This window comes from Clinocottus analis, unplaced genomic scaffold (genome assembly GCF_023055335.1).
Source record: "Clinocottus analis isolate CAN_PGR_092001 unplaced genomic scaffold, fCliAna1.0.p SCAF_27, whole genome shotgun sequence".
NCBI classification, from domain to species: Eukaryota; Metazoa; Chordata; class Actinopteri; order Perciformes; family Cottidae; genus Clinocottus; species Clinocottus analis.
This window is the reverse complement of record NW_027176009.1, coordinates 48,301-119,945: the sequence shown is the minus strand read 5'-3', so window position 1 is coordinate 119,945 and position 71,645 is coordinate 48,301. Positions and strand designations below refer to the sequence as shown.

The window sequence follows — 71,645 nt, the reverse complement described above, 5'->3', positions numbered from 1 at the left end:
TGATGAAGTTTCTCCTTGCCTCACCTCCTTGTCTCACCTCCTTGCTTCCTCTCCTCTTTCACTCTTTCATCTAGATAGGAGCTGTGTACCACCCAAAGCAGCAGTTGCTCGGGTGTCAGCAGCTTAAGTTGGATTTGCCCTCAGAGGAGACTAACACTACTACCAATAACACCAACCAGCTGATAGACATGGACCTGCGCATTACCAAGAAGAACAGTGAGGTGAGATGGAGGCCTGTAAATATTCCAATACCTACAAGTCATATTTTAAACAGCAATTTAATAGTATTTAAATAGTAATATAACAAAAACACAAATGCTATGATCCAACAAATGTAAGCTAGTTTATTAAAAATATTTAGCAGAATGAACTCGTCACAAACTTTGCAACCTTAGTTAGCATACAACAATAAAATATAACAAGTAGCCTTTTTTATTTTTTATTCAAGGTTTAAAATAATTAATCTGAAGCTTTTTTGAATTGCTCCTATGATGTAGTAGTTCCCTATGTCCCTGCATCACCACTGCAGCTTTTAATGGGAGCGGACCAGTCTTAGGCTGTTTAGGCTATTTACATCTCACAAAACTGCAATTTCTTTCACAGACAACTTCAGATGGCTATTCAAACGTACACTGATGGGTTTGTATACTTCAAGGAAGCATATATGTTTGTAAAAGTAGCAGTCACATGTGTCAGTCACATGGCTGACCGCTGTATTCAAAGTCATCTTCCATATCCTCAAAATCATCTAAATATTCAGCCATTATTGAGAAAATACTTATCAATATGCTACAAAAAACACTTTGTCCCATATTGTTTTGAGTTCATATTACTTGGTTGAATTAATTTACAGGAGCGCTTCAGACTAGCTGTAAATACACTGAGCGAGACTTGCACAAGACTTTGTGGGACTTTGTATTACTGCTACTTTTATAAACATATCTGCTTCCTTGATGTAGACAAACCCATCAGTGTAAGTTTTAATAGCCATCTGAAGTTGTCTGTGAAGAAATTGTGGTTTTGTGAGATGTAAATAGCCTATACAGCCTAAGATCGGTCCGCTCCCTTTAAAAGCTGCAGTGGTTTTCGTAAGATGTAAATAGCTTATTGATAGATTGATAGATCGTTTGGTAAAACATTTTGTCCTACCTGCAATCTCACAAATGCTCCAGAACGTTTTGTTTATTCCATCCACATTTTCATGTCTTAACCATTTTAATTTATCCTGCCATTCTGGTTTGAAACATTGTGTTTGGAAAGGCTGCTGTCCAATTTTCTGTTTATTAAGGAGCAGAAGAGCTTGACGCTTTTATGTGGCCTTACTGGCCTCAACTGCAATACTTATTTCACCATCGTTTGATTAAAAAAAAATTGGCCAAGGGATGTCGGCTTTAAATGCTGTCAGCCACAGCATGGGTCCGCAGGGCTGTGGCTGCAAAGTGCAACCTAAATTCAGAGGGAAAACCTAACTTTTGCAAAGTGTATATGTATACGTTAATATTTGTAACATACAGCTCACACAATATTAGGCTATTTAACATCGGCTACCATTAATTCATTGTTATTTATTTATTTGGCATATTTCCTGCTGAACATTTTGGCCATTGATATTGCCTGTCAATTACGCTTGATGGCCAAAACCTGGCATATTCTGGCTAACCTAAAGTCTGAGCACAAGATATTTTTCAGGCATACATGTATAATTATGTCAGGGCTGACTCGTATTTTGTATGTAACGACCTCATTTGCAGGGCCAGACCCACCCTGAAAAGTCAGAAGATCAGAAGGAGGGAGAGAAGACAGACGAGCCAATGGAGGTGAGTGCAGGGGATGTCGCACATAAAGAGAGATGCCACAGATGCAAGCAGGTACTCAAATAGGGGGAGACAGAAAGAGATAAAATGTATTTGGCGGTGAACATTAATCAAGGCTGTATACTTACTTTTTTTAGGTTGTACTGCTGGAGCTAGCAAGTTAAAAAAAATGTGGTAGCGCACCCGGGTAGACAAATAAACATATTTTATTGGTCAAATTTATTTGATATTAATCAGAAATTAAGTGACATATTGTCACATTGAGTGACAATTATATTGGTTCTTTAATGTTTAAACTTGAGAAATGAACAGTGTTGAAAAGAGCCAGCTAATTGAGAGGGAGAGATAGAGCATTTATTTGTGTTTGAAGTTCTACATTTTTTGGGTTGTCCTCGTGAGGAACTAAGTGGAGATTCATGAGGAAAAATATAATTGTTTTACTTTGACACAAGGCTTCAACATAAGAAATAGTAAAACAATGAAGATGGTTTCAATACTTTCATTACCCACTGTATATATTAGATTTTGTTGGTTGTTACACAGCCAGTTCTCCATTTCTTACTTATTATAGTTTATTTTTCTTCATAACAGCAAAAGCTCCATTTTCATTAATAGTTGTTATCGTATTTATAAGCAGTAGATCTATCTTAACACAATGTAAAAATTGATTATTCTGTAATTGGAAATTGTATTTAAAAGTATGTTTTTTGGTAACTCTTTCAGGAAACGGTCCAGTACCCTTCAGACCCATATGTTCCTCGACTGAAGAGAACTGAAAGTGTCTTTGTAAGTTTGCAGACAAACCCGTGTGTATTTTGAAATCATTTGTAATGACAAAATTACGAACTATACTATTGTTGATGGGAAATATTTTTTTAAAACTTACTAATTGAGTCACATCTCACTTTTTCTTTGCTAGTTTACAAAGGAAATGCTTGGGATCCCTGAAAATACATCAGTGACAAGCAGTGAAATAAGTGAGGATGAGGATGTGCCCCGTTCTACACAAAAATCAGACGTATCAGAGGAGCAAAAGAGGGTCAAGACCTGTGAAGAAGACGAAACCCATCAAGAGGACCTGGACAGAGGAGGACCATGAGTCTGATACCTCATCATCACAGCCAAGCAAAGGTATTTTACCAATAACCTGTTTCAGGGAGTTATTTTCTAGTCTCATACAGACATTGGCTGCGTTTCCCAGATGCGTTAAGAAGCTCTTAAGCGCTAAGACACCCCTATCTTAGCGCTCCTTCTTAGCCGAACCCTTCTTAAGAGCCTTCTTAAGTCCTAATGAATGATCGACTCAGGGAAACGCAGCCATTGTTGGTTTCAGGATGTCCACTATTCCTACAATTACTGGTATTTGGGGTGTGATGAAACTCTCCTCACACACAACTCAGAAAAGACAGTATGATATTTTCAACAAAACTTTGATGAAAATCTGACTGACGAAAATAGTTTTATTTTTAACTAATTTCCACAAACTGAACTAAAAGGTTTATCTCCAGTATGACTGCTCACTTGCGTTTTCAGTTTCCCTACAAGTCAAATGCAGTGGCGGCTGGTGACAAACTACTTAGGGGGGCACAATTTGGTGTGTGGTTCAAGGGGGTCTGTAACAAACAAACAGTTGCACCAGTCATACCTCAGCAAACAAATTTAAAAAATACAGAAAGGAAAACCAATGTAAAAGGAACACAACAAACTGTAAAGTTGACTAAACACAGGCCATTACTATTTGAAGATAGATATTGCCATCCTTTCCTTCTTGCCAGTAAACTTCTCAATCCATCAACATCGTATTTCTCCGAGCTTATCAATTCCTCTCATCAATGCCCAGGGATGTGATGTTGACGAAATGAAAAAGGTGGAACACAACTGCGGGGGCAGTGCAGCCTCCGGACTGTCTATAGTGTGCACACACACACGCAAATCTATAGTAATCACCCGCACCAACCTTTTATTTTATTGTACAGATGCACCAAGAAGGAAGAAGATGTGGAGCAAGGAAGAAGTCGAAGCTGTGGAACAGAAGCTGATGGACAGCATTCAGACTAGAAAGGTTCCTAGTAAAGCACAGTGTCCTGAATGTATCCATGCACTTCCAGAGGCACTTAAAGGTAGGACCTGGGATGCTGTGAAGTACGACGTGAAAAACCATATAGACACTTGGAAGCGGTGGTGTACAAGTTCATGTTAACTGCAAGACGTTCTCTTGTTTTGTGTTCGAAAGAGAGGCTGCTAATGTAGCTCTTGCAAAGTGACCACCGTGTGATCTGTTACAGCTGAACCTCACAGGTCAGCGTTTGAAGTTCCTCTAATAGCAGTGATCTGCTCAGAGTATTTAATTTATATGCAATGCAATCAATGCAATATTTTATTTAACAGTTAATTTGCACTTTATTTTATACATTTTATTTGATACATAACAGAGAATTTTTTGTAGTGTTACGCTTCTACCTTTTTAGAGATTAGCAAATGTTTAAAAAAAATTGTTTAACCCTCATACTGCTCATATTCTGAGTCATAAATAGTCTCTACATTAGTTTATAATGATTATTTCCTCATCAGTCAATATTTAAAAAGGGGTCTCTCTCTCTCTCTCTCTCTCTGTCTCTCTCACTGTCTGTCTGTCTGTCTGTCTCTCTCACTGTCTGTCTGTCTGTCTTTCTGTCTGTCTGTCTTTCTGTCTGTCTCACTGTCTGTCTCACTGTCTGTCTCTCTCACTGTCTGTCTGTCTGTCTGTCTGTCTGTCTCGCTCACTGACTGTCTGTCTGTCTTTCTGTCTGTCTCACTGTCTGTCTCTCTCACTGTCTGTCTCTCTCACTGTCTGTCTGTCTGTCTGTCTGTCTGTCTGTCTGTCTGTCTGTCTCTCTCACTGTCTGTCTGTTTGTCTGTCTGTCTGTCTCTCTCACTGTCTGTCTGTCTGTCTCTCTCACTGTCTGTCTGTCTGTCTGTCTGTCTGTCTGTCTCTCTTACTGTCTGTCTGTCTGTCTCTCTCACTGACTGTCTGTCTGTTTGTCTCTCTCACTGTCTGTCTGTCTGTTTGTCTCTCTCACTGTCTGTCTGTCTGTCTGTCTGTCTGTCTGTCTGTCTGTCTCTCTCACTGTCTGTCTCTCTCACTGTCTGTCTGTCTCTCTCTCTGTCTCTCTCACTGTCTGTCTGTCTGTCTGTCTCTCTCACTGTCTGTCTGTCTCTCTCTCTGCCTCTCTCACTGTCTGTCTGTCTGTCTCTCTCACTTTCTGTCTGTCTGTCTTTCTGTCTGTCTGTCTGTCTCACTGTCTCTCTCACTGTTTGTCTGTCTGTCTGTCTCTCTCACTGACTGTCTGTCTGTTTGTCTCTCTCACTGTCTGTCTGTTTGTCTGTCTGTCTGTCTGTCTCTCTCACTGTCTGTCTGTCTGTCTGTCTCTCTCACTGTCTGTCTGTCTCTCTCACTGACTGTCTGTCTGTCTGTCTCTCTCACTGACTGTCTGTCTGTTTGTCTCTCTCACTGTCTGTCTGTCTGTTTGTCTCTCTCACTGTCTGTCTGTCTCTATCACTGTCTGTCTGTCTGTTTGTCTCTCTCACTGTCTGTCTGTCTCTATCACTGTCTGTCTGTCTCACTGTCTGTCTGTCTGTATGTCTGTCTCTCTCTCTCTCTCTCTCTCTCTCTCTCTCTCTCTCTTTATACATGTTAATGCACTGCTGCAGTTCTGTAAAGCAGCAGCAGCTCGTTATGTAATTACTGCTGTTAAAAATAAAATGTCTGACAGACTTTTCATCCGACATTTGTGTTGCTTGTTTGTATAACTCAGTCTATAACTCAAACTTTAATTGTGTGAACAGGTACTATTAGTAGCTACTACTGTTTTACAAAAAAACAGAGTAAGCAAAGATTGTTTTTGTAACCTCATGTTCCTTTCCTCCAGTAAATAACAACTAGAAAATTCCAGTGAAATTTTGAGTGCGACATGGGGGCTGCTCCTGGGATGAGTACGTGATTTATTCCCAGTGTTCAACCGAGACAGTCGAACCGAACGGTTCGGACGGTTTTCATAAACCGTTCCATCGCTAGTCCCTATCGATTTTTCCCTGTCCATTGTGGGATGTGGAATAGGTCAAATAGTTTGGGAATCGTTGCCCTCTGCATCTGCTGCCAATTCCTGTCAACCCTGAGTGTCACTCACTCACTTACACTGGGCCCAGAACAACAGACCATTTGTCCCCCCCTATTGGCAACACCCGGTACCAACCCTCTTCTTAAGTCCCCATCGTGTTGGTAAATGTCCTATGCAATAAGTGAAAAATTTAAAATGACAAATCTTAACATTTCAAGTGACATTTGAAAATCTAAAATTAAAAAAAAATTTTGGGACTTGGAACCATGTCTGTATCTCATTTAGAAAGGGTGGTCCCCAGGAGACACCTTTATGACCACTGTCCTCGCCGATCAGGTTAAACGAGTATGTGTGTGTGTGTGTGTGTGTGTGTGTGTGTGTGTGTGTGTGTGTGTGTCCACTGCTACACTCCCAAGGGAACATTAAGACATCCTGTAGAGTTAGCATCTGTTGTAAAGAAAACTAAGGAGATGAGCATCAAACCCTTGTGCATCTTAAACGTGCTGGTTACTTATATAAGCACAAGATGCTATGCTGGAATGTGATATAAGTCCGTGTACTTTGCGGCCAACGGATTTCCGTTTTGAAATGAGAAAACCAAAATCAGGAAACAGTTTGTTTCCCGATTTTCACCAATAAAGAGCCAGTGTGGCAGATGGGGTCCTGTTTGAAATGCTCCAAACTGGTGAATATTTTGAGACCAGCAAGTTCAAGGAAAAGTTGCTGGCAATTAGTGAGACGCTGTCCGAAAGTAAGAAAAAAACCTCCTGGCAAACACTTTTCATTTCAGTTTTTCCATTCTGATGGACTGATGGACACACACACACACACACACACACACACACACACACACACACACACACACTTCCAATCTGTCAAGCCATCCAATCCCAAACTAGTCATCCAGTAACAATGCTCCCTCTTGACTAACAGAAGAACGTGAGGAGCTCCTGCTTGTCATCTTCAGAAACTCAAGGATTCAAGGTGCATTTATTGTCTTTCTGCAACACGTGATTATGCCACACAAACAAAACATTTAATTGAACTCATCAAATTGGAGTGATTATTTTATCATTATCCAATCCCACAATCCAAATACTAATGCTGCTCCCTTTGTGACAGGGAGGAGAACTTGTGAGTGAATCAGGATTTGTTGATATAGGACACATGCTTGTCACTTTTCACGTCTTGAATGACGAATCCATCCTTGTATTGCTGCTACCTCCGCCAGGCCTCCTCCATGGCTTGGATGAGGGGTACCTCAGCCTGGAGACGGAGATCATATAGTTTCCACCGCCATGCCGAGAAAAACTCTTCTATAGAGCGGATTCACGTGACGTCATCATCTCAATCGCGCCATCTCGGGGTCCACATAGTTTGCCTGCTGCTAGTGGGAGTCAATGGATTTTGCTATTGATTTTGCATACTGGAGACAAGTTTTTACACGCAGGAAAGTTTCAAGGCGTACAAAAGTCTGCAGACCTATGCTGAATTCACACCAAAAGCGTAACGCTTGTTTCCCTGATTTTACTCGCTCGACACGTCATGTGGTTCACTCGTTTTTCGCTTTTTGCGGTGGAAAGCCGGCGCAGCTTGAGTCCCGTTACCCCTAGTTACCATCATCACATAGCCCGGTCACGTTCCTGTAAAACAGTTTTCATTCACGCTATCGACCATGGGACATTAACAACTATTTCTGCGTTATGCTTGTTGTGTAAATACCACAAATAAAACAAATGTCGGAACATTAAGCGCCCCGTGTCTGGGTTCGTACTATGATCCGTAGTCGCACACAGCTGTCTCCGGCTCCAGGACGAGTGTCTGGATGAAGCCGCTTCCAGCGCTCATTCAGGACCAGCAGTGACTGTTTGGCTGCCGTGCTGAGTACTGTTCCCATGTAGCCAGTGTTTTATTTTACCTTGAAATGAATCAGAGAGTTAAGGCAGACATTGCCCAACGGGGTTGCCATGTTCATGGCTTCCTCCCAAGTTTCCATCCACAGTTCCCTTTGCGCAAGTGAAAGACATTGATTTTCGCTTGGCGAAAAAGCTACAGGAGATTATTGACGAGAGTGTGTCAATGGAAACGTGCCCACAACCCGATGCATCAACAGAAACACATGAGAACAGTCCTATCGCTCATACGCCGAGTGAAGCCAAAGTAAGTGAGATGCATTATTCCGTCGCAAACTAAAAACACATCTTTTTTGACTGCACCTTGAATAAAGAAGGTAGCACAGTAGTAGCACTTTAGTAGCACTTAAATGGCACTTACTGATAGCGCTTTATAGTTTGACTTTATTGAATAAATTATACTTTCCTGATTCTTGTTGTGCTGAGTTTGTACTCACGGTTGAATGCACTTATTGTAAGTCGCTTTGAATAAAACTGTCAACTAAATGAAATGTAATGTAATAAAAAGGTAATATTCACTTCTTTTACTCGTGAAAATAGCAATATCACACTACATTCTATTACAGTCCTGCATTGACAATGTAAAATAAAGTTTATTACTATGTATCAAAAGTGAAAGTACTCAATGCAGTGAAATAGTCCCAGTGAGTGTTTAACTTTTTTATTCATGTTACATCAATTATCAACAGTGCAGCATTAATGTTTCATTGTGCAAATAATTTATGCTTGCCATATAAACTGTTTCAGATGTAACATTGTATTGGTAAAGTAATTAGTTCTACAGCTGTCAACAAATATGCATGTGTGGAAATAAAGATATTAAGGCTGGGCAAAGTCGAAAAAAATTAACGGCGATTAATCGCATTACGGGCCAAATTCAACAATGAAGTAAAATACTAGTGTATTCATGCTTTTAATTTAAAGTAATGAGGCTGCGGCAGCGCGCGCGCATCTACATGAATCCCCTTTAAAGTGAAAGCAGTGTAATGCGTTCATGGCGTTTATCTTATTTATTTATTTTTCATGTTTGATTGACCTCATGTGGGCCGGACTGGGAGAGCCGTGAGACGCCAGGTCTGAACTCCGGAGTGATTTAAAGCGATAAGCTCCTCCCAATGCAAAAAAAAAACAAAACATGCAGTTAACACATGATCAAATAGTTAACGCCGTTAAAGGATTGCCAGATTAATCTCACGTTATCGTGCCCAGCCCTAAAATATATATCTACTCCTTACTTGTTATGGAATTGAAGTATGAAGTGGCATGCAATGTAAATAATCAAGCAAAGTATAATTATCTAAAACTGAAAGTACAGTGCTTGAGTAAATGCACGTGATGTTAGTTACACCACTGAGTTACACTGAGACCGATAACCTTGCCTGTCGATGATATCACTGATATCATGAGAGCACTCTGCAGGGCCCTTAACTCACCTCTAATGCGAACATACGTGCTCCAGTCAACTATATTCTCTTCTCTCAGCATTTTCCTTAAAATCTGTTCATCCAGGCTATAGTAGGCCCCATTTTTTAATGAATTCCAGGTCTTGCTTGTTCTGGGAAATAAATGATGCAATCAGCAATCAAGTGGCAGACAGAAACTCATCGTATGTAAAAAGTTTCCAGTGTTGATTGACCTCACCTTGACGTCAGGTCGACAAATAATAATCTTAAAATCTGGCCACGTATCAACGGTTACCCCCAGTGTGCTTGGTTTCTTCCTGTTAATTCCATATATGAAACCGTACACACACACATACACACACACACACACACACACACACGGCACTTGTTCGACACCTGTCAAGAAGCTGACAAGCTGGAGAACCACATTTCCTGGGAACACCTTTTGTTGTTACGACAGGTGCACTGCCATAAAACCAGTTGTATGGATTTTTGTTTTGTCAAGCAGGAGCTGTGTTTGTTTCTTTTGTCAATACCTAAGTGTACAAAGACAGACAGGCGCCAACGAAGTGGGACAAACATTTCAATAATAATTGTAGATGAAAACATATAACAAAAATAGACAAAGGAAATCCAAGATTACACTCTAAATGGGCATGAGCAAGACGAGCGCATAAGATGCTCGGGATTTCTCAATACAAACAAAACTGCTCCACGTGGAATAACCCTCTCATATATAAAGAAAAAAGTATTTCTGTGGGAAACATGGCTCGCAAAAGGATTACACCTTGTCAAAGATTTGTACACAGACGGCTTATTTAGATCATTTGAGGACCTTAAAGAAACATTTAATAAGGGGGATTTTTGGAAATATTTACAACTGAGGAGTCGCATGGGTTCTGGGTTGGGACTGAAAAGAAAAGAGAACGAAGAGAATAAGATTCTTCTTATTACGAAGGTGCTTCTCGTACCTTACAGTCTGCCTCAACATTTTATCGAAAAATGTCAGATATTCAAGCAGGATTGTGTGAAGGCCTGAGACTGGTGTGGCAGAAAGATCTCGACATTGAGATAAGGGAAGATGCATGAAGAGAAATAATATAAAATGTTGGCTGGGCTACACGAGATGCAAGAAGCCAGTTTACTCACTATAAAATTAATATTATTTTACACCTCTGAAAATGTATAATGTGGGCTTGATGCAGAATAATAAATGGTGGAAATGTAACATAGAAATTGTCACTTGTCTACATGCTATGTGGGAGTGCTGCAAGGTGTTGCCTTTTTGGAAGGTAGTTTTGAAAGAATTAGAAAAGTGGCTCAAACTGCCTCTACCAGATTCCCACATTTTTGTTTACTGGGGGACAGATAGTTAGTGGCACCAGGCCTCACCAGAGCAGAAATGAGACTGTCATTAACAGGTCCTGTGAAACTGGAAGAGCCCATATACGCCCCCACTCACAGAATGGTATGCAAATTTACAGGTAAAAGATTAAAAAAAAGGGGTGTCAGGGTGATTGTATTTAGTTTTGTTTTTGTATTGTTATGTTTGTCTGTCTGCTGTGTTGTTTTCTTCTTTTTCTTTCTGTACATTATTATTATGACAATTCTAATGTTTATATTTGTATTCATGTTTAATTTTAATATATTGAAATGATTAAAAATGTAAGTGAAAAAGAAATAAATAATTGTAGATGCATGAAACTCATGTTGACCTGTTTTTCTGGGTCAGACTCTCTGAACCATCTGTGGTGAAGAGCTTTGTCCATTCACTTGAATTATTCAAAGTTTCTGTAAAATCCTTTTTTTTTTTAAATCTGTAAAACAGTGAGAGTAACATTTGTGTCTGATGCGATTATAACATTTCGAGAAACATTCACAAACAGAAGCAGATTACAAAATGAGATGAATGGTTTAGTGAGAAAAAACATTGTAAGATCGAAACTTTTTCTCTTTTTTTTTGGTTAAACTTTACGGAAGGAATACAATACACAGGTCTATAGTTTATCAAGCTTTACGTGTCATATGTCACACAACAAAGTGTGTATTCATGCAGTCCTGTGGAAGCTTGGCACTTTGGACTATTTAATTAAATTCAAGGTCCAATTCGTTTGTATAACCTAAAAAGACAAATCACATATTTGCCTCAGAGGACTTTACAATCTGTACACATACAACATCGTCTGACGTTTGACCCTTACATTGTTCAGGAAAAACTCCCCCAAAAAAACCTTGTCAGGGAGAAAAGGAGAAGAAACCATCAGGAGAGCAACTGACCTTCATCAGGATGAACAGAAGTAAAATAGATGTCAAGTGTACAGAATGAACATGAAGTTACAGCACATTCAATAAATATGACAGAAATTATTCATGTGATGAGTAGTGGGCATGATGAAATGGGTACAACTACAACAAATATCAGCAGCAGTGGATATTGTAGAATAATATTGAAAATAAAAGCAGTACTTTAGTATTGACAATACTAATAGTAAAGCAACTAATAATAATGACGTTAATAGCAGTAGGTGTCAGGCAGGACCAGGGTCCAGATATAATCATGATCCATGTAAACCATGTTTTGCAATTGTCTGACACCAACTACTGGTGGCAGGTCTCTGGCACCACTGTGACAACTACTGGCTCTGGCAGCTCGTGGCACCCATTGACACCTAACTACATAAAGAAGAGGACAAGTGGAGAGATTACGTAAATAAAATTATTGATCAACAGAAAAATACAGCAAGATTGCTTGCAGGATCTATATACAGAGAACAGGGGTTGACTCAACTAAAATCATAAATATGATTTAAGGCAGCTGACCTGTGTAACAAGAATGCGCGTTCCCAGGAAATGTGGCTCCACCCACTCTGGTTGGCAGCATGTTTTTCTTCTTTTGTTGTTCTATATTCAACAATTGTACATGTACGATTTGATAAAGTGTCAATAAGAGACGGCAAAATTCATTCGAACTAACATGCCAGTGCCCCGTTCCTCATACGTGGTTCATCTCATCAATCACCCCACAAAGTCATGTTGTGAATGTGTGAGGGACTATCACGACTGTTCTAGTATGTAGATTTAGTTTTATTAATAATATGACGTTATGTGATTTGTCTTTTTTGCTTCCAAACGCTGTTGTGTATTGAAACAAGTCTGTTGAGATCTTTGACAGCGTGCCACTGCTACTCTTCCTCTTCATCACCTCCTTCTACTTTCTTAATTTGTTTTGGAAGGCACTCAGTTGCTGTATTGTTTGGGCACCACCGATTCTACTTGAACAATATTTGCTCATATTCCCAGCCAGTCACCATCTCTCAGTTTCCCTCCAATCAAACTGTATGACCTGCAATTTTTGTCACTCCCATCCCTTTAGTTATTTCTCACTCCTTTCACATGAATCCAACTCGCACTAACTTCACACATTTTCTTTGTTGTCAGTGACACTTTCTCATTGAGGTTTTCTGGCATACAATACCAGTAATCGAAATCTAAACAATGTACTGACATTTAGCCAGGAAGTCTCATTTGCTTTCTTATTATGTAAATAAAGGCCACCCTCTCATTAAATGGATGAATGGTGCCATCAGTATTCATAAAACGTCTTCCTTACACTTTTTAAAAAGAGGTCCTCGACCTCCTTCACTGCTTCCTCCACAGAATTTAAAATGCATACCCGTGGACTCACAACTCCAGGAGGCTTGTCCTCTGTTTTGCGACACGTTGACCTTCTCTTGTTTCTTTACAATTTCCCCAGAACTTTCTAAATGGTGCTCAAGAAGACATCTTGATGAGCGTTTTTAATCTAATCTACACTTTTGTCAGGGGATTTAGCTTCAATCTGTCCATCAGGAGAGGCGGTTTTGTGTATCAAGACATATTTAGTTTTATAGCGTTGTATTTCAAGGATCATTTGGGCAACTAAACTAAATGACCGAGCGCTTTTAGGATTTGCTTTAAAATAGGCTACATCATTAACAAAAACAGGTTATTGAACGAAATATTTTCTCGAGCATCTATAGTATATATAAGATTAAAGTTGTATTTTACTTCTTTGGCAACAGAACACACAGACAGTGTGCGATACTGAAGTGATAAAGTGATGTGCGGATGAACTGGGATGCAACATAATGCAACGTAATACATCATGCTGTGGCAGTCGTTCTCTACATGGTGTTTTTGATCAATATTATCACCAAATGCTTTTGAAATGTTGGGAAGAAAAACCTGTGACATCCACTTTTTCATGAAGCTTTTTTTCTGTGCCAAGTTTTGACATATCTATCCCATCACACACTGCTGGAACAGAATTAAGTGAAATTATGTTTACGCTGCCCAGAAAACTGGAAAATGACACCAGAAAAAGTAAAGCAATTTGTCGTTGCGGAGTGAAATGTCTCCATCACTTTGGATAATCACCAGAGCACACTGCAGGTTTCATCGAAACACACTGTTGATATGCATTCTTTGGTCATTTGCCATTTTCAGTAAAAGGGCTGAAGCATGATATATAGTTGTTATTATCGTTGTCTCCATCAGGAGGATCATGCAATTTGTGTCTGTCCACAGCTAATCTTGCCGTGGTCAGTTATGGCTGCAAGCTCAAGGATGACTCACACTTTCTCAAAACACCTTTTATTGTCCGTTATATAATGTCATTGAATGACTGCTGATTCGGCACTCACTACACTTAACTGGCCCAAGCGCGGGAGGGATCATGAGTGTTTTGGAAAGGTGTGATGCATTGAATGCATCACACAATGCAGAATATGCACACAATGCAGGTTCTTGCACAATGCACCTTTCAAGTTAGCTCTGTTATGAACAGAATTTAAGAAATGTACCTGAACACTTTAAAAGCAATTGCTTCCAGCAGGTTTGTTTGGCCAGCCCTGTCATGAGCACATCAATCAACCATTCTTTAGTGCCATTGCTCCTTGGGCTCGAAACCATGTGAAAGCCTGACATTCAATTGAATCAGTCATTGCAAAACTTGGAAATGCCATAGCAAGTGATAGGGCCACTACAGTGAGAAAATAGAAAAATAAAACAGGCTAGTAATTAAAGCTGCGAGCAGCTGTGAGCGGGCCCTCGCTAGCTACAGCACGTCAGTGATGCCTGCGGGTCGCCATATCAACAAGTTTTCGATACGTTTTGTTGACATTGAACCAGTAATGATCCACAGAGAATTGTGTGAGAATGGAACACAGCGTTTAGGAAGATTTGGGGAAAAAATAGTTTTTCGCAAAATTTATAATGGCGGAAAATTTAAGTAGGCGGATCTTAAAGGTTTCAATCTGTGTTTTGTAGAGATGTATTGAGGCACGCCCCGAAGAGGTTAATTGGTTCATATCTTCCTAACGCAATGAGATATCAAGAAAGTTGAGGATATAGTTTGATCACATTGAGCCAACAATGATCCCCGGAAAGTTTCGTAAGAATCGGACCGAGCGTTTAGGAGGAGTTGGAAAAAAAGTGTTTTTCCCAAAATTCAAAATGGCAGAAAATCTAAGTAGGCGGAACTTATGTAGGCGGAACAAAAATGTATAACTTTTACATCCAAAGGGGGCGCTATCGAGCTAATCTTTTCGACTTTTTTCTGACACCCCAATCAGATTGGCATTTTCGCCAATTCTGAAAGATGTGGAAATTTTGAATGATGTCGTTTGTCCATGCAATGAGGAATAATAACGACAAAATACATGAATTTTACAACAGAACTTTGATGATGATTAAATTTTCATTTTGACTTTTTAAAAAAAAATTTAATAGGTCCTCCGCTCTGACGTTGTCAGTGCTCGGGCCCTAATTACAGCTGTTGTAATTATTAGGGGGCAGTTGAGCCGTAGTTTGAAGCCTTTGTAAACACAGAGCATACGCAATGAAAAGTAGACACGCTAATAGTCTCATTAAATTATTATGACGTGTCTGCAATCAAACAGTTTCCTGAGTCAAGTGGGGGTGAATTCTTTGAAATACGTTCATAACTTTTGGGATTTTTTTTTCAATTGATGTGGTTAAACAGTGACACTTCTATCTTTTTAGATCACATTTTTTCAAATGTTTCCTGTCAGTATAAAAAATCTGTCTTTCAAATTTCGTGATTTAAAATTCTTCTGATAAACTGAAAGAACAACTGTTTCTTCATGGGTTGAGAACTCTCCTAATTCTTGAACTAAATACACTATTTTATTTTAGATGTCGAATAAAATTATTTACTATTTGCAACCAGATGGCAACAAATTCTAATCTAATCTAGGAGCCTCATTTTAAGGATTGAGTGACAGTTTTTGCGAAAGTTTCTTCCTAATGTATATATATATATATATATATATATATATATATATATATATATATATATACATATATATATATATATATATATATATATATATATATATATATGTGTGTGTGTGTGTGTGTGTGTGTGTGTGTGTGTGGGTGAGTGGCTCTATTCCCGAGCTCAGAAAACAACGGTGTATTTTGATTGACCACACTTGTTCCTGTGTTTGTGTGTGAGCTTGGCAACATTTGAAAAAAGACTGTCCTTTTTTAGTTTTTTTTTTCTTCATTTAAAGATTTATATAAAATGTAAGTCATAAATCAACGAAAATGGTGATTGCCTCATTATATATTTTATATTAACTGCACCTCCAATGCAAAAGAGCAATTTACAATATTTTTTAAATAATGTTGTATTTTGTGCAATGTAAGTTTTTGTTGTTTGGTCCCTGCGCATGTAAAACGACGCCACTGACTTACAATTAATAAACAGCTGTCAAAACTCACATACCCTGAACAGGTCTTTCTCCTCTTGCGCAATTATCTAAAAAACAACAGCACGCGGTAATTGGTCTACGAAGGCACCAATCCCAGTGTTTCCTTCCTCCACATGTCTTGTTTGTGTTGTATGTGCGTGGTTCACAGTACAGCTGCACTAATCTGCTTCAGACCTCAAACACGCCGTCCGGTCTTTGCTAACTAAAAAAACAGGTTTTATTCTCCATGGAGGCCCAAACCCTTGCCGACTTTACTGCGAGCGCAGACGAGGAACTGAGTTTCAGTCGTGGATCTATAATTAAGGTGAGATTTGAAATGTTTCATCTTAAGCTTTGAGAACAACTTTTATTTAGATTTGTTGTCTTCAATTAATGTTAACATTCCAGTTAAACGTTTAGCATTCATAATGTCTCTCTCCATTGTTTTTTTTTTGTTTTATCTCCAACTATCTCAGTGATGACAAAAGGAGTTAGTTTGGAAGAGTGATCCATCCGTCCAATAAACTTCAGGCTCATGTGACTTTTAATTTATTTTGTAAAAAAAATGTAGGAACAACAAAAATGTATTTTTTGTTGTTGTTGCTACTTTAAGGCAACAAAACAGGACCAAATGGACCCCTGTGCACAAACATGCCAAAACTGCATGAGCCCTGCACTTTTCTCTCAAGTATCTTGTTTGGAGCAACAACAAACAGTCAGAAATACACACAGCTTAGCATTTCTGTCTGATTTACTTTATAACCAGAGACACCCACGAGCATGCCGACTCATCTCCAGCTGTCACTGCATCTGTCAGTCAGTAAATTATGACCGCTGATTTAATTTGGGCTAACAAAACTCCTAATTTGAATCTATTTAAGAGCTCCTTGAGAAAATCACCAGACTGTGTCTCCAGGGTCTGTGTGTGAGTGTGTGTGTGTGTGTGTGTGTGTGTGTGTGTGTGTGTGTGTGTGTGTGTGTGTGTGTGTGTGTGTGTGTGTATGTGTATACTGTGGCCCTGGTGTAAGCTGCTAAGCAGGCCGTATTTCTGCAATGGAGGGATAACAGAGGGAAAAGTCATTGGAAGAAAAGAGAGGGAGAATACATATTTAAAAAGTAAAGAGTAGCAAGTCAGGGATATTCGGTTGTCCTTCCTGGATTCAGCGTCTGACCTGGTTTGGTTTTTGCAATAGGCCTTTTTTCATGACTGTCTCCCGATATGAGTACTAGTCATGTTACACAACTTGAAACTCCTGTAAAACTGTAGAAAAGATGTGCACTTAAACACCTCTTTTTATATTTACAGTGCATTTCTAAATAAAAATAATGAATTCTGCTTGGGAGTGTCCTCATAAGCAGTACCAACAAGATTTACTCTGTCCTAACTGCAATATTTAAAAAAGAACGGAATCATTATTATCCCAAAGAAAATTACTAAAACTGACACCTGAGGCGCCCGCAGCACAACACACGAGGACATACATCCCTGATGGCAAATTAAACATCCCCAACAAGTGTAAATGGGTTGCTAAACCCGTAAAGCATTGCCACACACACACACACACACACACACACACACACACACACACACACACACACACACACACACAGTGTCACAAACACTTGGCATAATGAATGGATATGACCGTATTTGGATGGCGGAGGAGTTACATAGAGATGGTTTATACGGCTCAGGTTGGGTAGCAACCTGTCAAATATGCTGTTTAGAAGAAGACTCATGTACGTATATAATATTTACTAAGGTAATGAATGAAGAGAAGGAATAGAGGAGAAGAGTGAAACAGGATTTTTCTGGCCGTTTTGACTGTTTTGTCTGATGTTCAACTGGATGCCTGTGCAGTTATTGTTTTCTAAAAACATTACGCCTACCAAGAGTTACATCATAGATATAAAACAAGTCAAGTTGCTGATGAGGGTCACATTGTGACCGTGTCAAGTTATTTGGATCTCAATACTGACCATAAAAATCGTAATTACTATCTTTGCCGTAATGACGCAGCCAACTTTATGTAGAAGGTGAGGAAAAATCAATTTCAGCCAAGTATCGAACGGGTCACAGTCAGGGGAATCAATTTAATCCTCCACTATGACAGCCACTCGGTCCCCCAGGCGAGAGCAAAATAGATATAAAATATGCCGAGGATGAAGGTAAGTGCATTTGACTTCCAATTTTCTAACGGCTTTCTTTTTACTGAGAAAGTGTGGAAGGAAATATGATGCCTTTGAGCTCTTGCATCTGCAGATTTTGTCTTATTTTTGGCTTGCCAACAGAGGAGCAGAGGACTAATGAATGGACAGAAGTATAGTCAAGGGTGGTGAGCGATTAGTCAAAAACAAAACATCTTCGGTTCATATACAAAAGGTGACTCTGCCTCCTTGTCTATCTACATATTCCCATCCTCTCGGTCCTCTCCCGCTTTCATTATCTGCAAGCACCCAAAACACACATCAGTCACCTCCATGTTGCCAATGGCGACGCTATTGAGCTTTTGATTACAGGGACGGCGAGGACGCCTTTAGAGATGGCTCAAGTTCTGGGAGCTGGTTTCTTTTACACAAAATGAATGTTCAATTGAGCCAAAGAAGAAAAAAAGAAAGAAAACGTGGTTTGGAGAAAAGATTTTAATACTTCTGCTACTTATTATTTCATACATGGATGAGCCTGAGAGTACATAGTTGTCTGGTTATTAGCACAAGTAAGATCTGTAAAAATCAATTGCGTGTCTGGTATAGTAGGCAGCAGAGCTGTTTACTGCACGGCCAAAGGAAGGAGTGAATCGTCAAGGAAAGGAAACAAGGCTTCCTTTTGGTAGCATAGTTTTGGGAAAAGCATCACACACTGTGGATAATAGTAAATGTAACACTATAGGGATGCATAGAACAAGAAAATACATATTTTTTTGTGGATGTCAGTGATCTGAGCAGTTTCTGCGGGGAAAAATCAAATTACTTGTGGTGACTCCCGAGCCTGTAACAAAGACTGCAGTCACGGAAATACTTTGACAGAGGTATCGTTTTCTTTGGGTCTTAAGTGCTGCACGCCTGGTCCAATCGTGTACTAAATGTATAACCAGGAGAGCCTTTACGTGTTTGAAAGCTTGGAAACAGAAATAATTTTCTGTCTTGTCAACTGGGAACAGTCTCGTTGCAGAGATGGATAATGGGATTTTCAGTTTTGTAATCAAAAATGTTTAGGTTTGCTGCACTTTCAAGTGTTAAACTCTTGATTAATAGCAACTAGTAAGGTCTTTTGTTGTGAACTATATAGAACACGAATACTCAAACAGCGTTTTGGCTTTCAGCAGCCAAAACGTTGAAAGACGAAATGTTACAACTTACCCCGTGTGTAGGGTTTGTTGTTACATTTATCAAAAGTCTGTTGAAATGCAATTAATTCAATACAATTCTATCTCTAGGTGGATCTGTCTTTCCACCTGTATCATGGACCGATATCCATACAGGTCTATTCATCCTTCCATCCATCTATTGGTCTATTATCGATGGATTCTAGATAGAAGTATATACTCATTTCAAAATATAGATACATATTGACAGTATGTCAAACATCAACGCATATATTTTTATTCACATGTTGGGAAAGCATATATTGTTTTTATTGAATTATCAGTGAACACTGTGGAAATTGCTGAGTGTCATCCTGACATCTCTTCATAGATTTAGCTCTTTAGATGCTCGCACTTGAGAAAGTGTGGGTTTAGTGTGTGTGTGTGGTGTGTGTGGTGTGTGTGTGTGTGTGTGTGTGTGTGTGTGTGTGTGTGTGTGTGTGTGTGTGTGTGTGTGTGCTGACAAGAGAGAAAACTTCTGTAGTGGAAACTTCTGTAAGTGGTTCCTCCTCTGCACAGCCTATGACCAATTCTTTTCTTTTTTTTAAAGTATTGGACCCATTTTTCACTAGCCAGACATTAAAATGGACAATTCGTGAAATATTTTTTTTACTAAGAAACATACTCTCGCAAGATCTATCCCTCACTAATTATTTCCCACTAAATATGGCCGCTAGCTGTGTAAATATCGAATATTAGCGAAATAATTCATAAATAACATATGTTTGCAAATCCAATCTGCTTTCATCCATCCACAAGACGGTCACAACACTTCCATACGGGATTGGGGGAGAGACAGGGAGCGTAAACCATTTCAATCCACGGACGCAGATTGATGGGTCAACAATCATCATATTCTGCTGGCACACAAAACCTTTTTCTGATTGAGTGTTAACTATTTTACAGAGGTTCTGTATATATTCAGGCGGGGAAAAGGAGGGGGAGGGGTTGTGGAGTCAGAGTGGTTTGTTGGCACTCGTCGCCTTATGCAGATTGTCTTCAAGAGGTGAGGTTGCGCTTTAGTAAAAAGCCTCAGGGCTTATTTCTGCTCTTTGGAGCAAATAGATGCTCATGTGAATACGTGATTGGGAAAACGTTGCCTGTTAGACGATCCGAGTCAACACCCACCACTTCAACAGAAGAACAAAATGTGTGTTTTGCTGATTCATTATCCTGCAGTGCTCCGAGTAATCACAGCTTGCATCTTTTGTTTCTTTGATCACTCCCTCTGTGTAAGAGACTCCCGAGCGAGCGAGAATGCATGGAGCATTACTAACTTGGATGTTGATTGGTGACATACAGAATAGATTCATCTGACTTTAACAAATACGGCTTCTCTTAGTGTTTTAAGATGATATTCTGCCATTTCTGTCTCTATAAATTGTGCACTACTGGCAATTCTGTATAGTCCTTTAACTCCTTGAAATTGTATCGTGAATCCTTCATGCATCAGGTTGTCTCTATGTGTTACATGGGGAGCCTCAGGTTACCCTTGCGCCATACATGGCTGTATTCATTTATTTTTTAAAGTGTGAACGCAATTTTTTTTATGTCATTCTCACCCACAGTAGAAAATGTTTCCCTTATTGGTTTGAAACCATATCTGGTTGGGAATTCAGGGAGTAAAGATAAAGCCCCTTATTTATTTATTTTCAGGCTAGACAGAGCCCCGACTTTTATCCTTTGCCTTCTTGTCTCACACGCACGCACTCACCAAAACAACATAACATCAACAACAGCAGTGATTTAAACTCCCATAAGAGGACCTGCAAGGGAATAGCTGACTGCTGTGATTCTTCAAAATAGAATTTACCATTGCACGGTCTATGTTCTTTTTTGCAATCGCCTTGCGATATTAGAGTTAGAGCACCACTGCAACAATCCAACTGTTTTCTCTCGTTTGCAGTGTGTTTCTCTTATTTTTTCTGTCATCTTGGCAGATTTTAAAAGAAAATCATGACAGCGGCTGGTGCAAAGCGGAGCAAGATGGGAAAGAAGGCTTGATTCCCAAGAACTACATCAAAATGAAGCCACACAGGTAAGTCATGATTGACAAATCGAAGCATTTATGTTGTGTTTCATCAACTGGTTGTTATTCTCCTTGCTGATTGATTTGTACAATTTCTTTGTGATTCATTGCTTTGTCTTTAAAATGTGAAACACTAGTGGAACATGTTCAGATTCCTTGTTGTGTCCAACCAAGTCCAAAGAGTATCCATACACTGATATAAAACACTGAAAAGCAGACCAGCAAAAAGCTTTCACAATACTTTGTGACACATGCAAAGACCCAAAGGACTGTTACTGGACAATGAACAGTAATAATATAGCTCTGAAAAGTAAACAGACGGCTTAAAAGATAGGTTCACCTTTGCCGTAGTTTGCACTTTTAGTACTGTTAGCACTGTTAGCACCATTAGCACGGTTAGCTGCTAGGCCCTGGCTCAGCTGTTGCCCAATCTTGTGTTTAGCATCCTAAAATGTAAAAACGTTATAACTTTGAAAGAACAGATACTTCATTTGTCTGTATCAAGATTTCTGAAACCTCATATTAGCTTGTGCTGAATTTAAGAATGACTTTTAACACAAACATAAGTGATCTGTCGGGCGTCTAATTGGCACTGGTTCAGTCTGGCTTTCGGGTTGTGGGAAGACCACGCCATTGAGACGATCCTAAGATGCTTCCTCAGAGTTAAGATTTTAAGCGCTGTAATGTAAAGCATTTTGTTGTGTGTTTGTTCTGCTGAATTTGACAGCTGGTTTAAAGGGGACATGTCTGCAGCCAAAGCTGAGGAACTGCTGAAGAAACAGACACAAGACGGAGCCTTCTTCATCTTTGAGAGCGAGTCATCTCCAGGGGATTTCAATCTTGCTGTCAAGTCAGTTAACATTTGAATTTCTGCACCATGAAGTGTATATTTTGAAGGCACGCACATGCATACACACACGCACACACACACAGACACACACACACACTGACACATACACACACACACACACACACACAGGCGTAATTGACAGAATTAATTATGGTCCGGTTCTATTTAGGGCGTCACAGTCATTCCAGCATGCACAACACCAAGGCCCTGGCCCACCTAAATGGAACAGGGCCCAGGTTAATGGTATTCATTACACTGGATGGGTTTACCTTAGCATGACATGATACAATGGCTGCATTAAATAAGGGCCTTTTGGAAAAAAAATGTTTTTAAATTTTCCCCCCAAACACCTAATTTGTTAAAAGAAAATGTAACTCACAAAATAATAAACACACCTTTTAAATAAATGAAAATAAAAACCAAACAACGATACAAACACATTCATTTTATCCATTACGTAAAATCCAAGACACATTTATTTTCAGATAGATCTACTTCTATGTTTTAATGCAACAAAACAGAAGGGTGAATGCCTTTGCAAGACTCTGCAGTTGGACCAGAAACTGAAGCAGCTCATTAGAATTGAACCATCATTTAACTTACTATTTACCCCTGAGCTTTTCTCACTGCAACATGTCAAAATGTTCCTGTGTGGATGGATGTTTAATGCAGAAATCAATACAGCAACATATATGTACTGCACAGATTTCTAGACCGTTCTGTTTTATAAGCGTTGGGCAAGGTGACTTCCTTCTCTCAATCTGACACCTCAAGTGTTTATCTTATTAACGTTTTGTCAAGTCAAGCTGTCATTCTCTTCTTCTTGTGCGCTGATAGAATATGAAAAAGACATTTCATTTTGAGCTCTAGCCTTTGCTGAATCTGACTGTCACTTATGACGCAACGTGATGCAACCGGCAGGGCTTCACTTCCTCCATCTCCCTCTGTATAAAGCATCAAGACTGCGAAAGGTTGCCTCCAGCATTTAAATTGTATGTAATTAACAAAGCAATGTCTGTTTTTTATTTTCCTTTTTTTTTAAAAAGCTTTTCAAGATCAACATCACGATCAGTTTTTCTTTTTTTTTCTTTTTTTAACTCCTTCACATTTTCCCACTCCTCAGGTTCGGAAACGATGTTCAGGACTTTAAAATCCTTCGCGACGGGGCAGGAAAATATTTCCTCTGGGTGGTTAAGTTCAACTCAATAAACCAGCTGGTGAACTATCACCGCACCTCCTCGGTGTCCTGCAGCCAAACAATCTTCCTCTACGACTGCGACCTTGAGGTAATCCAGGAGGTCAGATCCTGATGAATGCACACAGGGCATGCATACCCAAGTGGTTCTTTTTGATGTGGTGGTGTTGCCGGCTTGTTACCGAGGTAGAGGCCCAATCCCAATGCCCCCTTGAGGCCTGAAACCCTGAACCCTCAGGGACTGCGCCGACGTCAAATGGTTGAGTGTGAGAGGCTGCAAGCACTTAAAATACTGTCATATGTAATCTTCCTGGTCCAAGTCCTCAAAGTCTGTGAGTCCTCGAGTGTGGAGATTGGGATTGGGCCCGAGGGAGGACCTCTCATCTCATTATGCAGTACATGTGCATACAAGGGTTATACTGTTTTTTTTTAAAAATTTTAATTAAATTAAAACAAAGCTAAAGTTATAGGGGAAATTTAAGAATTATTGATCCATCACTCACAAATTAAATGTTAAATAATTAAAAAAATATATTTTGTCAATCACTTCCAGAGGACAGGCATTTTGTAACTTTTAAAATGTAATCGCATGTAATTTTCGATAGAAAATCTATACGGCAGGTTATCAATTAACAAAGCAGTTGCTAACATTAATAAATTAATCAATTAAACTGCTGTAATTCTGCTAACTTATTTCCCTGATGCAGAGTATTCAAGTTGAGGCGCTGTTTGACTTTGAGGCCAAGGAGGACGGCGAGCTGAACTTCAAGCGCGGAGACATCATCCAGATCCTGGATCAGTCCCATGGCGACTGGTGGAAGGGAACGTGCAACGGACAGACCGGCATGTTTCCTAACAATTACGTGACACCGAGCACAGCCAAACCTGAATAGAGATTACATTTTAATTAATCATAGACCAGACATGGAGGTGCCACTTTTTAATTGCATTTTGTATGTGTTGTCACTTGTAATTAATCTGGTTTGTATGGTCTGGATAATGATTAACTGGAATGCATAGTGTATTTTGATTGTATTTGGCAAATAGGTGCATGGGAATCTTTTTTTATTTTTATTTCTGTGTGTGTGTGTGTGTTCTGGAGAGACGCACACATATCAAACCCAACACTACACTTGCTTCTTAGCCACCTGGGGGCCCAACCGAAGGGGGCCTTAAACTGCTACGGATTTATTATGTTTTATGATGTTTGAACGTGTTCAATATCGCGTTATGTAAGTATTCTAACTCATTGTACCCCAAACACAAGTTACGAACAGCTCCCAAAGCGTTCAGAAATATGCAACTCAGCTGTATTCTGTTTACATGTACTTCTACTTCAGAGGAAAACATGCACACAGGACAAAAAAATATGATGCAATACTATTCATCAAACTATCAATCTTTATTATAATTGAAAGCTCCACCTTGAACAGACGTTCAGTAAATTGAATTACGTTGTGCTGAGAATGCCTCTTTTTCAGTTTATCTTTGTATGCAGGACGTATACTGTGCTGTATTAATACTTGTATTGTAACAGTTAATAGCTGCTCTTTCTTCAGAAAATAAAAAGTTTTTGTCTGTCTCGGTAGGAGCTGAATAAACTCTATTAAAGCCTACGTCCTCACAAACCACACAAAGATCAAGAGATAAAGAATGCAAAGGGCCACTGTGAAATATCGTGGCACATATGCATTAAAATTCTGCTTTGTTTCACTACATGGTGTGACAACCATATTAAATGCTTGCTGTAGTGCGTCTTTGAGCTGTTAGCACCACCACGTGGCACCACAGTAAAAGGTTGTGGACTCCTTATGGGACTTTTGGTGGGTGTTTTTTGGGGATTTGGGACCGATGGTAAAATACGGATAAAGTTGTGAGTGTAATGTCAACAAACGTTTATTGGGCTAGACTCCTTGAAAATGTCCAATATTCACAGTCTATAAATGATATGGTTTATTCACTCTTTGTATTGATCTCTATTGACTCTTAAGTGATATATCTGGGTCGTTATATCCTGAAATCTTGAAAAATTGTTTGTCTGAAATTAAAGGGACTTCCAAGGGTAACAAGGCTGTCCATCTGGTTATTATCAGTGTTAAGAACAGGTAACCGTCTCTGGCTTGCAGTAGTTAGAAAAGGTCATATCTGCCAAGGTGGTGGTTCTCTGCCATTAAAAGCATAGTCAACATTGTGGAATGATTTGCTCAGTAAACTTTGCTCTATTAGGTAAAACTGGAGGTGTGCAGTTCTGTTGAATAAACCAGCACACAAGTAGCTGAAAGGGAACAAGTGACTAAATTAAATAACTGGCAATATACATTTTAGAAGGAGTAGTGATTGGAAAGAAAGGAAAGAAAAGGGGAGAAGAGGAAGGGGATGTCACAAATTACAACAGGCTGTTGTGACTGCTCCGAAGAACAGAACAGAAGGAGGGGAATCTAAGGTTGGTACCACAGGTTTAAATAGGCCCTGTGCTTGTGCTGGGAAAATGGAAGAAGTGTTGAGTTCTGAAAATGTTGAACATATTCTATTGCACCAAATAAAATATAAAGAGGAACAACGACATTGCAAAGTTTTCCTCTTTTTTTGCCCTCTTTTTTTTTTATTTTTTTTTTTAGCTATTACGGGGTCTTCGGGGAGGAGACGAGAAATAAGTGCAACACACTCCTCTCCAATAGGTGGCGGCATGCAGTTGGAAGTTGTTTACGAGCCTCTGTTCAAACCCGGGCTTGACACGAAGAAGAACTTTGCAATTAGCGACACCCATTTGTCCGACAGCCAGTGAAGGCAGCACTGGTCACGCGCGTTGTTTGTGTCGGAGTGGAAATATGGCGGACGATGGAGAATCGCTGGAGTCCTGGCTTAGTAAGTACATACTTAAACTCTCTTTCCGCGTCGTTTATCCGCAGTAGAGGTGCGCACCGATGTGCTGTGCCCTCGTAGGTGTCCGAAACAAGAGTTGGACTCAAATGACATCGCATAAAACTGCAAAGTATCGCGCTAATTCGTCTGTGTTGTCGGAAAAGTGGCTAACGCAGACAGCTGCTGGTAAACGGCGACTGACGGACGTCGCTAGCTGAAATATGCTCTCGTGTTGGGACCTAAAACTTACGAGTCCGTATGTTGAAATGCTGGAAAAACATTCGATTGTTCTGTCTGTATATGCGTTTTAGCGTCTTCTACCTCCTGCTGGAGGCTGCTGTCGTAAACATCCCCAGGCGCTGACGTTAAACAAGTTAACCGAGTTAAAACTGCGTCGACAAACTGGATCAGTGAAGCGTCCGAAGGCTGTTGCAGAGATAATCGATAACATAAGAGGAGCTGGAAGCAAAAACGTTGGATAACAACTGTCTTAAGTTAGTTAAGCTAGTCTAGGAAGCGACGCTTGATATAAAACCTTCAAAAGGTTAATTTATCACAGAGCACCAGCCTTAAAGGGGCAGAGTAGTCTGTTTACCATAGAGTTTCTATTAGAAGGAGTTCACATGTGCTATAAGACCATGACAGATTATAGAATATATTTTGTGTCTTCTTTTTTTTCAGACAAAGCCACCAACCCATCTAACAGACAGGAAGACTGGGAGTACATAATGGGATTTTGTGACCAAATCAATAAGGAACTGGAAGGGTATGGTCACACGGTTCACCCATATCATTGAGTTAGGCCCATCATCTGTGTCTTCATTGTGCTAAGCACGGGGAGCTCATTATACAGGCTGTGACTGTGGGTGGCTTCGTTTTTTTTGTCTTGTTTTTTATTGAGTATACATTGGATTGTTTCTGTCATATTTTCCAGCCCACAAATATCCGTCAGGCTGCTGGCTCACAAGATTCAGTCCCCTCAGGAGTGGGAAGCAATACAGGCATTAACGGTCCGTAAGTGTGTCCTTCACTGTGTTTAAAAAATAAATATATATAAATATTATTTTGATATCCATCGTGCAAGAAGATACCTCACACTGCTTTCCTTTTTTGCAGGTTCTAGAGGCTTGTATGAAGAACTGCGGCCGACGGTTTCATAATGAAGTTGGGAAATTTAGGTTTTTAAATGAATTGATCAAGGTGGTTTCACCCAAGGTAAGTAACATAAAAGGTCCCACTGTTGGAAATGTGTTTCCTGCAAATGGGAGTTTGTGGTGTCATTCCAAACCGTGCATCTCTCACTTTTTCAGTATCTCGGGGACAAAGTGTCAGAGGGAGTGAAGACGAAAGTGATCGAGATGCTGTACAGCTGGACTGTGTCCCTGCCTGATGAAGCAAAGGTCTTTGAAGCGTATGAGATGCTGAAGTCACAGGGTGAGACACCAACCATGTAAAGGCCGAGAGAATACACGGATACGATTGAATGCACAGTAAAACAACACCTTTGCATGCTAGTGACATCCAAAAATACAACGCAGAGCGGTCAGCTATGACAGTGTTGTGCTTTGGACTCTAATTGTGTTGCAGTGACGTTTAGAAACTGTCACTTCCACAGTGTAATAGCCATTCGTTGTCATGTTTATTTTAGGAATTGTTTTAGCTGATCCAGATGTCCCTCTTGATGCTACGTTAATACCATCGTCTTCTCCGCGACCGAAGAATCCCGTGTTTGATGACGAGAAGAAGAGCAAGGTATGAGGAGTTATTTTAGGATGTGAACACCGCAGCTCACTGACTGTAACGGAGATCAAGTGAAAGAGTTATTTGCGGAGATAAAACAAGTATAAAGATTTACAATTCAATGTTTTATTTTTACAGTGAAGATAATTTGGTACCTCTGCAGTCTGAGTGCCTGTATTTATTTATTATTTATTATACCTGTATTGAAGTTGCTTATTTGTTTTCTTGCATAAATGTTTATTACATATGAAGATGTAATATAGATAATATAATAATATAAATATGCTGGAGATGGTTGTCTCGGCTTCAGCAAGACGCTGCCACCTACAAGAAATAGGGCAACGCATGAATCTCCTTAAAAACACAATTTTTTTCTTTTAGTTTTTGCATTAAACAAACAAGATATAACATGTTAATTTAAGCTTTGGAAGAGATGGGTTTTGTAACTTATGGGATGAGCCAAGAAAGCCTTTTTCTGTCTTTATGGTAAACTAAGCTGGCTGTAGCTTCACATTTAACAGATCGATATGTAGCTGGCAATCAATTCTTCCTTCTCACTCTCGGCAAGAAAGCAAATAAGCGTGTAACCCAAAATATTAAACTACTCATTTTAATGATTTTAGTCTACATGCAGTACATTTTTGTAAACTAAAAAATCTTTAAAAGAAGTTGCGTAATTCATTTTTATTTAAAGGGAAACTGTTATATTTTTTAACCTGAACCCTAATTTCCCTGGCGTCTTTGTGTCTCGCTAACAATTTGATTTTAGTATTGATGGAGTTGCAGACACTAAACGGGCTGCAATGCAATCGCTCACATTCACGGCCACTAATGGTGTTTGGTTTTGCCACTGACGAGCTGTTGTTGAGTAGTGCAGAGAAATTTAACTTTGTTCTTACCTTTCACATTAAAACAGCACTTTTAGTGAACGATGAAGCCTTCTCTCTCTCTCTCTCTCAACACTGGACCATTTTTTTTTTTAAATTATCCATTGAGTGATTTACAATTATTCTTTAACCCTCTTTTTCTTTCCCTCGCTAACGGTTTCATCTGTGACTAAATGCTGTGGCATTCCACAGAGGGAAAGCTCATATTAACGTGGATTTACGACACTGCTATTTGTTTGTTTTCCTACTCCAAGTACCTCACCGGTTACGACACACCGAAACAGGTCATGTTTACTTGACTGCATCTATGGATAAATTTCGTTTCTCCCATGCTCTGGTGCTGGTGCAGTGGGGTGATCTGTGGGAAATGAGCTCCCGGTGTTTGTTCTCTTTCTGCAGAGATTATCGGAGTTGCTGAAGAGCAAAAAGCCAGAAGATTTGCAAGAGGCCAATCGGCTCATCAAGAACATGGTCAAGGAGGTGCGTCATGGTCGAGTGAAGCGATTTGATCGTTACCGTGTTTTGAGTCCATTTTTTTTTCCGTTCGGTTCAATTTTGGTGGCTTTTTGACCCTAAATCTAGTTAAAGCTTGTTACTGCACACCATTCTCAGGTTTCATCTCAAAACTTGTGTTTATACTGACACGGTGAAATGTTATTAAGTATTTTCAACTCATCTTTTTTTCTCAGGACGAGGTGAGAACGCATAAAGAAAAAAAACAAAAAAGCACACTGGAGGCAGTCGACAACAGTGTGAAACTCCTTAACGAGATGCTGGCTCACTTCAACCCTGACGACTCCTCGGACGGAGACAAGGAGCTCATTAGGGTTTGTTCTTTCTTTCTAAGATGGTGGCCAAATTCAACTCCCTTCTTTGCCCTATTTATTGACCTTTTTGGGGAATAATTGTACGCTGTATGGCCACAAAGCCGCCCAAAGTTGTTTGCTGCTGTTACTTTTTAAACATTGCAAGAAAAAAGCCTACCGGTCTTTCACAAGAACTCATTCATTTATTCATAAAAGAATAACTTTTTATTATGTATGTGAACCATTTTTATTATCCTGTGATTCATTAAGTTCTGAACGAGATTGATAAAGATGTGAATATTAGGTGATTATTTATTTATTTCCAGGAGCTGTGTGGGGATTGCGACAAGCTGAGGCAAACTGTGTTTCAGCTGGCCACCGAGACGGAGGACAATGAGAGCAGCTTGGGTAAGAGATCCTTTAATTGTTCCCCAGTTGATTCGTGCTCTCGCCCTCGTAATTCAAGAAGGAAACGTCTGAGTCACAGCCTCGTGCTGACATAAAAAGACCAACGTACCAACAACAAAAACAACCACTTGACTCATAAAAATAACTAAAACGACCTTCTCACACGGTTCTACATTTAGCAACTACTGTGAGTATCAAAATGTGATTGTTCTTTTTGTTGTTAAGATGTTAAAACCCCGGTCTAACCTTTTTTTCTTCTTTTTAAATGCATTGATTAGGAGACATCCTGCAGGCCAGTGATGACCTCTCCCATGTCATTAATTCCTATAAGAAGATTGTGGAAGGACAGATCATCAATGGAGAGGCTGGGGACGCGCAACAAACACAATTATCAGTCAGACAAGGTACATTACAACTGTTTCGAGCAGACAATTACGTGTTCTCATTGTTTGCTTGTTGCATTATATGTGATGCGGTTTCTAATATTCTCATGAGAAGCTTCTGGTTTCGTGTACATCGCATCTCTTTAACGCTGTGTGCAGAACATCTTTAAGCCACCCAAAATCCATTTAAATTACGGCACAAAGGGTCGTATACGGCCCGTTGTGCGTTTTAATCTGGCCTGGTGAGTATTCTAATTAAAAAATAAAAAAAATCCCTTCAAAATAAAAGCACAGGGTTTTTTTTGCCCACGCAAAGACCCGTGACTCACTGAAAACGGGTCTGACACCAGCGTTCCACGAAGTGCCTGTGCCACGACTTAAAAATTTGTGGCAAAAGCCATGGCATCTTGTAGAATTAGTGGCAACTGCCTACGTAATTTGTGGCATATCTGAGTTGGAAACTGGAAGTGAACCGGAAGTGCCTCTACATCATTAGTGGCATCTGCGGTAAAAACGGAAATGCCTCTATGGAGTGCCGGTGCCACGAATTAAGCTTACCCTCTCTCGTTTAATAATTAAATGAGTCGTCCTTTTGGATCTGACATGCACAGGTCGCACAAACCAGTCCGAGATTCTGATTGACCTGGCAGGTCTGGACATCCAGGGCGTCTCTCAACCCCCGACGTCGTCTCGCTCTCTTCCTGCTGACCTGCTGTGCGGGTTGGCTGCCAGGGACCCTCAGTCTCCCGACCCCGGTGTTCCCTCTGCAGCTCTCTCTCTGCTGGATGAAGAGCTACTATCTTTGGGTGTTTGTTTTTTTCTCAAGGCAGCATTGCACATTGTTTTGTTTTTTGAGATCATCTTGTATGTATGTGAAGTGTTTTGTGTTTATTTACAGGCCTCAATGAACCCACTCCTGCTCCAAGTAAATCAGCACATGCAAACCTAAATAATGGTTTGCCGTCTTTACAGGTATTTTAATGAATTTAAATAATTTATATGAACATCAAATGTTATCATCTTTTGTAATCGCAATGTTTCCACCTATTCCAGGATTCCAGTCATGATTTTGATTTCTTTGACACCACTTCGCCTTCGGCTCCCGCGTTCTCGACATCGTCACTCATCCCGGACGCCCTCTCTGTGACAGATGACCCACTTAACCCAGTCAAGTCTCCCAAAACTGCCTCAGCCTTAAGCCAACTTGGTTCTGTCTCCTCCACGTTTCCTACGGTTTCTACAGTATCCGTCTCGACAACATCAGTCATGTTCCCACCGCCCTTCGGCTCAGCATTGAGCACGGCGGCCCCGGTTGCTCCACCTCAGTCATTCAGCGTGACTTCGCCTGCTCTGTCAGCCACCCCTGTCACTCCACCTGGAGCCTCTCACGCGGCTTCTCTCAGTCACAATCTGCAAGACCTTGCCCTGCTGGATCTGGGCAGTCCTACAATGTGAGTAATAGTCGTTCCACGAGGTAAATCTGGGAATGGATCAGCGCGATATACAAGATGGTGGATCCCTTTTTTTTGTGTTTACTGATGCACTTGAGTTTATATCCTCAACAGTGCTATTATTTTTGCCTTTGGTACGAAGTGATCCGAGGCGACCCTTGAGCCGCTCAAAGAGCAGTGTCTTCAGCAATGTAACTACCGCGGTGGATAGGGGAACATTATATTTAATATTTTCAGTGCTTTACCTTTTCTGCAGACAACCCTTTTTGACAGGGAACTGAAGCTGTCAGCTATGCCTCCATCGATGAGTTTGTACTTAGTGGTAGACCAGCAACACATGCGCTCTGCGAGATAAAGTTACTGTTTCAATCGAGTCTGGTTGGCTTTGAAGAGGACATAGTCGGATATAACAGCTTCAGTTAACCGTCGAAAAGGTCTGTCTGACAGCAAAGCAAAGGGGTGAAATATAGTCCTAATATGGCATACACTTGAACTGACATTTAATTGAAACTTAAAATGATACTATATTATATTTTAATGATATAAAACAGGTTTTGCAGTGCCCTTGTCACCATTGATATGCTTACGTGTGGTAACACCAGTCCGTTTCTCCAAACTGGGGATGTGCTCTACAGCGATTACGAATATGTAGCGCAACCACACTTCAAAATGTCTAGAAGTATATATTCTTATTTTTCATATGGTTATTAATATGAATAAAATCAATAAAAGCTAAATCGAGGGCTTCATAAAGGTTTTCACTGCCGTTTACCACAGTAATGTGTTCCACGTTGGAGCTTCCCATGATTATTAATCATAAGGAGACGAGACAGTTCAGTCTCGTGTCAACTGCCATGTTGGATGTGACCTGCTGAACACGACGCCCTGTCAATTCATCATCAATCATGTTGTGAGTAGGGTTGCAAAATTCCGAGAATATTCAAAGTTGGAAACTTTCCACGGGAATATACGGGAATTAACAGGAATAAACTGGAAATTTTGGGGTAATTTAACTGTATTTACCTAACTAATTTTTTTTCACTGTGTTGCAAGCTATAATTGAAATCTCTCTGTCTGCAATACCGCTGTTGGCCTCTACGCAACTCAGCGCTCTCACACTTGCCAGGCATCGGGCTGAAATGTTCAGAGGCAACACTGATGACAAAGACGTTCAAAATCAACAGAACGTTTATGTTTGTTTCTCGCAGACAATGTTTCCAACAAGCTGCATTCAGGGTCCAGCTGAGTCAGGCGTGCATAGTCTTGTTTTCAACTACATTTAAGTTCCTTGGTATATGCTTTTGCAAAAAAACTTAGGCACTTTTTTTTTTTTTTTTTTTTTTTTTTCAAAGTTCACAAAATTCCCGAGCCAAAATTCCGATAAAAACTTTCCGGAAATTTACCGGAACATTTCTGCCCATTTGAACCCGAGTTGTGAGCAGTATTAGAGGCAATAGAAATGCCCCCAATCTCATCTCAGTCCAAGTGCCTTTGCATTGTGCTATTGATAACCAAACCTGACTGCCCAGTGTTTTGTTTTTGGCATGTCTTTCATCCCACTTCGGTTATTTTGTCGTCCTTGATGGGTTTTTTTGTCCGTCAATGTACATTTGCGCATTATGGGACCTGTGATGTTTGTGACTAAGACTCTTGAACTATCCTTCCACACAGCGTGCCGGCTGTCATGGACTTTGGCCGCTTGCTGGTCGAGAGTGAAGACCTGCTTGCTCCCGCCGCCCCGTCCTCCAAAGTTGGTGTCGCCTCCAGCACCGCGTCCACCTCCCTGGTCCTAGAAGATATGATGGCGGGGTCCACTCCCCCTCCTGCCAATAGCCAGGCAGATGACAGCCCCCTGTTACGCTCTCTGTCCCCCATACTGCCGCTGAGCCAGGCCAGCTCAGGACAAGAGGTGTCCCTGGCCAATGTCTTTGTCCCCTTGGATGCCATCAAGCCAAGTGAGTTCCATGAAATAGGCTGTATGTTTGTTTTTGTGGTATTTTTTGTTGTATTTTTCAGTGAATTTTGTTGCTTTTCATTGTAATTATATGTAGGAGAGGTTAGATCTCATTTTGTGGATTTGCAAGTACACTGCCTGGCCCCCAAAAAAAAAAGGTCACACACTAATATTTCGTTGGACCGCCTTTAGCTTTGATTACAGCACGCATTTGCTGTGGAATTGTTTTGATAAGCTTCTGCAATGTCACAAGATTTATTTCCATCCAGTGTTGCATTCCTTTCTCACCAAGATCTTGTATTGATGATGGTAGAGTCTGACCACTGCGCAAAGCCTTGTCCAGCACATCCCAAAGATTCTCAATGGGGTTAAGGTCTGGACTCCATGTGTGAAAATGATGTCTCATGGCTCCCGGAACCACTCTTTCACAATTTGAGCCTGACAAATCCTGGCATTGTCATTAGGGAAGAAAACATCCATTGATGGAATAATCTGGTCATTGCTAAACCTATACCTGACCAACTGCAGCAACCCCAGATCATAGCACTGCCCCCACAGGCTTGTACAGTAGGCAGTAGTAGTTAAATCCAGGTGGCAACATTTTTTTTGGGCCAGGCAGTGTGTAAGCTAATGCATAAATCAATTTAATTAGGGTCTATTATGTTCAAGAAACCATCCCCCTCTATGCAGTATCAGGTACGTACAGTACACTCTTTGAATCTAATTTGCCAAGAATCTAATATAGCAGAGAGGGAGTTAGTTGATTTCTTCTTTCTAGTATCGAATTTTCACACAAATTTACGTTGTGTTTTATAACGGGTAGATTGCCAAGTCGTTTTGCAATAGTAGCATCGCACATGACAAATAGGTTTCAATTTTTTTTGTCAACCATAAATAATTTCAGAAATCGGTCGCGATTTCAACAACGTTAAATATGAAATTTTTTGCCTGACTTCCTCGCCTTAATATAACTACCTGTAGAGAAGATAATCACTAATGAAATTAGGTTGTTGTCTCAAAAAACAAACAAACAAAAAGATTTTTGTTTTTTTTATGTGAACATTTTCACTGTGGATCTAATAGTAAATGTCACAGCATCAAAATGGGCTTTTATTACAGAGTACACTGAGACCAGTAAGAGCTGGTGTTTCAATCTCCGTAATAATCAAATGTTGCTTTTCCCCCTTTGTTCAAGGTAAAGTAAGTCCTGTGACGGCCTACGACAAAAACGGAGTCTGTGTTCTGCTGCATTTCGCCACCGACTGTCCAGCAGGCCGACCCGATGTGCTGGTGATGGTTGCGTCCATGCTCAACACAGCCCCGCAGCCTGTCCGGAGCATTGCTCTACAAGCGGCTGTGCCCAAGGTGAAACCACAATCACTGTGTAGGGAGCTAAAGTGTGCCTTTTTTTATTTCAAAATAATAAAGGTATTGGTAGATGTTCAACTCATTCAATTAAATATTTCTCTTTAAATGCGTGGGCTGCTGCATTTTTTTCAATGTCCATGAATGTCTGCTCTGCTAATTCACCAGACGATGAAAGTGAGGCTGCAGGCGCCCACAGGGACGGAGCTGGCTCCTTTTAACCCAATCCTTCCCCCTGCTGCCATCACTCAGGTCATGCTGCTTGCAAATCCTTTCAAGGTTAATCTCAGCCTGGAGCTGTTTTTTGGTCTTCATGCAATGTGATGCATCAAGTAACTGATATATTGACAGAACACTTTCTCAAGCCAGCTGTTTTAAAATATATATATATATTTATATATGCGCCTTTTCTCAAGCAACAGCCATGTCCAAAGACATTATGTTTTTGGGTTCTCCATCTGTCCCATATTTTGGGGATCAAAGGTGTGACCTCACATAACTAGTTTAAAGCCACAACTCTTTAATTGACATGCTATTTGTGACAATCTCACACAAATGTTTAAAATTATGAAACCATACCATTTTGGACAGACATGGGTGTAAACTACAAAATTACTGGTTGGTGTTAATTCTAGTCATCTATCTTTTAAGTCAGTACTGCATAGTATTGGTCTGTCTTACGGTTATACATGCATACCAGTACAATGCATTAAATCTTGTGTGTTCCATGGAGCCAATGAAAGCTGCTAAGCGTGTGTTTTATTTAATTTTTTTTGCAGGAAAAGGTGCGGATGAGATACAGACTGACATTCACGCTGGGAGAGCAGCCACACTCGGAAGTTGGGGAGGTGAATGAGTTTCCGCCTGCCGACAGATGGGGGTCTCTATAGCCCGGCCTGCCGACACTACAAAGCAATTTAATTTCACTACAAAGCGATTTAATTTCTCAGTGCAACTCAGAGGTCAAGAAAAAGAGCAGAATTGGAAGACTTTGAGGGAAAAATTTGATGTTTTTCTGCTTGAGATGGCCCACAAAGTAGCCCAAGTCCTGTAGAGTACATCCAACTTTAACTTTACGACAGTGCCAGAGGTTGTCAGTGTGGTGCAGTATCAAATGGAGTGAAGTTTTTGATAATGTTCAATATTGCTAAGTTATTATCCGTTTATTAGTATTGTTGTTGTTTTTATTATTACTATTATACCCTTATGTTATTATTTTAATGTTCATATTTTCTGTCTCATTGCCAGACAGTGATTAAAAAAAAGAAACATTGAAGGAGATTGTAAAGCCTGAGTTGTATGAACATGTGTTGTGCATTGCACATGATTTCTTGCTCACCATGTATGATAATGTTTTCTACGCTTAAGCCATTAGATTGGAGCAGACAAGAGCCCCTCTGTTGCTTCATAAAAGGCACCCACATACTGGCCCATCAAAAGTTGTTCTCACAGTTACTACTGAATACTTAAACTTGTCTGCTGAGTTATATACTGACTTGTACGTTGGACTTTTGTTATGCTTTCTTTCAGTATTTATTGACATGAATTTGTTATTTATTTAGTTTTTTGGGAAGACGATGTCTACTCTATCAGTTTCCTGTATGGTGTTGCAATTGTCTACTGCATTCCATCTGCATACTCTTCTGATGGACACTTTCGGTATTCTAAATATGAGCGGCACAAATCGGTAGTGGGCTGTTAAAGTCTTCTTTTTGTTCTCGAATATTTAGAGAGCTTATGTTACATTATGTAGCAACGAGGGGGATTCTGAGTAATTACATGCCCAGGCTGTGCACCCTGTATAGATAATAAAGAAAATGTTATTCCTGCGAGATAAAACGCCAGCTTTGTGCCGACCTCTTAGCCCCTTTTTACTTAGTAGGTGCAACGTAAGCTTAAGGACACGTGCTTTAGTGAGTGCTGGCAATGAATCCCTGGAGACGGAAAGGAATATTGTTTGACATTATTTAAATGCAGTGCATAGCTTTGCTCTATGCTTTTGCCGCTGTTAAACTAAGCCAAAAGGGGACGTTATTCGCCCTGGGTCGACTGTAAATGTTTAGCTTCTGTGTGAAGTAAGCCTTGGGAGAATACTGTATATCAATAGTAAAACCTTGACACTAAATTCAAACAACCTCCATGTGTTCATCCAGAACTGGGACTTTATTTGTGTCTTTCCAGGGCTTTTTAGAGTGACATATTTCTTTAAAAATCAGTTTGTCTTAGATTGTTAAATGAACATGTCATTGCCTATTTTGAAAAGCTTTTCTGTGCATGGAAAAATAAAGACTGAGATGGATCTATTTGTATTACAATTTTCACGTGTTTGTCTCATTTTTCAGTCTCAAGAAACCAATATTAATGCAGTAGCATATTAACCACATTATTGTTATGTCTTCATTTAGTTATGAGATGAATATCGATAGCACCTTAAAATATTGCAAGCAATTATCAATCGTAAAAGTATTCATGCAGCTGAATTATCCTATTACTATATAGGTTTATTACTGGGTTGTTATTGTTCATTCTGTAACATCTAAGCAGCACATTTTTGTAGCTGATCAACGACTGCGTTGATGGTTGGTAATAAGCTCTTCATAGTTTTTGCGTGTACAATCTAAATAACCAGTAACTATGGCACATAAATGTAGCTAAGAATATAAGTAAAGCACAAGTACCTAAAAGTACTCTTCCATACATACGCTATCATTTTTGCAGAAAACAATAGTTCGGTATGAACAAATATAAATGGCTTCTCTGGGAACGGAGCGCTGATCTGGCGCTACACACCACTCGCGAGTCGAGGTAATTCTTGGTTGCGACAGCCACTCACCTTTCAGTCTGCAACCACGATTCAACCAGAATTCAACCACCAAATCTGCGCTGTGGCCAATCAGCGCTCGTATTACAACCACAAAGTAACCACAAATTGACCAATCGACGTCGTCGACCTCACAAAGGCTCGCGATGATTGACGGGAGCGCCCTAGTACGATTGTTTACGTCCGGCCGACGTTTTATATCGTCACCTGTCCTATCGCTGTATAAGTGACGTTACGTTACAGCTTGCTCTCCGATAGCAAACATTAGTTGGGCCTATGGTTACTGATATTTAATTCACGTCAAGTCAATGTGAAGTTAACTAACAAAGTTAACAAACTACCCCGTGTGTTGCTGACCTTAGCTAACTTTGTGAATTGGAGGTGGGGGACCGGAGCGGTCCGCAGTTACACTGTTATTATAGTGTTCTTTGTATGTATTCATTCATTTAGAATAAATTAATGCATGACGAGCCCTAAAATAATATGAAATAGTTTACTCGTCTGTGAGTCGTAAGTCTTACAATACTGTAACGTTAATGGACACCTGATTGTAACTTACCTTTCGTATAATCACTTAACATTACTCACTCTTTGGCAGTGAGGCAAATGGGAAAAGAACAAACAGAAGGCCTTTCTGGGGAGGAAACAGTGTACTAGCTGCCTGTAAAAGCTGCCTGGATGTGTGAGTACTGCAGTAATGGGTTCCGTCTTCAGCTCGACAGGAACTGCTTCAGAGAGATAAAAAAATCTCTGAAGCGCCTGGACATGGACACACATAAAAGCCATTAACATGAACACTCAAAACAGTTCAAAAAGATGTAAAATAGGATACATTTCATTTATCTAATGTCAAAAGCTTTGCTCAGAGACATATGATAAAAAAATAAATAAAATGTTTCTTTACTTTTTACAGTTTTAAACCTTTATAACATATGACAAATGCTTGTCAGATTCTGAAAGTTACATTTCTCCTGAAATAAAGAGCAAAATACATTTGCCAAAAGGACATTTTTTTGACAAATTTGATAAATAAAATAAAAAAGGACATTCATGTCATTATTACAGTACTAAAAGGGTCCCGCCTTGGCTCTAACTCCCTTACCCCTTCAGTCAACCTCCATCCAGTGGAGGTTGAGGGGAAATGAAATGACAACTGAATAAAACAAGTGAATAAAACATCCATACTACTTCTCTGTCTTGTTTCAAAAAGTTGATATATTAGGGGTCTTGCATTTGGATCTAGTATCACATCATGAGCTACTCACTTCAGGCAAAATTCACAAAGAGCTGGTCTGTGTTTCCTGCATGTGATCGTACCTCTCTGTTCCTGATGTCATGACAACAGGAGTAATAAATACTGATGCGATCACACGTCAAATACCAACTCTTAGTGGGCGCTTCAGAAGGTCCAGGTTCCCTCTAGCTTCAGTTTCGGGTCCTCATGCAGTCTCTTTTCAAAATAAACTTTGAACATGGGTTTTCTTAGTTTTTACATTTGCTTACGCAACAAAACTAATAAGTTCTAGGGAACCAATGATTCAAAATCAAGTCCAAGTCATTCATTGGTTCGGAATAAAAAAAACGTGGTGACGGCAGTAATCCAAGATGCCGATTGGCATCATCGCCTTTTTTATTATGAACTCCAGGGAGACCCTTACATCTCAGATGTTTATGTGAAGACGTTGGAAGATGTTTTGTTCTAATTCCTTTGCCAATGTTAATTTCATTCAGTAAAATACACAGCTTGTGTCTGGGGCTGCCAGAGCACAATGGCTGCAAGCTCATTTCAGTAGAGGCGATCCCATGTTTAAATGTTTGTGCATAGGTTGGGAGCTATCCACTTGCAATCATATCACCCAAGACTCACGTTAATGCCTATTAACGTGAGTCTGCATATTAACGCAATTCTGTTAATGTCTAACAGGGTCTTGGTTTTAGTGCCTTTTGTTTTGCTTACAGCGTGTCATAAAATGTACTCTTTGTAGTTTTTGGTTGCTTTGTCCTAAATCACAAAACAGTTCATGAGTCTTAAAAGATTTTATGTGTTTATTATCAAAGCAATGGGCGACGGACAGACGGTCCTGTGACAGAGGAAAATAAAATAAATTAAAAAATGTCAAAGTGATCCACAATACAGATCACATTGACTCTCGTTGGATTGACGAAAAACAATATTGGGAAATGAGTTATCAATTGTAAAAATAAAAGTAGTTAATGGGAAAGAATTAAAACAAGCACCTTTTAAGATTTGAGTATTTATCTGTGATATTTAGTAAATCATTAACTGTGCTGTCATCAGCCGAGGCCTTTATTCCTGTACATTCATTCAGTCATTTCACTTGAGTTAAAGCTTCAACAGTCTGAAGTTCAGATAGCTTTGCAGGAAAAAAATACAAAGCAAGATAACGGTAATGAATCGAAAAGTGCATTAAGAATATGGTGTAATATTTAATTAAAACCAAACTTAATTGATGATCATTTGTGAGAATATATTTGCAGTGTTGTGGGAGATTCTGTGTTCTTTAGCAGACTGGAGGTGCTCTTCAACCTAAAAGTTCCAGACAAACAAATACTTTAGTCTGATAAACTCAACAAGATAGAAACATTTACAAGATTAAAAGTTGGAGGCAACTAATGCTGCCATTATCAAACCAGAGAGGATCCAGCAATAAGATCAACAACTTAAAATCCATTGTGTGAAAGAAATCATAGGTTTAAAAAACAACAAACAAAACAACAAAAAAGAACAACAAAAAAAACCTTTGTAGTTTTGTTGGCGGCTCGACCAATCAGACACTGGCACAGCTAACAAGTTTAGCAAGGTTTGGAATTTGAATCGTGAACAACATAAATAATAGAAATCAGGGAGAATACCGATTTCCCAACCAGGAGGTAAATGTGAACTCCTTTTTAGTAAAGTCTGGACAACTTACATGTTGGTGATCCTGTCTAGTCTGTCCTTGACCTCCTCCTGGATCAAGAAACAGACAAGAAAAACGTGTGTTGCACTCAAACAAATATTTGGCGGCAGCTTATGAAGAGCTTTCCCGAATGTTGTGGTTGAAGTCCAGAGTATAAGAATAATATACAATATGTTACTTGAATGAACATTTTATGGATTGAGGAAAATAACCGAATTTTAAGTCTTTATTTGATACAAAGATTTGTTAATCAGCGAGAAAGTAGTACAATATGAAAGTAAAAGCAGTGCTCTGTGCAATACTGAAATATTATCCCTAAAAAAGAATTAATAAACGTAATAAATAATTGGGATTATCATTTTGCCCATAATTGTGCAGTCCTAACCGGCTGCATGCGATGGGGCAGCAGCATACAGAGAGTTTTCCAACAAATCACCATTTCTCCACTTGAAGTTTCTGTAGGTACAGGTTGCTGATGTCAGCTACGTTTTGGTGAGCCATAACGTGTCATAATGACAGATAACGATTCAGCTAGTTTGCATGAAATCAAACCAGTGTGAACTTGTATACTGGACCAGACCGGTAAAAAACAGAACTACAACTGTAGTTCTGTTTTTATCTACAACCTCAACAACTTATTATGTTCAGCTTTCAAAGATTCTCAACACAACAGTTTGTGTGATTTTATTTATTTCTCAAATAGACGGAATTGGAAGCTATTTATATATTTGCCTGCTGTGTAAATACTATGACTGGTCAATGCCTGCTCAGGGACAACAATCTCCAAATGTTTACAATACAGCATGATAAAATGTGAAAGATTACAACTAATACATTTATGTCCTTTTTAAAATAATGACCTAATTATTGAAATAAAATCTTTTGTATTCATATCAACAGGATCATTAGACCTTTGCTCCGTCTCACCTTTGAAGCGTCAGGCATGGTGCAAGAAAAGGAGGAATCAGATGACGGGCATGGCAGCGGGACACTTAACTGGGGATAGAGACGAGAAAGCAAATGCAATTGTAAAAATGTACTCATCTGAAAACTGGTGTAGTGCTAGTTTTAAGATAATCCCAGTTGAACCACCTGTAAAGGGGACCAACACTACAGTTTAATGTATTTAACAGAAATTGCTGTATACACTTGTAAGTGCAGTGACCTTCCTTCAGTCCTTGACTGAGGACAAGATGAAGCATCGTGAGACTGAAGTTCTTAATGTATCAGTCTATTCAGATGCACATTCTTACCTTACTGTCACCGCAACCAGGAGATGTTTAAAGAAACGCAACAGCTATTTTGCTAATACATTATCATGGCTGACTTGGTATTGAACCCACTTTTTGTAGTATTCACAGTATCGATCCTGATCCCAGTCTATAGGGTTCATTACAACAGGCTAATGACCCTTTTCCAGGTAGAATCCAGAAATTCAGTCTTGTAGCTTTCGACTTCAGGGTGTTTCAACTGGTAGAGTATGTACTACAGGGCTAAAGCTTTAAATTATCAATGTGTTACAACCCACTATTGTCCTGTGAAGATGCTTGAACATGTTTAATAATATTAACACTATAACGGGCAGAAACAGACCACAAAAAAAGGCCGTCACTGATTACATTCTGCGTGCAGATGAAATTCAAATGAAATGTCACAGCATGTACACTACCTGTATGTTGCTTAGATCTAGTTTGGTCTCCAATAACAGCACTCTGCTCATCAGATTTTCCCAGCTGTCTCTGGATATAGTGATGACTTCTCCTTCATTCTGGAATAGAACATGATAAATAGAAGGGGTGTCTGAACTACTATACAATGACAACATATCACAGGCTTGAATTAACTATTGCTATTACTCAAAGTGCATCAACAATGGCAATATGAGAGTTAGTGCCACATTCCAATACACTTTTTATTATTATGAATGAATAACAATATGTACAATAAAGAAAAAAGGTTATCCTTTGTTTTTGTGGTTTACAGGAAGGAGGCACTGTCTAATATGGTTTCATGTTTTTTGTCATTTATTTTACTATTCTTACCCGTTTTATAAGGCCTATGCATTTATATGTATTTGAATCCATCAGGTTATGTCCACCATTTGACATGTTTGTCTACCTTGTCTTTTGTGTATAACGGTAATGTATGTTGGCTATGTATTGTTTTGAGCACATTCCAGCTGTGTACAGTGCTACTGCCCAAACTTAATGTCCTGCTTTCTCCGGCCCCGGAGAAAAATAACCAGTAGCTCTGGAGAGAGGTTTCATACCTGTGGCCACAACCTTTATTGTTTCTTTCTTTTCTGTTAATTGTGACAGAGTATTTTTTCCTTTTAAGATTTGTCCTAAATAAAGTTTCCATCTTAATCCTATTAGTTTGGGCCGACAGGACTTCCTTGAGCTCTGTATGAGCCAAACAGATTGCTTGACTTGAGCTACCAGTTTTATAATAATCTGTTCTTGCTGCCTGTTAAATGAAGGAAATATTAAAGAAGTAGAGCAAATAATGTCATATCAACCTTGTCTGTGATTCTTTGTTTGTTAAGTTTCTCCAGGCGTTTCTCCAGGATACTGAGCCGGTCCATCCCAGACAGAAGACTCCCGAGCTGAGATTCCAGTGCCGAGAGCCTTCCCTTTACCTCTGATGACTGACAGACAGTAGATGCAGTTACATTACATTTTATATTCCAACTCTTCTGCAAAGATGATCTAGTGGACGTCAGAATATTAGGCCTTTTTTCAATGTTACGGTACAGAACTCAAACTACAGCTCATGGCTGAAAGTTACAATGCTGTAGAAAAAAACATTATCCAACATTAACTATCCTTACAAGCTTTTGTATAAAGATGGTTCAATTTAACCCTGATTCACCCCTCCTGACAATCAAAGGGAGAAACCGTTTTTTATGTGAGGTGGTGTGTTGCTCCCTCTGGCACAATAATCATAATAATGCATAATATCCTGTAGCCTGTGATGCGCCATACCTTTAAAAACTTGGAGTGTGCACATGTTTGAGATTCGAGAGAAGAACGCTTGTAAAGATTCTCCGTATGTGTGTCATGCAACCCCGATTTTAAAAATCGGTTAGGATTTTAAAACTCCTGTAGTCAGAGCCTGGCATTTGTCTTTATCCTGATCAAGTAAATGCTTACGTAAAGGAGGTTTTCCTTGACCTCCTCGCGTCCTGCCAGCTCTGCGATCCCATTTCCAGAAGGATTGAAGGAGTACACTTCATTATGAGAGGCACTGCTTACATCATCATGGGAGGAGAATTCTTCCACATAGGAGTTTTTAGAATTTTCTATGTGACTCACAACAAAAGGCTTCTTGGACACCTTAAAACACATAAAAACAAAATGGTATTTATCTGAAGAGAAATTCCTGATGCAGTTCCGATCATTCAGTCTTGACGCACCACACCTTTTCGTAAAATATGACCCCTCTACTTGCTGCTCTTTTCACGATTGACACCCTTGCTAATACTTCTGTATATTTCAGTAACATTAAGTTAGGTTAAACGTGCCTGTTTAACCTAACTTAATGTGCGGCTGTCTGACGCTACACTACCCGTGTAGTGTAGCGTCAGACAGCCGCTACATGTGCGGCTGTCTGACGCTATGTGCGGCTGTCTGACGCTAGAAACACCCTGAAAGTATGAATTGCTTCTTTGTAACAAAGCACAGTCTGACAAGCACATTCAAGGCTCACACAAGGTAAGCCATACTAATGAACAGCTGATGCTTGTACAAAAACGAAAGTAGCCAGGAATAGAACCTATCCTATCTAAAGAGCCATTTTGACAATTTTCGTCATTTTATTGCTATTTTACGCATTATAACTATCAGAAGAGATAAAAAATAGTAATGTGTCGGCTACATTGAGGCCCATTAAAACCACAACTATGCGGAGCTTGTATAATGTCTATATTTGTGGCTAATGTGGGAGAGTGTTCGCCCTATAAGGTAGCAGGTTTGATACTAGTCCTCACATGAGTTTTCCATTTTAAACGCATATCTTTCAGCCTCATATTCTCATGAGCTGCAGAACCAACAGCAGTAGTTGAGTTTGGAGACGTGATGTACTTCCTGAAAGTATATTTACTTTGGTCAGTTTGCTGCGGCAGTTTAGAAATCGCTCTTCTGCAGCTGGGTACTTTTCAGAAATGCTGTGTGTTTTTTTTTTGAAAGAGTCTTTTAACATTAAATGTTTTGTTGTTTGATACATTTTCGCCGCACAAAGGTCAGCCAGCATCCTTGGCAGTGAAAGTAAATCAAAACGTCCACGCAGAATTGAACGCTGTATTTTTCTCTGTGACTTTTTTAAAATTTGTATTTATTTATTGACAAATTAGCGAGGGCGGGCCTCTGTGAATCACGATGAGCCACCTGCAGGGAAAGCTGTTTGACGGCAATGTAACAGGATGTGATGCACATTTTAGTTTAAGGAATATTTAAACATTTATTTTATTTTCAGTGAACCAATATCACCTCAAACTCCAAGATAAGAGCAAGTCCCTTTGTGAGATTTTCCACAAGGCAAAAATAAATAAAATCTTCTCTTTTTTTTTGTCAAAGCCTCAGGCAGCCGTAACAGAGGGGCCGCGGGTTGCTAACCCCTGCTCAAAAGGAACAATCAATCCATACATAGACCTACAAACTCTATTGTTTTCTTTCCTATAAGTGACCAAATTAAAACTTTTTTGGTTCAATTAATGTCTGCTATCAGTCAGTCTGGTGAAGGCAGGTTAACAGGCTACTGTCCACTTTGCTGCTGACAGACGGGCAGAGACATTTACCGGAAACAGAGTGTTTTCATTGGATGACAGAACACCTACACCCCGCTCATGTCTCACTTACGTCCTGCTTCCAGTGGGGATTCCAGATAAGTCAGCAGAATTTGACCAGCTACGTTAGAGGTGGGCAAACATTTTAGCTCAAGGGCCACAATGAGTTTAAAAATTTGACAGGTCGGGCCAGTATCAGATGGATGGAGAGTGTTTGTCTGAACAAATATAAATTAAAAGTAAAAGCTATTAACTAAAAAAGTAAAGAAAACGTACATTTCATTTTAGAGGGAACAGAGTTGTTGGGTCACCTTTTTTTGCCAGTGTTCAAAGTTTGATGTCAGTTTTGGTTGAGGCAATTCTCAGGACAGATCTGAGGTGTTCATCACTTAAACTGTCCATCAGGCTCTGTGAGATTGACTTTTGGCCAAACACTAAGTATTGGCGAGTGGCCAAATATTCGCTATTGTGCATGCGTTAACAGAATGCATGAATACATTCACGGCATAAGCTTTACAGTCCATGTGTGTATCATAAGATGAGTTAAGTGATGAATTCCTGCTAATGTCCCCATTATCTTAGGTAGCAGGAAGCTGGCAGGCACATGAGCGCGCCGGCTGGTGCAGTCTCGTTGGTCTGATGCACGTTCATTATGAAATTTTTTTTAAATTTTTTTTTTTAATAAGGACTATTAAAAGTTTTCATACTGGGGAGTGGGGATCTACTGAAACGTGCAGGAAAAAGGCAAAAATGAATGCAGTCTTTACGGGCCTGATTAAAAAGCCCAACGGTCCGTTGCCCATACCTGATCTACAGTGTGGAACTCAAAATACTTCCATGTACTGCTTCTCAAATGTATTGTTGTTGAAGTTATCTGATAAGTGTGCTTTTTCTTGCTAGTGTCCTTTTAGAACAGGGGTGTCAAACATACGGCCCGCGGGCTGGATCAGGCCCACCAAGGGGTCCAGTCCAACAGAAGAAAAAACTTTTTTTTTTTTAGACTAAAATTAGGAGAGCTGGGATTCAAACCTCTGATCCTTTGCTTATGAGACAGACATGCAAACCATTGATCTACAGTCGCAATTGATCTGAGCACTGATATTATTGTTTTGGAAGTCGTTAAACATGGATCACGTCATGAAAGTGGCGTCACAAACGTGTCACAAAGCGAGGGAATCTGCAGATAAGAGAGGGCCCAGGCAGATACACAGAGGACTGTCTGAATTTTTGGTCTTTATGTTTCTAGGTAATTGTTGAAAGACCTTAAAATTGAGTTTACCATCTAAAAACCTTCACCAATGATTTAAACATAGAGAAATATTGTCGTTAAATATGCATTATTATGCTGTGATTTTTCTGGTCCGGCCCACTTGAGATCAAAATGGGCAGCATGTGGCCCCTTCACTAAAACAAGTTTGACACCCCTGTCTTAAAATATGCAATAGGGAAAGCTGTAGTATATTTTAAGAGCACACTCTGGTGGACCACAATGTAAACTACTTGAAAAGGTGTCGCGTTTGATGACTGGACATTTTGCATTTGAAAAGGTCATTCCGGTTTAAATATTTCATGTTTTTCTATATTGAAACAAAAGTAAAAATGTTGAATAGTGTGTTGTATAGTATGTTGCATATAGGTGAGGTTATTACTATTTACAATCTGCTTTCAAGACAGACATAGACACACGTGTAAATACAAATAAACTATTAAAAACTTCTGTACCTTCTTCAGTTGGTTGTGTTTCTGCAGGACTAAGTTAATGATGTCACAGATGACAGAGATTTTCCTTTGAGAGAAACCCCACTGGAGAAACTGCTGCTTGGTCAGTATGGGTTTATAGTGGAAGATATCTCGGAGCACCTAAAACACACAACACTTCAATTCAATTCAATTTACTTTGTGTAACCAAAAATCACGAATACAAGATTTGCCTTGGAGCACTTTACAATTGAACACATAACATCCCTGTCCCAGGACCTCACATCGGATCAGGAAAAAATACCCCAAATAAAGACAGTAAAAAACCTTTTACAGAGAAAAAAGGGAAGAAACCTGAAGGAGAGCAACAGAGGAGGATCCCGCTTCCCTGATAAACAGAAGCAATAGAGGTCATGTGACCAGATCGAGCAACGTAACAGAGTTTCAGCACACCACGGCAGGTTAGAAAAAAATCCACTGTCCACAAGTGGGTTAGTAGTCGCTGTGTTTCAAAGAGGGAGGGGATGAATGGGAATTAAGAAACTTAACAGCAGTTTGTAATGCTGCATCTGTGAGGACTCAGCGCTCAGAATGTGTTATTGATGCGTTACCTTATAAAGAGTGTCAGTGAATCGGAGGTCAGTTTTGCCAGTCAGCTCCAGTCCAGCCTCCATTAGCTGCTTAGCAAAAAGTGGGGAGAAGGAGGTGAGGGTGAAGCTCACAATTGGTAGAAAAGCAGAGGGATCTCCTTTTGAAAGGCTGGTGGAGAAAAAAAGAACAAAGTGCTAAACTGAGGAAAACAACAAATGAAGACAGCGAGAATGTGATATATAATGTCCACACAGCTATAAATACTGCAGTTGTCACAACTCATGCTAAAGTCAAGTTCATACACAGATGTGTTTGGACAAAAAGTGACAACCACATTTAATTTGTTTATGGTGTGCCTGAATTTCATTAGATATATGTTGCTCAATGACGTGAATATAAACTCGCAATTAAACTGTGATGCATTGATGATTTAACTATTTGTGGAAAGGCAGTTATTAAATATTTATTCTATTATTGATCAGAATTAATCTCTACTAGATGGGCAAAAGTAACCCAAATATATTGTGTATTTTGCATAGCAACCTCATGTGTATTGACAGACATTTGCATTGAAATGGACCTTTCTATTCCAATACATATTTATCTGAACACACTCTGCGTTAGTTTATGTCAACACAGTTTACATTTACACTAAATGGTTCTTATATTTATTACATAATGGAAGTGTTATGCTTATCATGGTTTGGTGTATTTGTAAATAATTGTGTATCAAATCTTATTTGAACTGTATGAAATTGTATAAACAATGACTGCCAGCTCTCACATCTCATAATTATTGGCACTGTGTTTGTGGTCTGTGATTGTTTTACAAAATAAAGCAAAATATTGACTGCAAACAATTTCAGAATCTGAATCAGCTTTAATGGCCATGTACATTCTCAATTTGACGCCGGATTCTGCGCTGATACTGGCCCGACCCGTCAATTTGCAGGTTTAGATGGTCGCCAAGGAAAACACGATGAAAGAAGAGACAAATCGCAATTCCGTTTGAAATAAGGTGTATGACTGGACCCACGTGAAAATGTTCATCGTGTTACACTGGGGCAATAGTGACGCTTTGTGGTCGTTAGGCAACGTAGCAAGAAGCATACACAAAGTCGTTGGGGGCTTTAGGGCATGTTTAACGTCTTTAACACGGTGGGTACGTTACACTAGCAGATTGGACCACCTGAGGTAGAGGTTGTTTGTATGAACCACAAGCATATTACGTCTTACAGGTAACGTTACGCATACTAAGAAACTAAGTCCCATAAAGTGTCCTTTTGAGTTGTCCCCAACTGTAAACTGTATCGGTATTATTTGGTTTAGTTAAAAATGTAACGACAAGTCATGTAGGTTACATCATTCGTATTCCATCTGACAACCCCGATAGCGGTTGAACTCACTGCTGCTTTCACTAGTGGCCTAATGACTGTAATGTGACAAGTCATGCCAGGTTAGCAAATTACCTAGCTGGCATTGTTCAATATTAAAGTGTGCTTTTAGCACTGGAAACCTTTATGTGTGTACGTTGGAAGATGTGTGTTGTTTTTTTACCCATTGTAGTCGACATATCCCGGGTACTTCATCGTCCGCAAAAGAGGCTCCAGTTGACGAAGACACCCTTGGACATCTCCGGTGGACAGCATCTCTAACAACGAGAGAGACGCGCCAAACTAAACGGCTAACCGGAGTCCGTTTGTGTTGTAACAGCACAAACACGCAGTGGGCACTACAACCTTTACGTCGTGTTGGAATATGCAAATGAAAGTACAAAATGTCCAATAAGTTTGTTGCAGTCCTCTCGTGCGTTAGTGTTTGTTCCCGACTGGGGAAAAGAAGGAACAGAAATTTTGTTTCTACCGGGTGATCAACGGCACGAAACATGGTTGGCTGTTATACTCAATGACGTAAAATGACGTGATACGCGCACTGCTTTCTGTTTTTCTTTTTTTCCGTCGAGGTTAATTTATTCATTTATCATAGAAAGCACGTAAAGAAATCAAATGCGGTTGACTCACTGTAAAATAATGAATGTTCATTCAGTTCATCTGTTTCTGTGACGACCGGGGAAAGAACAGGGGGAGGGGCAGAGGGCACAGGAGGAGGGAGAACCCAGATGATGGTCGTGGTAGAACAACGATATGAGAAGTTCCTCCAGAGCTCAGGGAGCAACTGCTCTATTCTTATTTGTGCTTTGCTAGGTGACATGATAACTGCACACGTTTGATAGAAATCAAACCGTATTTCCAGCTGTACTTGTGTGCAGGTCAGTTTGTCAGAGGAATTACTAAACTCAGGTAAGTAGTTCAGGGTTACGCCGCTGTATCGTAGTCATTAGGATATCCTGCATCATAACGGGAAAATAAACAGGGACAACGTCGTTTAATAGTACAGCAAAAATCAATCAGTCTGGGTCGTCACTGTCTTCGTCAACTTAAACTAGCTTTGCAAGCTAACTCGGGGATTTGTAAGAACAGATTGTGAGTGATATCCAATTCAGCCAATGACGTTCCATTTTGAACGCTGTTGTGATACGTGTGACCAATGATATAGAAGGAAGGCGGGACTGAAGGTCAGACAACCTTGCTAGTTCGAACTTCCAACGTTGATGTTTACAACAGTGTAATGGATTTGTTTATGCAACACATTTGACGTTAGACAGGCTGAGAGGGAAAGGAAGCCCGGGCAGTTTAATCCTGAAGAAGGCCGTCCAGCGCATTGCTGCTTGTTTCCATGGTTTCCAAGTTAAAGTTCATCAGCACACAGTCCTGACAATGCTCTTAATAGATGCTGACACTGTGTCTGAAGGGCAATATGCATTCTTAATTGCAAGAACTCTGCAATGTTGTTCCATACAGGATACTAAAGAATGCAATATGTTGTATGCCCTGACACATTATTACTTCTTTTTTAAATAATGTAATTAAGTCAATAAGCATTTGTAGAACATTGTGCATTAAGTTATGAAATAACTTTTAGACCCAATATAATCTGACTTTGATGAAAGATAGCTGTATTTTATTGAAGAAGACACTATTGTAGCATGATTGAATCTATCAAAAGCAGCAGTGCTAAGAATTCTTATGTAATGTTTGACACTTAAATGTAACAGGTCAGGTTTTACCAGTTTGTAGTGTTTATCAGCAGCACATAAGCTTGAACATGAAAGACAAGCAGTGCTTTACAATTCAACAAATCGTGCAAAATAAATGATAATAACACAGGTTATTATTTCCATTTTTACACCAGATTGTTGGGGAGATTTTGATTGTTGGTGAGTGATTTGGTCACTAGTGGATAGTCTGAATAATGTGATACAAGACAATGTATTGTAGCATCTAAAAACCAATTCTGCGAACATCGCTTGAAGTACAGGGGGCATATGGTATTCTTACATGTCAATGTGTCTCTTGTCTTTGTCTTAGTATGAGTCATATCTTATTTGTGATCATCTTCTTTATCAGGTTGCCAGTAATGGAAGAGCAGAAGAACAAGTGACACTTAGTGCATTCTGTGTTGAATTATATGATTTTTAGTTATATTAATTGTTTTCCTGGCTAACTAGCCACTTACGGACATATACACATGGATTACAGGCTCTCTTTTGAAAAACCACAACTAGTTTAGTCAGATGTATGAAACCAAAACAAGTGGAATGTTGAAATAGATCACCATGAGTTTGACCATATTACTGCATAAAAACCTCCTGCTGTACGAGCAGTTGTCAAATGTGCTGCTCACAGTACCTTTGACCCTGAGTCGTACCTGTGAGCTATAAATAAGAAAGAGGACAATAAGAAAAGTGTGCAGGCACAGTGTATTCCTTTATACCAGGGTCAGCTGTGTTGCAGCATATTCATATATTTTATTGCCATCCCAGTGACTTGCATGTACTGTGTTTCTGCGTTGCATTACAGATGGGTCAAGCATTGTGGAGGCTGCCTCCCAGACAACAGCAGCAGCTTCAGGAAGAGCTTGCAGACCGACTCGCTGACCGAGGAGGAGGAATACGACAAGAGCAAGGTAATCCATTTCTTAACTAATTAGTTTTGGCTGGGGATTTTAAAGTGTGTGCATGACTGCTACTATCACAAAGGTAGTGCTTCATTTTAGACACAATACAAATTTATTATCTAGGTTAATTTCTATATTTAAGGTTCTTGGTTTTAGTCAGTATAAATATACTTTCAACTCAATATTAGCACAGCAAGTATTGATTTAAATTAGTCCAGCTAAATATTTTTTATCCTTATTTTTTTAAGTTCATGTTTATGCTTTACGTAGCATTACGTAGCTATTATGTTAATAATATGACGACTATGGGTTTATTAGTTTTTTGACTTGAAACTATTAATCCATCCGTCCATTTTCATCCACTTATCCGGGGTCGGGTCGCGGTGGCTGCACATCCAGTAGACCGACCCAGGCTTCCCTCTCACTCGCAACATTTTCTAGCTCATTCTGTGGGACCTCGAGGCATTCCCAGGCCAGCCAGGAGATATAATCCCTCCAGCGTGTTCTGGGTCTTCCACGGGCCTCTTCCCAGTTTTTGAAACTAAAGATGTGTTTGTTAAAGATAGAGTGTGTTCCTTCATTAATTTCACCAGACCGAAATTTGCCAAAAAAATTAACGGCAGCTAAATCAGAGTCAGAGGTTATTCTGTACCTTTTTATAAATGTTCTTAATAAACATAAAATAACCAACACAATTTAAAAGTAACAGACAATGAAATAAATCCAACTCAATCTGGACAGCTTGCCTCTATTGCAGAATCAGTGCTGTTTAAATAAAACTACAGAATTCACTAAAAAAAATGATATGCATTGTGTCAAGTTGCATAACGCCTCAATTCACTGCCAAAAGTGAGAGTAATCCTATTAAATTGGACAAAAATACACTGTATGTTTATCTATCACTCTATAATCCAAATTACAACCAGTAAAAACAAGATGGTTTTTTCAGTGGTTAGAGTTACAAAATACAAAGTCACATCCACTTGACTAGTTTGATCTCCATTAGCCTTACTCGTACCAGTTTCTGTTTCCAGCATTCAAATACTTTCAGCCTTTAGTTTGCTATAAATCTGGATGCACCTGGCAGCCATTCTTGCTCAGGTGTTTCTCAAAGTTGTTTTTCTTGTTATTGTTTTGCCCCTAGCAATGTATCTCTTTCTTGTTGTTGTGCTTTTAGGATTTTGTAATCTCAATGTTCTATGTTCACAAAAATTCAAACATTTTACTGGAAGGAGGCTAGTAGAGCAAAATAAAAGTTTGAACTTAATTAACGAGTACCTCATTTCATACATGTACAGTATAAAGAGTGTCAAACTTTCAGGGTTTTACAATTTGCACAATAAAGTGAAAGTTAATACTTAACATTGTGAAGAAAGACTCAAGTAAAACCAGACTGTATTAACAAAACTGTAAGAATAAAAAAGAGCCAAAGATAATAAAAAAAGTCAGGCTTTGTAATTTATCAATTGATGAAGTTAAATGATGACAAAAACTCAGTATGCCTGGTCAGTCTTAAACCCCAATACATGCTGGGATAGCCTCCCACTTCTCTGTCATGCTAAATAGCAGTAAGCAAGTCATGAAAGTGACGGATGTTTCTTCTTTTAGGGAGAGATGGAGGTCCGCAGAAAAGAGCTCCTCCGCCGTGTTATGGCCCCGACATCTATCATCTGCTGAGAACACGCATGGGAGGTACAAACACACACACATATACTGATGCTTGCTCTGTTAGTATGTATTTTGAATGTATTCAGTGTTCTTTGGTACAGAAAAAGCCATCACTTCCATTTGATCACGTACAGGATGATACGTTCCAACACAGATAGATAATCCCAGTTAGTACATTATTTCGACTCTTGCAGTGGTTGATAAATGATAATAAATTCAAACCAATCTCAATTTTAGGCACAGGACTGAGTCCTGTGCCTTGGTTTCACAGGACTGAGTCCTGTGCCTTGGTTTCAGGTTTACCTCCTGTTATGTAATTGACATACACTGCAACAAGAAATAAACTGGAACCCATCTGGAATGTTTAAATATACAACTTTAAAATAGGTCAAAATTTTGAGGCAGCCAATGAGAAAGCTGCTTATGTTTGCGGTGTGTTCAACAGAAGTCATGAGGCAACATGGCGACCTCTTTGAGTGCTTGTTCTTCCTCCTTGGACCTTTTTTATTTGTGAAAAGCACTGTTCTTTAACTCATTTTAGGGTTGGGTAAAGTAAAGTATAATGTATTTTGTTGGCCAGTCTAGAAGTTAGCATTGCACAGGTAATCTTCACAAATGAACACCACTTTTAAGCATCAATGCAATCGGTAGAAATAAATAGAAATGGCTGAGGAGAGGATTTTAATGTCCCAACAACCTCTGTAGTTTCATTTATCAACCTGTTAGCAACTGCCTTTTTAAGACATGTAAAAGCAAAATTCTGGAGTGGGATATTTACTGACGGATTAAATGTTGTGGTCTGGTCTGTGTTGAACACAGACCAGACGTTTAACCAAAAACCTATTCAAAAAACACATGGCCTTACAACAATGTTGACTGATCAGTTCTCTATTTCTTTCTTCCTCCTTCTTTTTCTCTATTACTGTAGGTAGAGAACAGCATGGCTTTAGAGATTTAGAGATGTTGCCACCTGAATTAGGCATCACTATCCTGTCGTACCTGAATGCCACTGACTTGTGCCTGGCTGGATGTGTGTGGCAGGACCTGGGAAACGCCGAATATCTATGGCAAGGGTGGGTGTCTCAATCAGATTACCTGTCTTAATTAAGGTTAAAGAAAAAGATAGACTCAGAGCTAAGACACTGAGATTTCAGTTTGACACATATTTGTATATATTTCCATTCTGTCTTTTCATTTTCTTAAGTGCCTCAGTGAAGGAAGGCTGTATTGTTTTACATTTGCTTTTGGGCCACCAAAAATGTACGTTATCCACCAAATGTAGGTGCATGGTGACCCAGTGCTATCACTGAGATGCCTTGTGTGATCTGCCACACAGACATACAATAATAATAATAATAAATGATGACGGATGGACTTTGGCGAGAAAGTTCAAGGTAGTGAAAACTTGTGTCGATCCATCAGGCTGTGTAAGTCCACATGGGGACACTGCTCCATCTACAACAGAAGACTACCTGCTGGTTTCTCATACAGAAGACTCTACTTACAGCTCGACGAAGGCTGCCTGACATTCAATGCCAACGCACAGGAGGTAACACAACTGTTACAGTGTGTGTTGGGTCGGTGTGTGGAACAATGAGGAAGTTAAACATTGGAGTCTCTGAATGATGACACCATGTGAACTCTGTGTGTGTGTGTGTGTGTTTTGTGGATTAATACTCTGTTAAATCTGCATCCACAAGATATGATTATCTTACTCTCTCTGTCTCTCTCTGTGTGCGTGTATGTGTGCATGTGCGTGTGTGTGTGCGCGTGTAGGGCATCAGTTATTTCATGTCTAAAGGTATACTGGTGGATCATCCAACAGAGCTGGCTAAGTTCATTTTCTACACCAGACGGCTCCACTGGAAGATGCTGAGGATTTACTTGGATGAGAGGTTAACACAGAACCACACAAATACCCAGAAATCTCACCACTAGACTTCCACAACAACCCGTGATACTTCTGTGACAACAGCACTTTTGTGCGATTTGTTCGTGTTGCCTTAAGAAACTATAAAACTATGCCATAAAATAATTAGATTCATGATTTTAGATTATTATTTCACTGGTTATTTAATGTGTCTGCTGTGATATTATATATACGTTATTGGTACCCCATGTCCTCAAAATAAGAATTGCACATCTGATAATTCAGAAACTTTGTCCAAATAAAAAACAACGTCCCATCATGCCATTTGGTGTATTTGTGTGTGTCTATGGATGTGCAGGCGGGACGTCCTGGATGAGTTGGTGACCCTCCATAATTTCAGCAACCAGTTCCTCCCCAACGCTCTGCGCGACTTTTTCAGACACATTCACGCGCCAGAGGAGAGAGGAGAGTATCTGGAGACCCTCATCACCAAGTTCAGCCACAGGTTTTGTACCTGTAACCCTGGTCTTGTACGAGACCTCGGCCTCAGTCCTGGTTAGTACCCCAACACACACACACACACACACACACACACACACACACACACACACACACACACACACACACACCGACATAAATACTATATTTTAACGATACAGGCTTGTAGTTGTGGTATGATTATACACTAATAAAAACATAGTTAACATTGACATGATATGCAACTAATTGAAAGTAAAAGAGACAAAATGACTTTGAATTTAAAGGATCCGACAGAGCTGCACTGTTTGATGTCAGTAGTGAGGTTATTCCAGAGGAAGGGCTCTGCAGCCTGCTGGCTGCTTTTGAACTCTGGAAACAGGGACAGATATAAGTTTAAAGGACATCATACAGGTATGACAGTGTGACGTTGTAAGTCTTATGATGCACCCTAAAGTCTGATCTGACAGTTAAGGGAAGAGATGATTGGCTAACTCAAACTCAAACACAGTACATTTGTACGCAGTTGTGTACAGTGACATTTTGACCTGAAGGTGGCGCTAGAGGAAAGCTCATAGCGTCTCCCAAATGCACGAGGCTTTATCCTCGGGAGAATATAAATACATTCAGTCAATTCAATTCAGTTTTCATCGCTTATAGACAGGATGTGTTTGTTCTTTTAAATGTTACATAGGTTAAACAAGGCAGTCCTTTAGATTTGTTTTACGTGGGAGTTATGGGACAAGTCCTAAACAAAGATAACACCAGATAACACTCATATTTCTGGTGTTCAGGTCGGAATTTTGAATTGATGTTACAAGAGAGGTCAGGGGTTATTGGAATATTCAGAAACGTCCTCTTTGGACCATTAATACCAAGCCAACCTTGACCATAACTAGACGTCACTATGTTTTAACCCTGAAGTCAGAGGGCCACAAACTGTAGTGACAGAAGAAGTGACTTTGAAGCTACTTTTGACCCATTTGCTCAACCACAAAATGAGGGAGAAACCATCAAGGTTTTATTTTCAAATAATCCCAGGCTTTAGTATTGTCATTGGACTGTGCTTTTACCAACTTAGGGCTTGGCTAACGTCAGCAGACCATCCAGAAACCAATCCCTGACTCAGTTACTGTTAACTCTTTGGACCAAATGATTAGTAGGATTAGTGAAGTGGTTTCGAGCTCAAGGCTGGAGATGGATGGATGGCTGCCTTCTCCAGTCATTTCCCTGCTGTTCTGCTCCTCCACTCCTTGGAGAGCCGTTTATAAGTAGCACAGTATAGATGTATGTGCATCATGTTAGGATCTGCTATAATAATGTACTATACTTGTTTTTTTTACTGCCCCTGTTCTCCCCCTTTATGGTGGCTCTTCTTGAATTCATATTTTGGTGAAGTGAAGTGTGGGATGCTGCTACTACGACAAAAAAAATTCTCCTTGGGGATTAATAAAGTACTTTTCATTTCATTTTTCATTTCAATAATTCAAGTGAGGCTCAGGTCATGACTTTAAAAAATGCTTGATATACGTGACAGAAGTCTCCCTTTCTGACCAGTGAAACTTCAGCCTCTACAGGACTCTCGTGGGGCTTTGACTTCTCAGTTTGAACACTACAGAAAAGGCCTGTTCTCTTTAGAGCCACACACTCCTGAGCTTTGCGTAAAAGCTGGCGAGAAACAGAAACGGTCCTGTTTGATCCTTTATCATCTCTCTGCAGATGCGGTGTATGTGCTGTGCTACAGTCTGATCCTGCTGTCCATCGACCTGACCAGCCCCCACGTCAAAAACAAAATGTCCAAGAGGGAGTTTATCAGGAACACTCGCCGAGCAGCACATAATGTCTCGGATGACTTCGTAGGCCACCTCTATGACAATATTTACCTGATTGGCCACGTGGCCGCGTAGCTCCACATAGCAGATGTCCAGTCAAGATCCTCGTACCGCACTGAAGAATAGGAACATTGTGGAAATGGATTTTATCAATTTTCACAGAGAAAGGCAAGGAAAGCGAATAAAATTCACCGCTGCACTGTGAGAGAGACGGTATTACCAAATATTAGTAAAGTTATTTGATTTTAGTCAAAGGTGTGAAACATCTGAAATGTCTTTCAAACCGTATCACTGCAAAGGATGCTTTTAAAGTGGAACCATGAAGACGAGCTCTGATCTGCGCTGAAGGATGGTGCCTACTGATTGGTGGAGGCAGGATGAGGAGCACAGCCCTTACAGCCTGTCACGGATCCTGGGACAGTCCTGCTGTTTTCCTATTGGACAGTCCTGCTGTTTTCCTATTGGACAGCGGGCTTCGTGTTCACCAGTGGAAAAAGTGTCACACAGGATTCTAATACTACTCTCTAATATCTCTTGTAGCATTGACCAGTGGAAGTAACATTGGAGCTATTCTGCAACTCAAATGACCTTGATGCATTGTCCAGTGAGAACAAGCAGATGTTCTCAGTATCAAGATTCAACTGGATCTTTGTTTTTCTTCTCCATTTTATGAGTGAAATGAACAAGACAACTATGCTTTCATGCAAGGACACTGTCTTATTCCTATCCTCAATCTCGCTTACTTTTTTCTTTTGAGGTCTGCTTGTATGTGTTCAACATCATCAAACTGCACAAAGACTTTCAACTTTTGACTTGGTCATCGCCAAGAGTAAACGTCTCCACAGCACTATGCACGTTAGATAATAAATAGTACATGCAACAGCTCAGCAGTACCAGCATACAATGACAGATCACAGGACACACTCAGGACTATTCAGCAAGGCCTGTTGTTTATAGCAGGCTGCAGGGACTCTCCCCGAAGCCATCTACACCTCAGTGCTCTGGACCTGCACCCAGAGTGCAGGAGGGTGAGCTGGTGATGGAGTGTGTGTGTAATTTCCAGTTCTATTGAGGTTACAATGTTAGCAATGCTTATTGTTAAGCTCTGATTATGTGTGCGAGTTAATTTTATTCTATTTAATTTCTGTCATGTTAAAACGCCACATTCATTCAGAGGAAGGCATTTATGATTGTTAAGTGAGATGAGTGTTTTCTTCCGCTCTGTACATGGCTCAAAGGACAGGTTCATTTTGGAATTTTGAAGAGAAACTTCCAAGTCTGAGATGTGTGAATTTATTGAACATTCATATAAATCCTAAAAACTCAATTCATTCAAATTGTTTCATAATAAATCTGATCTTCGCTCATGCAGGTAAAAAGCAAAGTGAAAAACACATGTAGTATTTTCAGTGTTGTAGCCACGACTAGCTAATATTTAGTGTGAGCTGTTGTGCAGATTATGATTGAAATTGAGCATATGAAAGCGGTTACGCACACGCTGGGCTTTTAGAGGTGACGTGCTGTTGTGCAGCAGATAGAACAGAGCAGCTGCTAAGGTACGAGCATGTAGATACTGTAGTGTTTGGGATGGACTTGGCATCATCATCATCAAGGAAATGGAGGAAGTCAAGTGGAGAGAAAGACGATGTTAAGTGAAGTAAATCATTCTGACGCTTGAATTGTTACAGATGGACAATACCATTGGCTGAAGTCCGTGCAGTAAATGTATGAGGTTTATGAGGTTCTTGTGTTTTCTGAATAATCCTGCTAAAATTTCATATTTTTGCACAATGTTCATCCCCCAATTACCACATTTTCCCTGTAAGAAACCACAGCGATACAGCTATTGCTTGGAATCACTTGGAATTAGACATGTAGTTTTATAATGACTGTAAAACACTACAACCACTGCAGCTGTCAAAAGAAGTTTGGTTCTATCAGAAAGGACCAATGAAAAATGAGAAAATACTCGTATTGACCACTATAGGAGTGTGGTAACATCATAGGCACATATACTGTGTGTAATAGGAAATGATGGATTACATTTGTCAGTGCAGGAATATGCGCAAGTTGTTTTCCATGGACCTCTTTTGAAATAGTGGAAGCGGGAGCATCTGGATGAGAGATGATCTGGAGACATGGAAGTGTACACAATACTTTGATCAGGAAGTGTTGATGACAAAATGATGACATTTTCATCAAAATGAAATCAGTTCAACAATGATGCCTATCAGACTGGAATGCAGCATGAAAGTTTCTCTGCGCTCTGTGATTGAGTCCCAGCAGCTAGCATGTAGCCGCAGCAGGGAGGAGTCACTGAATGTAACCATAGTAACCAACAGGAGGACAACATGAAGCAGTTTCTTTAATCAAGGTTCTAAATCCCAACCTATAGGAAACTCGTTGCAATACCAACCAACATGTTTGTATTATTATTATTATTTGTTTACTACATTCTGTATAATAAGAACCTCTTTATTGAATTGTAAATTGGACCGTGGCAGAACTCACAGTATCGACAGTTTTGACAATTCTTTATTGCTAATGACGCTCACTGATTTCAAGCTATAACCTCAATGTTTTCTTTAAATTGTGAAGGAAATCCACTTCCTGTTGTTTGTGTTTTTCTTTTCTTTGTGGTTAGCAGGAGACTTTATGACATGAAATTTTTTCCCAATTATCTGACTCATTAAATCTCATTAAATCTGGTTCTTCCTCACTGGATGATGGTGAGAACTCACAGTGAAGCTTGAAAAGTCAAATAGATGGAGATGAATGTAATTTCAGGCGTTTCAAGATTTTCTGCTTTCTAAAGTTTAAATGAAATACAAAGGAATAAATCAGGTTTCAAAACTGATGCTTGGAGATCAATTCCATGTCGATATGAACCTCTGAAGTCATAATGCAGTTGCCAAATGTATTTGGTGATGGGCCATAGTCTGAAAGAAATAAGCAGTCACGGTCCGAACAGTAGCAAATATGTAACCAGTGTGTGACCAATGAAAAAAGACACCCGGTTACACAGTCTACACATGTGCCATACAAAATACACGTTCTATCAAAATACATGGTAAGTTCATCCAGATTTTACAAATAAGTATTTATATATCTGCTGCTCTTAATTTAATTTAATGAAACGTATCATTTTAAACTCTAACACAAGTGCCCACTTGGAACATTAGGGTGTTAGTTAAAACAGGCAAAAATGGCTAAATATTGTTTGCTGTTTATGGGCTTAAAAGACCGCAATGACATTAAAGATGTACATCATGATGTCAAAAAATGTTAAACTATTAGTTACTGTACCAAGAGATTAAGAGTGAAATATTTTTACAAAATTTACAGAATGACAGATATATATATGAGTCTGGTCCCGGTCATTCAACAGCACACGTGATATGGGCCACTCTGCTTCTCCTGATTCTATTTGAGCATGTGTGTGTCTCTGTATGTGTGTGCACGTGTTTGATCTCAAACAGGCACGTAAATCCTCTTCAGACACAATATAACCTTTGACTCTTGACCCGTGTGTGTGTGTGTGTGTGTGTGTGTGTGTGTGTGTTTGTGTGTGTGTGTGTGTGTGTGTGTGTGTTTTATGTACTGCAAATGAAAAGAGAGTAAAGCATGACCTATCCACACACACACACGCACGCACACACACACACACACACACACAGGCACACACATACATACATACTCCGAAAGAGCTAACTTTGTGAACCTCCTTTTAATCCTGTGTATATTTGACCATCTATCTGCAATGGAATCAAACCTGACCTGAAGAAAGATGGAATAGTAGCAGCAGTTTTAGTATCAGTATTTCTATTGGTTATGTCACACTTCATGCTAAAACAACGTAATTAAATGTTGTTGTTGTTCATGTGATTTGAGATTCATTTTTCTTCTGAACTCCTTATTTAAAAACATTTATAGCATCTTTTGTCAAACAGTCAAAAATCCAGAGGATTAGATCACAACCGTAAATTACTTAATAATTAGGCAATTTACAAAAAATTATAAATTATCTAACTGTTGACTTATTTTTATTTTGTATGATTCATTATGATTTTATTTACAAATAACAAGAAAGACTTACGTTGATTGTTATAAAACTTGCAGCAAACTACGTAACACATCGTTTGGGTTTCGTTCACAAAACTCCAGGATTTCTCTGGTTTCCAGGATAATAAAAGTGCTCGCTTTTAAAGATACTGTCAGAGCATGGGGTTTGTCGGATGTTTAAAATAAATATATGAAAATGTATTATTGGAAACAAATATTGAACATCACCACCAGCTACAGCTCTGCTGTTGCTGCTGATCCAAGTTTCGTCTGAGGTGGAGGCCGATGATGATGATGATGATGATGATGATGATGGTGCTGATGATGATGAAGGGGCTGGTGTTTATTTAGTCCAGCTCAGACCGGTGGCCCAGGTCGTCGTCTGGTGGCGTCCGCGTCCAGAGAGCCTCACTTAAGCCTGATGGAGATGATGGATGGCCTCCTGAGCCCCAGAGCCTCTGCACTTCATCAGCATGAGCTGACACTGCAACACACACACACACACACACACACACACACACACACACACACACACACGCGCGCGCACGCACGCGCATGCACGTGCACATGCTGCAGGTCGGTTCACGCAGTGCTAATACTACAAGTACTGCTCCTATGGTACTTATTATTGTTGCTGATACAAGTAATAATGAAGCAAATAGCTTTATTATTCCAAATTAAATTATTATTGCTTTTATACAAAGGCTTCCATAAGAATTACTATTGTGATAATAATTAGTGGGATGTTAATAGGAAAGAAAGGTCTTAGCACCTTTTTGAATACTTGTATGTACATATATTCAATTATAGTTAACAAGTTAACAAAATAAATAAAAAAGACAAACTATGTCAATAAAAGATGAATAATAAAATGACTTTCATAGGAACAACATGAAACACTAATCTCCAAACTAAATCAAATTAGTGCCCTAAACATTATATTAATACATTGTAACAACACATTTTAATTTCAGAACAATAATTTTAATATTTAATGTTGAATACTGGTGCAGCCAAATATGTTTTTGAAGGAACAGAACTGTATTTCAAATTCTAGAAGAGATCCCAGAGATATGTAAAATATGTCTGACTGTATTTTGTAAATTTGACATCCCAGCTATTCAAAATATTGCAGAACTTTTGATATTCAACAGCGCGGCTGTGGCTCCGGGTTAGAGCGGTTGTCCTGAACACAAGGTTGGCGCTCCAGGCCCCGGCTCTTCCTGCCTGTATGTCTTTACAGTAGCACAATGCTGACAATAGATGGATGCATGGGATGATCAAATGTATGTTAAGAATCATTTGTATTACATTATTAAAATGCTTGTGTATTTTTTATTTTATTTTTTATTAAGAAAAATATTGAAATGTTTCCAAAAATGTAATGTGAATTTTACAGGAAGCTTTGTAGTGTGATGAGTTCTTGAGAAGCAGAAATCAAAATCAGGATGGAAAGTTTCTATTTGATGGAAAGGTGCAACTATAAACAATCCTGGAGTTGAATGTTTCCCTTTGAACAGCTGAAACAAACCTAAAGAAAAGTCACATTTTAAAATGGATGATAGATGATTTAAAAAAATATATTTCTCTCCATACTTCGAATTTGGATCAGAATGAAAGTTTTACAAATTGTATAATTAGAGTTAAAATGTGTGTGTAGAACAAATGAGAAGGTGGAACAACGGTCCCTGGTGCTCCATCACATCTCAGACCAATGGGTGTAATTGGGTTTCTACACAAGCCTTTTAGCATCCAGCATTTTAGTAAAATGCAACTTCTAAATAAAAAGCATAGCCAGAGATGGAGAATCAATAAAAAGCGTAAATGAAAGAAAAAAAAACGGATTAAGAAGGAATGTCGAGAGACAATAGGAACCCATATCCATTGACATGACATAATTTGGGGAAAATTAGCTGATGTCACATTGCTGCCTGCTGTGAGCTGGGAATGACTGCTGGCCAATTTATATGAATACTAACAGACAGTATCAGTGTGTACCAGATGGTCAGTGTGTGCGTGTGCGTGTGTGTGTGTTTGTGTGTGTGTGAGTGAGAGATAGTTGTGATGATGGATTTAGAAGTTCAGAGCTCATCAAGTCTTGATCACATAATACATTACAAAATTGCAAAAAGGATGGAAAACTCACACATTAATAACAGAGAAATACATCAATTAAAAGTGAACTAGGGTAATGTGAATGTGAGCGTGTATTTCTGGGGGGGAAAAAATTAAAAAACTTTTAAAAACAAAGGGATCTAAGCATTGTCATTGTTAATCAAATATTTTTGACTTTGCAACTGAAACAGAGATAAAATAGTCACAATGTAATGACCATTTCTTAAAATGAACGTTTTGTAAGCTTTTTGAAGCCATAGAGGGCTTTAGTTAGACAAGAACATGTATTTATTCTCAAAATTTTCACAAATAAAAGCACAAATACCAGACTTGATTTATATACTTATATACAGTATATGAATACATATATATATATATATATATATATATATATATATATATATATATATATATATATATATATATATAAACGATTTTAAATACTGTCTACCTTAAATTTATATTACTTTATTTTATATTGTATTAATGTTTATATTATAGATCTGTATTTCAAATGTATTTATTATTTATTTAACTTTGTTTGATTTTCATGTCTTGGATTCCCTTTTTATTCCTTTTTTATAGTCATTAGATATTTAATGAGCATTGTCTCCACCCTTTTGATTCCACGAGCCCTGAATGCTGGACCCACAGTGAGCGTCATCAAGTGTCCTGAGAGTTAACAGGACTTGTGTTCACACCTCGTTCCCCGTCCACCAAACACAGGAGCACATTCATGCTCAGCACTGCTTACGTGGTCTGCTTCCACTAGCTAAGGGTGTCTAATGTTCGCTAATGTCAGCCAACTTCTTCATTTAGATATATTATGCACTTGATGACTGGTGCTATGTTTTAGCATTCGCCATTTATTAATGATAAATAATTGATGCTGCTTAGCAAAAGTAAGTAGGTTGACTTTAAAGTAGGAAGTCATCATGATGAGGGACTGAAAGAATGGCTCTGGAGATGAAGAACAGAGTGCTACCAAAGTGTATCAACAGAAAGTCTAAATCAAATTGTCACAGTATCTCTCGTGCAGTCTGACAGACGGCTGGTTTCTGGAAAACTCTGTCCAATAACAGTGCAGCAAACAGCTCAAGCGCCCATTGGCACAAGGCATCACATACATTACCACTCTGCAATTGTAAAACTGAGCTGTTGTGTATTTTCAAGTCAAATTCTTAGTGAAATAATATTATCTATATTCTGGTTTAAAATGCCAGGTTAGGTTATAAAGCATTTCTCACAGCCTTTAAACACACCTTTGGCCTCTTAACTGCTGTTTCTGTCACTGTAAGCTAAATCACAGCTAAAGCTCTTGAAACAGAGCCATCAAAACCACAGAAACCACGTCCTCCAAACACTGGAGGATTTACACCATTCCTGCTTTCTGTCTCTCGGCTGCTGCTCTTGTTTCTCTCTTAGTCGATGTACAGTCAGCCTTCTGCATGTGTGGCTTTCATTGGGGAAATATATCTTTGTGCTGCTTTGATTTTGATAAAATAAATGACAAACATTTCCAACAATACATGTAAAGCTTTGTGTAATTGATTTAAAACGTCATCTCGTCAATATCAGTAAATTATATAGAGTAATATTGTAGTATAGATTCGCTGACATTTCAGTAATAAATGGTTCCTTTATCTTAAAACTGTAAAGTTTTTTTCTTTTTTTTTTTCTTTTACAGTTCCAGAGTTTTGTTTTTCAGAGTAACAGCAGAGATCTGGTCTCTATAAAAATGTATTAACTTTTTCAACTTTGTATTTTAATTCTTGATCTGCTCATTTACATAATAATTGAAATACTATTATATATATTTTATTCAAATTCTATAGCTGAAGAGTCCAAACCAGTAAGACCCATACTTGTGAACTAAACATTATTGTTGCCATTGCCTTATGCCAGTAAATATTATAATACATTCCAACCCAACTTAATCTTGATGATTTATATTGTATTTTTCTGCAAAGGAAAAAGAGCTATATCCAATGTCCAGGTGTGTGTGTATGTGTGTGTGCGTGTGTGTGTGTGTGTGTGTGTGTGTGTGTGTGTGTGTGTGTGTGTGTCTGTGTCTGTGTGTCCGTGTCCGTGTGTTTGTCTGTGTTTGTGTGTACAGAACAGAAAGAAACTGAAGAGTAAAATTTATTTAAATTCTGAGATCGCTGTAGAACAGTATCTGCTCCTCTTTTAAAGTACTATTTTCAACCTCACTGTACATTGATTTCAATATTGTATTCAAAGTCTTCATCAGTGGGCAACATAGTGCTTAAAAGTCTGCCTGAAAAAAATACATAAATGAAATAACAAATTATTCGTGAATTGTCCTCTAACACAACATCAGAGTCACGGTTCTCTTAGTAACACTTAGTAGATAACAGATGGAATATATCGTTTGGTATAAAGGGAGAAGTTTGATTTGATTAAACTGTTACGCTCAGATATCTAAACCTTTACCGTAACTACTTCCTGCTCAATGTTTATGTGATGATCCAGAAAGTTTTCTGCTTCCATGACTGTCAACAGTCTTTTCAAGATTGCATTTTAGATCTTCCTCTTATGTTCATATATCTTATTTACGATAACATCTGAATTGTCTCATGTTTTTTGTAAGTCTATTTCCAATTGCTGCCTGTTTTCTAAACCCATGTAGATGTAAAGGTAAAGAACTGCCTTTTCCGTAATTTGTGGCTAGTTTCTTTGCCACACATCCTCATCCAGTCATATGATTGATAGTAAATATAATTATGTGACCACCATCTGTACCTCTCCAAAGGATTTCTCTGCCTGTACTCTCTTTCCATTCCTGGCTAAGCATTGTCACCAACCATCGGGCCGATGAAGGCCCTGTTTGGCTTTTTGGGGGTTTTATCGCTTACAAAATTGCATCATATCAGGACTAGTGAAACATGTTATATTTCAGGGGTCTTGCATTTGAGTATTGAAATATTTTCTCTTTAGCGTCCCTTAGACTTGATATTAAGGTCCATGACCCTCACCCCATATGTCTGAACAATTTAAAATTCAACAGACATCTTGTTTCGCTCGTTTTAAAGCTCAATATAATAATAACAACAAACTCCTCCAAAGGATATTTTCAGATCCACTTCAAATTTAGAATCTAAAGACCTTTGTTATTAAAAGTCGGCCACCCATAGTGGGTGGCCATTTTATGTGATTCAACACCCTCATGTAAGTCCACTGGACTTAAATCTGTCCCAAGCGTGCTATGCTTGATAACTGTCTACTAGCCAATTTTCACTTGTAGTCTGTTTATTGCTGCTTGCAGCTTTATTGTTATTACTTTTTTAAATTTAGTGTTTTGTTCATATAACTGCAATGGTAACTTTTAAATGACAAACTGTGGGCAAACAAGTGACTCTAGCTAGTGTATTCTGTGATAATATTTTGTAACAGCACAAACTATCATGTAAGTCACAACAGCCTGTGTATTTGCACAAACTAGTTTAATTGACTAAAATAGTAGTAAATCATTAAAACCATGCAATTAAATAACAATGGCACAGAGTAAGATGCACCATGTAGCTCTTTAAAATGTAGTAAGTGTAGTAATATATTAAATATAAATCCTCAAATGAAATACTGCAGAACAAATTTACAAGCATAAGAAATGTATTACATCACCACAAATCAGCTGCCTGATATAACCACAAAAAAAGTGACTTTGCTGAGATGGATGCGTACTTCATTCAACGTGAATCAACATGTATTTACCAACCAAAATGCACCAGGAAAACTCTGCTGACCAGACGTTGAGCTGAATCATGCAGCAAGGCACGATCAGTAAACAAACAAGCAGCTTGTTTCCTTTACTGGAAATACGCGTTGCTATAAACCGCTGATCTTCATTGTTTTTTAATTATTTGTCAGCGTGTGGATTAAAACTGAAAGAGTATCTTGTCTGCCCTTCTGGGCAGCTGTTATCCACATTGTTGTCCAGGCTCTTTGCTCTCAGCAGAGGACTACGCTGCCTATGCCTCAGATTTTGTCAGATGTTTTACAACACTCAGCAGCAGCTGGAAGAGCCACGCAGCTCGAGCGGAGACGTTCTAAATGATGATTTATTAGTTCAGAAGACGCACTAGGACATGAACACTGTTAGATCACGTTTTCTCTCTGTCTCCCTGTGTTCGTCTACCGGTAGATTTACTGCTGCTAGTGCAGCTCCAGGACAGCAGAGTGCTGCGAGCTTATTTTTTTCATCACAGACACAGGAAGGAAGGAGGAAATTGAACGAGGTGAGCGCTGAGCAATATGTGAATGAAAAAACGTCCTGTGATTAGGCTGAGGAGTATAAACACCAGAGAAGGGACAGTCTGAAGCGGATCTGATGAAGCTTACTTTTTTTTATTACATCTTTGCTTTGTAGAATTTTTCAAAAAAATATGCCTCAACTTCATAAACAATGCAAGTTCAAAAATGTAAATCAACTAACACATTGAAGCGCAAAAGAAGATTTACATTGTAGGATGGTGGATTAAGTAGTGCAATGTCAAAAATACATGCAAACACTAAAAATAACTGCAGCAGAAAAGCCCTGCGCTGTGAGTTGATGCTACACAAGGGCTCCAGGCCAGACGGAGTGCTAAGTGGGCTAAGCTGAATAAATCCGAGTTTCCGCTTGGGAGATGTTTTTCTAGCAGTTCCACTCCAGACTCTTCGTTTACATCACAGAAATATTGAGTTGTGGCATCGGTGCACTGAGGTGATTGGACTGCTCATGGCAGAAGCCAACCAACCAAATATAGCATGCCGTCTCATTCAGCACCGCTTCCAACTGCATCTCAAGCTATGAATCAGAAAAAAACATATTTATTGCATACATTGTGTACTTATCTGGCCTTGGAGAACAGAAAAAAAGGTTGACTAGTTGTTATAGATGTGTGAAATAGATGACCATGCCAGAAGAAATCCAGTCAGAAGGCTGCAATGATCATTACACTCTATACTATGTAGTTAGAATTATATTTAGATTGTCACCAGAACGTTTGAAAATGTAAAGTTGGTGCTCAATAAAAAGACATATTGGCTTTAAGGGGGTTCACCTTCGAAACATGAACGTACGAATATCCAATGTGCATAGTTTGACATTTTGGCCTTAAAATGGAACTAAAGGGAGACTCAGGGAGTGTCCAAGTGGAAAGGGCCCCGTCTCTCGGGAGCATGAGTGTAAGTTCTATAAAATCTGCTTATTTTAGTTCTTTTTTGTACTTTACAAGTAGAATATTCAGTTTAATGGAAACTTTACAGGAAAGGTCAGAGGGTCATTCAAATCATTAATATTCAACCTCTGGGGCCAGTAATATTTATCTTAAAGTATTGATGGCCAAAACAAATCTACAGCTGTGTTAGCGGTTCTGTGAGTCTATACTGGTGCCAGATTTCACAAAAATGTGTGAATATGTATTCTTGTTTGAATATGTTGGCTTAGACAAAGCAGTGCATTTAGCTAATTGCTAAGCAGTTATAATGCATACTGTTTTCACCATATTAGTTCAGATTTAGTCTGGTTCTTTAGTGTTTGCATGCTAAACAGCACTAAACACAAGGTGTGGCTGATGCTTGTGGAAAGTTGTTGATATATTTCAATCTGAACCAAAATGGTTTTCTGTGAGCAACAATGCCTTGAGAACCAACAGCATCGTGAAAATGTAGCCACCTTCATCCAACTGGATCATTGCCTTTCTTTGCTGAAAAGGTAAAGATTGATCGTTTAAATAAGTATTCTCATTTCCTTCACATTTAATTGACCTACCTTGAAATATTCAGGTTTATTCATATCGCAGTTACACTCAGTTGTACAGTGTCACTTAAAGCTGGGAGGTCTTGTTGTAAAAACCAGCAAAAGTACGCTAGATTGAAAAAATTACCAAACTGAAAAAAAAAAATCAGAGTAAAGTAGCTTGCAGTGCTAGCTCTGAAAAAAACATCTAAATCTAGGGAGAAAGTTGCTAACCATGACGGTTCATTCTTTTAGACATACAGTTCAATGATTGTAGGCGATCAACTGTAAGCAGACATATTAGGGTTTAGTTAAGCGCTGTCTTAGATGTAGCCTGCTAGCTAGATATTCACCGTAGATGAGAAAAGGTCATGCATGTGTGTGTCAGCGCCAGCCATCTGTTAACCAGCTGTGGAATGATGTCCCACATGGTGCCTCTCACCTTGTCTCTCTCTCACCCTCTCTCTCTCTCTCTCTCTCTCTCTCTCTCTCTCTCTCTCTCTCTCTCTCTCTCTCTCTCTCTCTCTCTCTCTCTCTCCCTCTCCCTCTCTCTCCCTCTCTCTCTGTCTCTTTCTCTGTGTCTCTGATCCCTCCCCTGGCGGAGGGAGAGGTGAGCTGAGCTAAGTGGTGCAGAGATGCTTTATGGATAAAAAAATAAAAGAAACTCTCTGAGGAGCTTAGCTCACTGGCAATTTATTAACTTCAGTTTTCACACACACACACACACACACACACACACACACACACACACACACACACACACACACACACACACACACACACACACACACACACACACACACACACAAACACACACAAACTGTCCGGTTAAACTGATGTGTTGTATTCAGTAGTACTGCATTTGTAATAGTATTATGTTCATTTCCAAAAGCTGGTCTGTGTAGTATTGCAGCACTAATTTTTTTTTTTTTGGCTTGCCACTGCTAGGTCCAAGATAGCCACATACATGGCCAACTTAATACATTATGACCATCATAATACATGACCAACTATTGCCGCTGACTAGATAAATGTATTACTGGGCTCTGATTATAACTCACTAAACTGCACAATATGGCTTGTCAGAGTGAGGTAAATATCCTGAACTAGGACTTGGCTGTATGCTCCTTGCTGTGTGCCTCCTTCAAACCAGTCATCTCCTGCATTATTAGGGGCGTGTCTATGTTCCTCTGCTCCATACCTCCTGGTTTGATCCTTGTCTGCATCTCGATGGAACTTGATTGCACATCGAAAACACATATTTTCCATAATAGTATTTGGAGACTCAGACTTCTTGTTTCTTCTCTCAAACGTATGATTATTTAAATCTAGTGGACACACGTACACAGCATTATTTCCATTAACTTGCATTTGAGTGTGTCACACAATATGAATATTTTTCATCATCAACTCTAATCAAATAAAGTTATGAAGGAATGAAGAAACATTTAGCATAAATTATTTAGAAAATACTAGAACTGTGTAGTTACATCACAGTGACATGTCCAGTAGATGGATGTGACTCATTTCAGAATCAGAATCAGAATCAGAACCGATTAATTGCCAAGTAAGTTAGTACAAACGAGGAATTTGTCCTGACCGAAGGTGCATCATAACAACAACAACAACAACAACAACAACAACAAAAACAACAACAACAGCAAAAACAACAAAGAACATTTAACTATACAAGTGAAAGTATAAAAAAACATAATTTATAACAACAACTGACTTGGTGTATTTTCCCAGCCAATCTTATTTTGCAGAAAGCAG

At 39.3% G+C, this 71,645-nt stretch overlaps 4 protein-coding genes across 7 annotated transcripts; 3 read left to right on the top strand and 1 right to left on the bottom strand.

Moving 5' to 3' along the window:
* Positions 1–16,229: 16,229 nt before the first annotated feature.
* Positions 16,230–24,314, top strand: grb2a (growth factor receptor-bound protein 2a). Its single transcript, XM_068592435.1, has 5 exons — positions 16,230–16,307; positions 21,288–21,385; positions 22,104–22,226; positions 23,350–23,524; positions 24,129–24,314. Exons 1-5 carry the CDS (start codon positions 16,230–16,232, stop codon positions 24,312–24,314), a joined length of 660 nt encoding a protein of 219 aa, XP_068448536.1.
* Positions 24,315–26,231: 1,917 nt separating this feature from the next.
* Positions 26,232–37,571, top strand: gga3a (golgi associated, gamma adaptin ear containing, ARF binding protein 3a). The gene is made up of 17 exons (XM_068592414.1): positions 26,232–26,286; positions 26,965–27,049; positions 27,218–27,293; positions 27,400–27,498; positions 27,594–27,717; positions 27,932–28,035; positions 29,310–29,390; positions 29,600–29,737; positions 30,043–30,124; positions 30,403–30,528; positions 31,119–31,313; positions 31,406–31,479; positions 31,561–31,958; positions 33,630–33,913; positions 35,108–35,277; positions 35,446–35,556; positions 36,057–37,571. The coding sequence occupies exons 1-17, from the start codon at positions 26,250–26,252 to the stop codon at positions 36,165–36,167; spliced, it is 2,295 nt and encodes a 764-aa protein (XP_068448515.1). The 5' UTR covers positions 26,232–26,249; the 3' UTR covers positions 36,168–37,571.
* A 2,955-nt stretch (positions 37,572–40,526) lies between these two features.
* Positions 40,527–50,152, bottom strand: cep44 (centrosomal protein 44). 2 transcript variants are annotated; one of them, XM_068592477.1, is made up of 10 exons: positions 50,113–50,152; positions 49,649–49,742; positions 48,112–48,259; positions 47,525–47,662; positions 44,172–44,354; positions 43,538–43,666; positions 42,689–42,787; positions 41,947–42,015; positions 41,032–41,069; positions 40,527–40,646 (listed from the first exon to the last, which is right to left on the bottom strand). In XM_068592477.1, the coding sequence occupies exons 2-10, from the start codon at positions 49,738–49,740 to the stop codon at positions 40,574–40,576; spliced, it is 969 nt and encodes a 322-aa protein (XP_068448578.1). In that variant the 5' UTR covers positions 49,741–49,742; positions 50,113–50,152; the 3' UTR covers positions 40,527–40,573. The 2 variants fall into 2 exon arrangements, with proteins under 2 accessions (XP_068448578.1, XP_068448577.1); XM_068592476.1 differs by lacking the exon at positions 50,113–50,152 and having other exon boundaries at positions 49,649–50,082.
* fbxo8 (F-box protein 8) lies at positions 49,217–58,179 on the top strand. 3 transcript variants are annotated; one of them, XM_068592480.1, is made up of 9 exons: positions 50,200–50,391; positions 52,012–52,117; positions 53,717–53,800; positions 54,705–54,849; positions 55,199–55,325; positions 55,553–55,671; positions 56,005–56,201; positions 56,411–56,537; positions 57,843–57,973. In XM_068592480.1, the coding sequence occupies exons 2-8, from the start codon at positions 52,012–52,014 to the stop codon at positions 56,515–56,517; spliced, it is 885 nt and encodes a 294-aa protein (XP_068448581.1). In that variant the 5' UTR covers positions 50,200–50,391; the 3' UTR covers positions 56,518–56,537; positions 57,843–57,973. The 3 variants fall into 3 exon arrangements, with proteins under 3 accessions (XP_068448580.1, XP_068448581.1, XP_068448579.1); XM_068592479.1 differs by lacking the exons at positions 50,200–50,391; positions 56,411–56,537 and adding an exon at positions 49,217–49,329 and having other exon boundaries at positions 57,843–58,179; XM_068592478.1 differs by lacking the exon at positions 56,411–56,537 and having other exon boundaries at positions 57,843–58,179.
* The last annotated feature ends 13,466 nt before the right edge of the window (positions 58,180–71,645 follow it).

Coding starts and splice junctions, on each gene's coding strand:
- grb2a (XM_068592435.1), top strand. CDS start 16,230: ATGGAGGCCCAAACCCTTGCCGACTTTACTGCGAGCGCAGACGAGGAA. Junction 21,386..22,103: donor ATCAAAATGAAGCCACACAG/GTAAGTCATGAT, acceptor TGAATTTGACAG/CTGGTTTAAAGGGGACATGT. Junction 22,227..23,349: donor GATTTCAATCTTGCTGTCAA/GTCAGTTAACAT, acceptor CCCACTCCTCAG/GTTCGGAAACGATGTTCAGG.
- gga3a (XM_068592414.1), top strand. CDS start 26,250: ATGGCGGACGATGGAGAATCGCTGGAGTCCTGGCTTA. Junction 31,314..31,405: donor TGAAGAGCTACTATCTTTGG/GTGTTTGTTTTT, acceptor GTTTATTTACAG/GCCTCAATGAACCCACTCCT. Junction 33,914..35,107: donor CTTGGATGCCATCAAGCCAA/GTGAGTTCCATG, acceptor CCTTTGTTCAAG/GTAAAGTAAGTCCTGTGACG.
- cep44 (XM_068592477.1), bottom strand. CDS start 49,740: ATGCTGTCCACCGGAGATGTCCAAGGGTGTCTTCGTCAACTGGAGCCT. Junction 47,663..48,111: donor TCACTGACACTCTTTATAAG/GTAACGCATCAA, acceptor TGTGTGTTTTAG/GTGCTCCGAGATATCTTCCA. Junction 44,355..47,524: donor AACACAACCAACTGAAGAAG/GTACAGAAGTTT, acceptor ATGTGTTTTAAG/GTGTCCAAGAAGCCTTTTGT.
- fbxo8 (XM_068592479.1), top strand. CDS start 52,012: ATGGGTCAAGCATTGTGGAGGCTGCCTCCCAGACAACAGCAGCAGCTT. Junction 53,801..54,704: donor GCTGAGAACACGCATGGGAG/GTACAAACACAC, acceptor CTATTACTGTAG/GTAGAGAACAGCATGGCTTT. Junction 55,672..56,004: donor AGGATTTACTTGGATGAGAG/GTTAACACAGAA, acceptor ATGGATGTGCAG/GCGGGACGTCCTGGATGAGT.